Raw genomic sequence first — 72,089 nt, 5'->3', positions numbered from 1 at the left:
GTTGTATCTAAGTTGCATTTGTAGAAATGTCAGAAAATATATAAAAAAAATATATTTCCATTCCTAGACTTTTTTTTATTTACATTTATTAAAATTGTGTTGCTTGTTATAAAAAAAATATCTTTTAAATATATATATATATATATATATATATATATATATATATATATATATATATATATATATACACAGAATCACAATTATTTTTATATAATTTTGACCGATACATTTTGCAGGGAAATGTGTTTTTTTTATTATTTGTTTGCCCTATAAAAATAAGGGTAAAGTGGAGGAAAATCTTTAAAATTGTTAATAATTGTTCTTTGTAAATCTGGCATGTAAGGGGCTATGTATTCAACTTATGTAATGATGGCATTTTTTACAAAAATATGGGGGGTTTTTTGAAAATTATTTGTTCCCCACCATCTCTTCCATCTATTCTAGTATTTATAATTGTTTCTTACGCTGATATGTTGGGAAGCAGATACTTCAATACATATTTTAAATGCAAAATATTATTGTGTTTGAGATTTCAGCTGCTAAATGTCAGCAGTTTGTGAATAAAAGGGCATTTTTGTGATTACTTCTTGTTTTTATTAATAATTGGTAATAAGCCCGTGCATTTCTTCCTTGGCCGCCAACGGCATTATTTTTTCTGTATTAAGTACGTTATTTCTTTCAGTTCCATTCTAATTTACCAATAGTTAAAGGCATTTAGGTAGTACTGTACCATGACCCGATCCTTTATATGCTCCTTCTATGATATCCCATGTAGTCCCTACTGGTAGATATTGTGTTCGATAGTATTGGGTACTGTACACTTGGTGAGATGGGTCTATAGTACCTGGCTGTTTGGCTGGACCTGCCTTTTAGGCATAGTGACGTACTTACACTTAAAACCTCCATTATCCATTATATTTTAGATTGCTTCTCTCAAATAATTGCCCCTGACATCCTTGGCAGACTCTTTGGAGCTAGTTTCTGAAAAGTTCTAAAAAAAAAAAAAACTACAAAAAAAAAAAAAAGACCAAGCAGCCAATGAGGAAAAAGAAAATCAGGTGCATGCTGTCAAATATTCCTCTAACACAAGATGTTTAGAATAAACAAATCTAAAATACCGCTAAGCCTTTTAAAATAATGTTATTGTGTAGGAAGTTTATACGCTCATCGGGAAGTTAAATGATGCGTAAAAGCTTTAAAAGAAAGTAATAAAGTGAAAAAAATGACCATTAAATCAAATGTACCATGTCTCCCCCTAGTGTTATATTAATGTAGTGCAGCTAGATAGTAAGTTAAAAGGATATTTATTATTACATTATTTCTATGTTTCCTTAATATAGCGCCAATAATATATGCAGCGCTTCTTGCAGTCCCTATATTCAAAGCGTCTGATAACATTAGAACTGGAAGACTAAGAAGAATGGATGCGTTGGGTAAAGAGGGCCCGGCTCACAAGCTGACATTTTTAATATCATCAGTTTCTTTCTTTTTTCTTTTGAGACGGACGTGGATACCTCCCAAAACAGACTTAGGTGATACTAAGAATGCGGGGAATTGCATCAGTCAGGCTGAAATACCGAAGCATCCATCATATATGCGTTTTGACAATATCCTTTTATCATCCGTGCTGTCATCAATTCTCAAAAGAGCCTTGTATTATCCGCCGCGCGTGATACAAAGACTGGAGCCATTCGATTTATCACCTACATTATGTTAATTCTCTGCATTTCTGTCCTAGAATAAAGTCTACTGGTTACTGCAATAAAATGCTCTAAAAACCTGGCTAAAATAATGAGGAATTTGGTACTGAGAGCACGTAACTTTTTTTTAACAAATTTCCTATATCTTTAATATATATATATATATATATATATATATATATATATATATATATAACTTTTCCTTGCATTTGAATATGTATCGTCTCCGTAGGTAGCAAATAATCCCCTTCCTCTTCTTAGATACTTTCGTATCTCCAGTCTCAATGGACAGCATACGATATTATTATATTATAATAGCATACGATATTATTATATCATAATAGCATATTATAATAGCATACGATATTATTATATCATAATAGCATTTTATAATAGCATACGATATTATTATATCATAATAGCATATTATAATAGCATACGATATTATTATATCATAATAGCATATTATAATAGCATACGATATTATTATATCATAATAGCATATTATAATAGCATACGATATTATTATATTATTATCCATTCTTATACCGGTCTTTTTTTAGTGTAATCAAATGTTTCTGCAAATCCAAGTTTCATTTTATCGGTTAGCCTTTTTCTTGCTTGTTGATATCTATTTGGTAAACTGCCCTCAAAATTGCTCTACATATTTAAGAAGGACCTTGTAGCTTGACATAAAAAAGAAAAAAATTATTTTGGGTCAATATCTCTTGAGTGGCACATTACAGGGTTAAATATCTCCATTAAATCCCGGTTCCTTATTATTCAAAAACCTGAAAAATGCACAACCTTGCGTTTATGTTTGTTGAATTTTGTCACTTACCTACCTATCCACTTCAAATTAGTAGGAGTAGATATATAAAAAGTTATTTTTTTATTACCATAAATCACTTTTTTTCCCCTTAATATTTGCTATATGCAAACACTTATATCGGAAACATTGGATGATCGTTTTATCCTATTATTCATTTTCATCATTTGAAATTGTGGTTTTATTATGAAATATTACCGGTATTATATTAAAAATTAACTTAGCAATTTTTTTTGTATCCATTGCACTAATTTAAATGAATTTAAAGTAAATTCTTCCTTATCAAGTAACGTAATATCTTTTTGGATGATCTGATAATAAAACCGTCTTTCTGTCCATCTCCAACTATAATTTATATATTTTATATGAAAAAATATATATATTATTATTTAATTTTTACTGCCTTGGCTTAAAACAGCTGGTTCCATATAAATTGGAATTCAGAAAGGATGTATGCTGAAAGTATTCCCAGGGCGATCTCATTTAAATAGAATATATAAACGAGAATATTCCATCTCCAACACAAAATTTAATACTCAACATAAAACCGCATTTATTAGTCGATTTGCTGCGAGGGACAAATAGTTACTCTAAATGTTACTTTTATAGAAATTGCCGTTCTGTTTTCTGTATTTTAATTGACTTTAACAGGCGTGATGGCTGTGATTAGATTGTATTGTCTTTTTTTTTTATTCTAGTTGGCTTGTTTCATATAACAATAGCTATATTATAGCTCAACTGAGCGGAACAGTTTAGTTAACTTGATTTTTTTTTTCCAGGCTGGGTAATTTATTGTAATGATGCCATAAATCCATGCTTTTCACTTGTTGTTCTCAAATTTGTCTATAAAATTAATTTCTTTTTAATTCGGGGGGGGGGGGTTGCCCAGAGTGCCCGTAACCCCCCATAAAGGTAAAAAAATCAGTAAATGTGTATGGGGCCCGTCAGGTTTTTGTAATAATAATGTTTAATGTTTTACCGTATACAGACTGTAAGATTACGCCCGTAGTGTATGGCGCTAAGCAGCTCTCCTGCCCGGGAACACAGGTGGCTTAAAAAGCAATTTTCAGAAAGAGATGGTTTGTTTTAGATAAAAGGTCCAGAAACGCTGACCTTTCTCTCCTGCTCCTCTCTCCTGATGTGGGTCAGTGCAGTTCACTTGATTTTCAGCCCACTTTTTAGTTTGTTTTTTTTCCTTCCACTAGCACTTATTTCCTACCTGAAGGTTTTTATTTTCATCAAAACAACTGCTATGAGCCAACATTTTCTTGACTTCCGGACACCGGGGTTTATTTACTAACCCATGAGAGATGAACGTTTCAACTCCCTGACTTCACAATGCACTTCACAAGGGCCAACTGCAATGATCTTCCAGGGCCGACCTGGCCCTGCATGGTGTATTGTTCATTTGGGACATCTCCACCTGTCTTCAAGGAGAAGCTCAGTGGTGGTGGCCCTTCATAAATCATTGTGAAGTTGAGGAGTTAAAATATTCCTGGTTTAGTTTATACCTCTATTGTGGAATGTAAGAAAATAAGATACTTATTAAAGAAATTACTCAACGGAGTTAGGGCCGTAGTGCAACTCAATGTTCTTCTAATGGAAGGACATCCAAGTCCCTTTGTCCCTCATGCCCACCTTGGGTGCCTGTGTCACGTAGGAGCTCAGAAGGCTTGGTGGATATGAGTGTTTCATAGAATTGAGTTTGCTCCAGATGATTCCAGTAGGCATTCAGTAGGTTTTGGACTGGAACACAGAGACAGGCACCCAAAGTCACGTCAACTTGACAAGTGAACAGACGTGTGTTATTTGAAGGACTTTGATGTCCTTCAACCACTGATAAACGTCTGTACATCAAGCAGTTACTCCATGCATCTTATCTCCTCTATGCGTAATCCTCTAAAGCAGGCCAAATTTAGAGAGAACCGAGAATACCTCTTTGCCTTCTGCAAGGGTTGAGATTGTCCTGTCTAAAGCCTTCCATGTTTAGAACACTTATCTTGACATACTTTGCAACAACACATTCTGAACACTGACAAGTATTTAAGCGGTGGACCCGAGACTGATATTCCTTTTTAAAGATGTTTTCATCATGGTTATTCAGAAGCTATTGGTGGCAATGACCTAGTTTTATTAGGGTGCAATAAGGGGCCCTGGGCAAAGCTTCCCTCGCGTGCTACCAAATCCCAGCTGTACCTGCACTCACAAGAGCCACACTGGATACATTGCCATGAATAATGGATAAAATTAAATGACTATTTAAATGAGGGACTGTTTTCGATGTACAGTACTGTGTGATAATATGGCGATGACTAGCATTATAATAATAAGGATTATCTTTTCTTCTCTCAGCACCAGTGGCCAAGATGTCTGATGAGTAAGTAACTTCTACCATGTTCTTTCTCTTAAATACTTTACACAAAACTTTGAGGACAAGAGATTAGATACGTCGATCTATTACGATCTTGCAGAAATTCCCTTTTTAATGACAATTTATGATCTGCATATAACCGAGGTCTTCCTAGGAAAGAAGACATGGAGGCTTCCCAACCAACCCTCTCCCATCAATGCTTATAGAGAATGCAGGTCCTACAAACCCACCCAACGCATGTCGCTTAATGAATAGTCATTCAACTCAGCCTATTATACAGCCCAGCATGAGGAACGGCCTGGTTGTATACTTCTGGCCCTCCTATCTACCCCTTTGTATGTACAAGGAGCCATTGTGGCCCAGGCATGAAATTAACGCAGAGATGTAGACATCATACTCCAAGTTTCTCATGGTGTTTCTTTTTATTTGCAATTCATTATTATATTATTGATACTCGGGTCACACTTGTAATGGGCGATTTCCCATCCCAGTGAGAGTCATACCACCTCCTTGGTTTTGTCTCAATCAGACAATGGGCTCTCTTTTATCCTGACCGATACAAACATATGACCCCATTTAAAAGAATGAATCAACAAATTAGTAGATTGAGACAAGTCTGAAGACATTTCAGTTTAACCGTATCTTCTAAGTTCTGCTGGACCTCATTCTAACACTCGGGCATCTCTGAAATCCATCATTTGGTCGTAGGAGAGTTAAGAGCAGTAACACGTGTCCTGCCATGTTTTTTGTCATGAGGCCCTCCAGCATCCATGAATATTAACCATGTTCTTTATTCTCTTCTTGCAGGGAAGAGGTGACTGTAAGTACTTTTCCATCTTGTCTTTGATGTTCAATTTTCCTGCAAGTCATTGATCTGCCTGTTTTCCAGACGGACTCAAGTATTCCTCCATATTACTAAGAAGGCTTTAGCAAACTCTTTGGTCTGCCAGAGAAAAAAAGATCCTATACCTGAAATACACTAATAACGAAACTAAATAGCAGTAGAATCCATCATATAATAATACATTAGATATATATTATACCCCCCAAAAAATGCATTAACTATCACATGTTATATAATGTATAGATTAACCCATTTTACGAACACCGAACCCAAATCCAAGCTTTTTTATAAAGCGTTTTGCTGATGCTGGGATAAATTTCATATTTGTCCGTTTGGGGATTAGTATGAAGAAGAAGAGGAAGAAGAAGAATATGTTGAAGAAGAGGCAGAAGAGGAGGAGGTAGCAGAACCTGAGCCACCGAAACCCGCTCCACCTCCACCAGTTCCACCACTTATTAGAAGAAAGTCTTCGGCCAACTACCGCTCGTATGCCACCGAACCACAGGTTAAGGTAAAACGCCATTGCGTTACAATGTACTGGTTAGACCCCCCCGGTTAAAGGCCATAATTTTTATGCATATTTGGGGTTTATTAATTTGGCTTACTTTGCGTTTAATAAAGTTATTATATTTGTGTGCTATATTACAATGAATTAATTTGAATGTAAAAAAAAGGTTTTGGTCTCATAAGTGATAGAAACTGAATTTACGTATGTTGTATTTTTGTTTTCCCAGAGAAAACCCAAGATCTCTGCATCTCGGAAACTACAGCTAAAGGTAAAGTAATAATAATAATCTCCAGGCTGTTTATGGGGTGCGTCTCAGAGCAAATAGACTCTTGAACGACATATGACTGTCCATCTGCCATCCGGCAGCGATCGGCCAATGGAGAGGCCAGTTTATTCCAACCAATGGGGGAAAAAATAGAAAATAGAAGCGCCAGCATGCTGCCCGCTTATACATTGTAACATCAGCTACCCAGCATGCATGAAGATCATCTGTTGAATTTTACCATTTGGTTTGGCAATTGCAGGGAAATAGATGGGAGAACATTCATCTAGGTGTTTGTGAATAGATTAAATTGAATGACTCCTCCTTGGTTGGGATATAATCTGGCATTGAACATAATACCTGGGCAGTGAACGCAGTGCCTGGCTTGTTTCAAGGTTCTGAGTAATAGTGTGTTACCTGTATAGTATACAAACTTTAACACATGCGCTTGCACTTACTCTAGGGTCTGTTGCTACAAATCGCTAAGAGTGAAATGGAGAACGAGGAGGCAGAGCGAGCGCGTGAGAAGGAGCGGTACCTGTCCGAGCATTGTGAGCCCCTGCAGTTCTCTGGACTGTCCCTGTCTGAACTGAAGGTAACGAACACTCACGTGCGTCTGTCGGCTGATCCTTCAATTTAATGGGGAAATCCAGCTGTGATATAGCAATGAAATAGCACCAATTTGAATGTGCAGATATAGTTAAATCATACTCATGGTCACGACTGCGTAACCCATTTACTCTGAAACCCTAATTCTGGTATTTGGCTGTTTGTGCTAATAAAGGCTGCACAACACTATCTGGCAGCCCCTCAAAATCCCATGCGCCGCGAAACAACATTATCCCGCAGTCCTCCGTGTACACAAAACTAACCACTAGAGCCCCGGTGCAAATTCTTGGTCATGCAAGGTGAGGCATAAAGTAATGCCATGTGTGCAGAGGGATGGAGGTACATAGCAGGGGCAATTACTAGTACCTCCAACCCTTTCCCACCCGGCATGGTGGTTATACATAAAATCAGATGCATCGTACCTTCTTCCTCTCCCTTGATTGGGGTTACTCTAATCTAGTCTACCCCATTGTGTACTATCCAGATGTTATTTTTGCACATATACAGTATAATAAATTCAGCTTGGGTCATCTACGGTTCTTTTTAACACATTTAATGTATGGTGTTTCCCAAATATATGTTTGTAAGTGATGCGTCACATTATTATTATTACATCATTACTTGTATTTGCCTCATATTATACAGTTTAAAAAAATAACTATCAAAGTTCTTTTAGGACCTATGCAGAGAACTCCACGCGAAAATTGATGTAGTGGACGAAGAAAGATATGATATGGAAGCCAAAGTCAGCAAGAACGTCAATGAGGTATCAGTGAGGAGCATATATGGTCACAGCATGATTTTTTTTCATTGACAGGTCTGATGTTACCGTGTTTTGCATTGCATATGTGTTATCCACCCGATAACATAGTCCAACCTTTAGTTGTATGTAGATATGTAGATAAATAATTGTTTTATTTGGGGAGTCAATGATAGCTGATCACTAGATGGCGCCAATACATTATTCAATAAGTGATTCTCGTCTTATCAGTTCCTCGGAGCGCAGGATCAGTTACGACGCAGCGTGGGGCGATGTATATCAAAGTATCTACAATCATTGTGATCGCTGAGGCTTTAAAGCTTTTAGAGCACGGATTAAACCGAGCAAAGCATATCCTTTCAAATTGATTTATGTAGTGGCATTGTACAATGCTGTACAATGGGTTAATAGTACATAGCAAGTTAGTGAATCAAATAACAACTTGGACTGACATGAAGAAATGATATGGAGGGTCCTGCCCAAATGGGCTTAGAATCTAGAAGATGTGTATACTATGGGCAAAGGTACCGGCATTCTGCGATCATCGGAATAAAATTGCCTGATTTTGGTTTCCAGATATGTTAAGGTCTCCATCTTTTCATTCCACAGATTGAAGACTTGAATCAAAAGATTTTTGACCTTCGTGGGAAATTTAAGCGCCCGCCCCTCCGTAGGGTGCGCCTGTCTGCGGATGCCATGATGCGGGCACTCCTGGGCACGAAGCACAAAGTTTCTATGGACTTGAGGGCTAATTTGAAACAGGTCAAACAAGCCAAAAAAGACGATGCAGACAAGGTAAAGGGTTAACTAATGGCTACAATTCTACTGGCTGTACTATAGACAGTTGAAATGAAGGGATCGGTAGTCAGGAAGTGGGTGGAGAAGGAGTTCCTCAGGCTGCCAAGAGTGTGCCCTCTTCTGGGGGAGTGGCTTAATGAGGGGCAGGGCTAGTGAGAAGGGTGGGTGGAGCTAGCCTTGCAGAGGGGCAGGGCCAATTGCAGACAGTCTTGATTAGGATGGAAAGTGGTCAGGGAGTAGGCGTGGCTAAACACCGCTCCGCCCACCTGGAGACCCAGGGATGCAGCTCTTCACCCGGAGTCTCCGGGTCAAACTCAAAGTGTTCCCAGGTATACCAAGGTGAATAAATATAAGTTCCTATATCAGTAGATGTTATCATTTAAATACTTTACCGTCAACCTTTACCAACGGCACCATGCAGCAAAATGGCCCCCAGTGGGGGCATTAGATCCAGCGGTGGTAAGAAGGCTACTGATGGTCCTGATGTCACTGGGGTGTTGTCATAAAAAGCTGTATTTGTCACACTGTGTAACGCAACGTCTGATGCTCCTTCCAGGATATACGCGAAGTCGGAGACTGGAGGAAGAACGTCGATGCTCTCAGCGGGATGGAAGGCAGAAAGAAGAAGTTTGAATCGAGTGGGGCTGTGCAGGTTTAGGTGGGGATTGATTCGGATTACATGATAAAATATAATAGGCACCTGGTACGTCATTTGATTGTCTACTATGATTGTGTTGTTAATGTTTTAGTTGAAAGTCAGGTCAAGAAACCATACTGAGACCCACAACCCCACAAGAAACCCAACTACTACTAGTAACGTGTTTACAGCACGCTGTAGGGCAATAAAGGGCTGGAAGCATTTAGCCCTGGGGGGCAAGTCCAGCCAAGTGGCCAATACCAGCAGACAGTGTGCTTAATCTATACTTATCCAGTCCTGTCCAAACCACATAGACACATTTAATGCATAGAAAGCCAATAAAAGGAGGCGCAAAAAGCCTGCCATAGTTGACCTTTCACGCCGAATGGTTTTCCATTGCAGCTTCACACTTTAGCCAATAAACCTCTCAGCCAATCCACCATTTCTGTTTCTAAAACGAGCGAAATGATGCAAAATGTCTATTTTCTATCGTTTATTCTAGGAAAGAAAATGAGCTGTTTTTCTAAAGTCCTTCGCACCAGCGAGCCTCGTATTATCACCGGGATCTCATCTTCCGCGTGTCCATTTATCCCTTTCTCCATTCACAATTAGAGGCAATATTCGGGGGAAATGACGAATTACGGGATGGTATGAGTTTATTATAAATGGGGCTTATTTGAAATTGCAAATAAATATACTGAACGGAAAGCTTTCATATAGTGTAATTGTGTCATTTCCAGTAACATTATATATGAAGCATGAAATAGAATGGATATTCGTCCTTTGATGTGGTGGAACCCCCCCCAAAAAACATTCATTATCCATGGATTTATCTACCTGATTTAGGAAATATTACTGTAAATTAGATAATTTTTACCTTTTTATTTTATGTTTTCATATAAAAATCTTGTATCCCATTTATTTACTTTTTTAACATTTTTGAAAGATTTTTAAAACAGTCTTAGTGGGTCGAGGGGTGCGAATACTATGACAGTACTCAACGTGATAGGGTTTGGATGTCTCTAGTAATGTAAGAAGCAACATTTTACTTTTCCATATATATAGCGCTTAGCATTGATGATGTTATATATATATATATACAACGATCCCAATTTTTTGGAACAATCCTGGTTTTTGGGGTAGCTGCCCCATTACCCCTCCTCTCCAGACCGGCCCATGGAGGTGAAAGTCTCTTGACGCACCCAACAACAAAGTTGTCCCAATTTTGAAGCCTGAAAGGTCGGGGTGTATGGCATTTAAATATTGTCTTCATATCTTGCTGTACTGGAAATGGGTTTTTTTTTTCTTTCTCTGGAAAAGTTCTTTTTAGTGATGACATCAGGAGCCGAAAGATTTGTCCTTCATTCCTCGGCAGTGAGGTTCGTGGGTTTGTTTTAGAAATTGTATTCATTTTCCTGGCCATGAAAAGCCTTTAGTAGAGCGCTGCTAGCTCCCGGCCGGCGGACATACCAGTCATTGTCTGTGTCCTGCGGCACCTGGCCCCCGGCTTCACAAGGAAAGGACACCGTGAAAAATATAAGGGCGTTATTCCATTATATCACTATTTTTATTAATAGTTCCTCCATAGAATTGAACTTTTTTTTTTTACCTTAATGGCTCTTTGCCTACAATATTAACATTTCCACCCCTTATTATTATTATAAGTTATATATATATATATATATATATATATATAGTATACAGTATATTATAATATATATATAGTATACAGTTTATTAATATATATATATTTAATATACAGTATATTATAATATATATATAGTATACAGTTTATTATAATATATATATATATATATATAGTAAACAGTATATTATAATATATATAGTATACAGTATATTATAATATATATATAGTATACAGTATATTAATATATATATATATATTTAATATACAGTATATTATAATATATATAGTATACAGTTTATTATAATATATATATATTAAACAGTATATTATAATATATATAGTATACAGTATATTATAATATATATATATATATATATAGTATACAGTATATTAATATATATATATATTTAATATACAGTATATTATAATATATATATAGTATACAGTTTATTATAATATATATATATATAGTATACAGTTTATTATAATATATATATATATATAGTATAATTTCAATTATAATAAGTTTAGTATTGTGGAATTTCATAAGCTTTCTAGCTATATTTTTGTGTAACGGTATATATATATTTTCCATCTTCCTTCAAGTCAGCCATTCTGAGGACAAAACCGATCTGTACAAACAAGAAAAAGCTCTGGATTTTCCCAAAAACATGAGTTTCTAAAACCATTCTAAAAAACGTAATGTTACATTTTTATTTATAAAACAAAAAACGTAGAATTTGACAGCAAATAAGAACCGGTGAATCCATCCGGTCTGCCAGTTTTTCCTGATGGAAGGTTGAAAGACTACAACCCACCATGTACCTAGATTGTCATTGGGCGTTATGAAGGGCCACCCTGGACCCTGCATAGTTGACAGTTAAATTGAGGAAGTTTCTGGAACATTGTCCCACTAACTTATCTCTGTAGGACCAATATCTTTACGGAAGAAACTCACCAGAATCCTCCTCAAACGCTTTAGACATTAAGCATTAGGTGGGATGTAGAACATCCAAAGCCACCCACGGGGAGTGCGTCATGCATGTCTATTATTTTGGGGTCCTTGCACGCCGGTTGAGATGATGGTATGAGTAATATGTAATAGTTTGATGCCCGCGGTTAAGACACCAAGCCAATTAGTGTTTGTTTACTGAAGGTAAACTCGACCGGCCAAAAATTCACATGACTGTTGAATGTGGTATTTTGTAACGCTTTTATACCAAACGTGGGAGAGGCCTGATTCGAACAGATCCTTTAAATATTTGTCTAACATGGAGCCCCGTTTAACGAATCGTCGAGTAGGAGGACAGTTCTACTGGATCCTGAACAATACGTGACTCAAGAGCGTTACATAAACATGAAAAGATCGAAGAACAAAGGTGTCGTCTTAACGATTCGACTGGTTAACTCAACGAGGGATTTAGTGAGCAAATAGTCATTGATGCCAGTGAAACATTTGCAGCCCAGAACGAAATAAAAGAAAATAGAAAGAGGGCAGGAGAAGGTCAGAGCAGGAACGGACACGGCACCCATTGAGGTTTGAGGAGGGATAAGGGTGGTGAGACTGTTTTGCCCCGTAACACTCCCACTGCAGCCTTTGTTTGATGGATTCATCCAACAGTCTTTCCAAAAAGTCATCTTCCATGGTGGTAAACCGTCCCAGCCGGGTGGGCTGTGTCATCTATGTTGAGTCTAAAGAGAAGCTGGAATTGAGACACCTCTGCTCTCCTGTTCCCGTGCGTTGGGTTGGTTCAGGAAAACCTTGCATGGACAGCAGACAAGGGCCCTTAGTTATCAAACATTTGAAGTGTATTTTTATCGGAGCCGGGGTTATAGCGCGTGCTGATGTGAAGACATATAACTGATACTGAAGGGTTGATCTGTGACCCTCAAGGAATGCTGGGATCTTGGGAAAATAAGTGCAGAAGACTTCGGCTCCTCGGTGCTCTTAGTTATCATCAGGAGGAACGAACAGAGTAGATGAACCAAACGCTGCTTATCTTCCATCAAATCATGTTTCTGTCTCCATAGACCGTAGAAGAAGAAGGGACATAGCAACTTATAAGTGGTGTTGCAGGATAATTCACCCCTGCGTATTCTGATGCCCTACACCAAACACAGGCGCACTCATTCACTCACATCCACTGATGCTTGTCTTTTTTTAAAATGCCAACATTAGGCATGTGCCACAGTCAGGGGATCTGTGTGCATGCGCAAGAACACCTTGCATGGTAAGAAACTTGTGATGCATATGCTGTGACCGACACTTACTAGCTTTTACTGAGTGAGCGCTTCATTGAAAGCTTTAAGATGGATCTAAAAGAAGGAGGAAACATAAGAAAATAAGACGAATTAAAAACAAATCTTAGAATGAGTTTTTTTTTCTGAGGTTTCAAGCCAAATAAAAATGTATTTAGTGATGATCTACACTAAAGACGCGGCCAATGTCATTTGCCTTTCTGTTTTTATTTGTAATCTATAATCGTAGAAAGGCGACCTCTCTTCCAATGATGTTGAGCTGATGTATGACTGATGTGTGATGTATGACTGACGTGTGATGTATGACTGATGTATGACTGATGTATGATGTATGACTGACGTGTGATGTATGACTGATGTGTGATGTATGACTGATGTACGATGTATGACTGACGTGTGATGTATGACTGATGTATGATGTATGACTGATGTATGATGTATGACTGACGTGTGATGTATGACTGATGTATGACTAATATATGATTATATGACTGATGTATGATGTATGACTGACGTGTGATGTATGACTGATGTGTGATGTATGACTGATGTATGATGTATGACTGATGTATGACGTATGACTGACGTGTGATGTATGACTGATGTATGATGTATGACTGATGTGTGATGTATGACTGATGTACGATGTATGACTGCGTTGGAAAGGTTCGAAGCCTCTGGTGTGAATAAATGGAGCCAGGCTTGGGGGATTCATATAATCCTCCAACGTTATCAGAATCCACGTTCGGAGCTAAATTTATCCCCTTCCCAACAGCTGCTGGGATTCTTGTTACACCCGCGTCCCAGTGGTTCACAGACAATGGTATCTGACAGAATCTTTCAGCCTTTCATCACGGTAACAATGCGGCACCCAAACACCATTAGTGTTACACGCTTAGCGTTCGATCTGGACATCACTGCAGACCTTTCACCTCAAATAGGTATAAAATACCAAATGCATGTTACTCGAAGTGCTCTACTGCCAGGGAGCCATCAGATCAGCAAAGTATGAAGAGATTACTGCTGTCACAAGACATTAGAGATCAAAGGGATCTAATCAACAAAACTGCAAGGTGCGCACTCTATCAAATAATATAAACTTATTAAGCCAATGTTTCGGCTATAATGGTCTTCAGCAAGAGCGAAAATCAATCACAAATCAATTTGACTGATTTTCCTGATGAAGGCCATTATGGCCGAAACGTTGTCTTAATAAATGATTTATTTATTTGATAGAGTACGCACGGTGTAAAAGGGTGAAGCCGTATTAGTCCAGTAGACACGATGTCAAAAAATAGAGTATAGCAGAGTATGCGGTGATACCTTTTTTATTGGACTAACATAATATTAAAAAGACAAGCTTTCGAGAGTTATCCTCCCTTCATCAGGTCTGAAGCAATACTAGCAGTGGAGCTGCTCTGGGCCCTTAAAGCTTAAACAATCACATGGCTGAACATGATGGGAATTGTGGTCCATAGCAACTGAATTGCCAGCAGTCACCTGGTGCAAAGGCTGACGGAGCATGACGAGTCAAAATCTAGGCCAAGGTTGCCATCCCTAGGGCTTGCTGGCAGGGCTGGACTGGGGGGAGGGGTGACGGGGTGGCCCAGGCATTTTAGGGACAGTGGCCACCAAATGACATTAGTCCGATCGATGGCGGATACGGGAAGCCGTACATTACATTTTTATGTGCATGTAGCATGCGGCCAGACGTATGTAGATATTGACCACACATCGCAGTATATGGGGCGATGTTGACCAGTGGCCCACCAGGCATAAGCCCCGGTATCCCAGATGGCCGGTCCGTGCCTGCTGGGTAGGAATGATGGAAAATAAAGCCCTTAGCAGAGTACAGAGTACAGTTTTAGCACTGTATGGATTATATGCTATATCCACAGACGTCCCGTTTCATGTTCGGTTATTCTGAGTTCCATGACAGGCAACATTTGCATGCAGACTATGAAGGTCCATCCTTTATTCCCTTATACCGATGTTTGGCATTTGCCCCGGAGCCCATGTAATCTCTCTGGGACAGGACAGTGGTGTCTGATTTCTTTCAGGAAGCCTCATACAATAGGATCATCCCCGCTACTATCCGTACCTCAAAGGGCCTGGCTCGTGTCGTCCATCCGTAGCTCCGTCTCCTGCTCTGAGGAACCCTTCCAGGTGAGTCGGCGACTCTTTTCTATACAAAATTATCAGGTGTGGCAAATGATGCAAACATACGTTTTGGGTCAAAATACCTAATAAATTGATCCGCCACGAGATAGCCGAGTCCGTTCAGATTCTCAGGGTACGAAATCATGCATTTTTGTTTATTGTGTAATTGTAATAGATATATTTTTGTTAAATATTATGCCTTGTTGTTATTGGATTTTTTTTAAAGTGGATCTGTAACTAAGTGTGATTAAAAATGCCACACAATAATAAAAAACAACAATCCGAGAGACCGGCTAACAAAAGGGTAGAAGAGCATGCTGGCGAATACCACCCTGACCGTCTATAGTCCTTGGTCCTTCATCCCAGAACGTTGTGCTTTGCCCTGTGGGTTGTTATTTTTCAGTCAGAATACTAGTTTCGAAGATATTTGTTTAAAATAACTTTTTGGCTCTTGTGACAAACGGTGGCAAAGCTGGCATTATATTTGTTTTCCTGACTCGATGGACGGATCTAATTATGCAAATCCTGAACATAGGAAGTTAACGACTTCTCCTATTGTATTCACATAAGGTTTCCAAGGTGGTATTAATATATTAAATTATTATAGTCATCATCTTATTATTATTATTATTAAAACTTATATTTTTACTTGGATTTATTCAGTGTTCTAAACGGTAAATTGCAGGCTTTGCCAAAGTAAACAATGTAACAAAAATGTAACCTTAACATATTATACTTATCCAGAATACCTATTATTATTATTATGACATTTTTCTGTTGAACTAATGTGGTTATTGACCCATTCAAATTAAATTTGGAGTTTCTGACTTATATGTACGGCAGTCCACTGTACTTCAGAAACATGAACGAAGTTTCAGATCTATTTTTTTTTAGGGGATTGCCATAGAGCATCCAGGAGGGCGGTCTGGCTCACCTGGGTCTACAGAGACATAGACATCGAAGGAAAGAGGATCATCTAAAGATCCAACTGTTTTTTATACAGTTTTTTATACAGTAACATTACTCGAAGTGCACATGCTCATGAGTGCTGGAAGGGTTTCAATAAGTATAGCCTCTTGGAGAAATGGATTTGGTGGAGTGGTGCAAAATACCACATGGTGACCCCTAGAACCATGGGAGCTACAGGGACCTACGTGATTCCCTTGCCTTTGTTTCCATAGCACATTACAGAATTGGATATTGCCATATGATATATCCCACGACAGAAGATACACTTATATTCAATTTGATGATAGAGGTTAATAAGGTAAAATAAGAGTAAAATAAAAGAGTGACATATAAAGCATGACATGGAAATGTATTTGTGACAATAGATGATTATTTCCTCCCAGAACACCCTTGGTTTTTGTTTAATGTTAGGTACTTGTAACAATGTTTACTGTATTGTGGTTGAGATAACTGCCAATGACGTTTATGTACGTCCCTGCCAGGTGACTCCGTTTCACAATTACACAGGTGGTCCTCCAGCTCATATGTTCTAAACACCCCAAATATAAGCAATTGTAGCTCATTGCAAACATACACGACTAATGCGTCCTACATTTGCTCTACCAGGGACATATTTATACGGAACAATGGATCATAACACTCTGGCCCCAAAATTGTTGGTCTTTCCTTAAAGTTACCTAGGTCATGGCTCCTTAGCATGGAATTTAGGGGCTCTCCTACATCGTATTCCCTTTCATTCCCCTTTTCTTTTCGTGTTTATATTGACCGCCTTCTGCTGGACCTCCATATGGACATGTTGCCACTCCAGCAACCTCCATCCAGACTCCCAATATAACACACAATCTCATGATCTCATGATCCCTGTTTATTATACCCTCTGATGCCCCACACTTGCCAGTTGGCAATGTAGTGGGGGCAAGGAATTTTTTCTTAAGGTCAATTATTAACTTATTCGCAAATTCTTCCATCAATCTTGGTCCCTGAGACCTGAGTCAATGGTTGGCACTGGTCCCATGAACCACCTTAGAGGATCCATCAACATTACAATGACTTTAATAACTGATTAAAGTCATTTTGATTGTTTGATACTTAATTTAACCTATAGAGCCGTAGTGATGGGACAGAACTCGGGAATACAATCCACAACACCTAATCCGAAGTAGCAGGCTGGATAAAAAGCAGTTTAGAACCTGTCCATAAACGTAATGAAGGTCCCTGGCATGGTTGGCATCAGTGCAACCCAAGCTGGAATGTGATATGTTTTATTTAAAGACGCACGTGATAACAAAGGGCTTTAGGACAATCAACAGGACTTCAAAATAAACCTGACATTTAAACAGCTGTCGGGCTCTTCTGCGCTCACTCCAACGGTACCCAGAGATTTTAGGATTCTTTTTTTCTGCGACATATTCGGATCCCTCCCCGGACTATGCCTTTGACAATAAATAACCCAACTTCCCAAACCTATTGGGAGCCGTTAAATATAGCGTGGCTTCTGTTTTTGTTGGAGGAGAGGTAGCCCCACTGAGATTTAACCAGTGACAGAGGAAGAACATTCCACTTCTGTTATTACAATAAACTTTCCCAGTTGCTACAAGTTGCATCTGGATCTCATGGTCTTCATCTTAGCTCCGTCACAGTCCTGGGCCGGCTTTCTTGCCTGAAAGCAGTGATGCCGGGCTGAAGCCTGCTTTTTATTTAGGTTTGTCTAGTAACACTTCTCAGGTTCACACATGCTGCAACTAAGATACCGGCCATTGTTCTCATGTATAAAGGAGATATGAGACACCAGACAGACCAGACAGTACCAAGCCCGGACTGGTCATCTGGCAGCCGCTAGCGGATGGCGCCACACACTCATCTACACTTATCTACCTGTATAAAAACGTAGCGTAGTTCAGACATGAGTATCGAGCTGTAGGTCGCGCTTACCACATCAGGCTGCCGCTGGCCTTAAAGAGCTAGCGCTGCTAAGTGATTGCCGGTCCAGGGCGGTCTACTTTAATCCAATCAACGCTTTAACTATTTTATATTTAGCTTTACTTTTCTTTCACTTCTATATGTTTTTTTTTTATTATTAATTATTTATTAATCAGACTTCTTCCAAGCACAGATTTAATGAGCAAATGTTCTAAAAAGAACACTTTAGGCAAAATCATGTTTTCTTGAGACAATTTCTTGAGCTTTCGGTTCAGATACATATTAAATGTGTTTTAATCATTAAAAATGTGTTAAAAAGTTATTATTCTTCCTGGGAATTAACCAATTAGAGGCTAGCAGACAGGATATGGCCATAGTTGAGGACTTGGCAGATGGCAGCCGTCAATAGGTCAGAGCTGGACCGTAAGACCAGCCCCGGTTAGGGCGATCAGATATCTACTTTAACCTGAAACCTAATTTAGAAATGGTGTCTGGGTACTAAATCGGTCCAGTTTATTAAGACTGAACTCAGATATTTTGAACATTTTCTAGATTTGATGCAGAAAATGAGTTTCGGATACAAACGAAATCAAAAGTGGCACAAAAACACTATTTATTCTACAAAGAGTATTTCAGCCAGGAATACAATAACAGCTGCGGCAATCAGAAATCCAAAGGCGTCGGAACACCAGAAACACAGCTGCTCGAGCTCCGCGTCTAATCACTCGGGGCTATGATTATCGTGGAGATCGGTGGCGCTCCGCCGTGTTTAAAGGAAAGCGTTACATTGTTTTCTGTGATGGCGTTTTGCATCATTCTTCGGAAGATGTCATAGAAAGGGTTAAGCTACTACAGCAGCTGCCACCTACCACACCTATCATTTTGACTGAGCGTGGTGAGAGTTCCAACACGTCAGCCAGACCTTTTTTTTTTTTTTTTTTGTCAATTGGTGTGGGTTTCAATCCAATTAATACAATTTCAAATTTCAATATCATACTGTGGTCAACAAGTGAATTGCTCGGTCTTAATCACCAGCCTGACTCGGATGAATGGACTTTATTAGCACTGCCGTAAAGCATCAGCTCAGTGTGGGGTTTGAGGGAAAGTCACCCAAAATATCACACGACTGACAACAATGACGGCCTCCAGGTCTGCCTATCAAGGATGTTTATTGGAACCAAATGAAACAACACTACAACAATACCTTACCGTATACATCACTATATATATATATTCCTTTAATAAAACGACTTTATGGGCATCTCCTTTAAGATGGACCAGAGAGAACATTCATAAATACCCCAGGTCTCATCTTCGGGACACCTATGGCCTTAATGCCCAGAACCCTAAGATGTGTTCTTCCAGCTACGTCTTATTTAGCCCGGATTATTACAAAATCTAATTATACGATATACAGTCTCTGTCCGGTTAACCTTTTATTGTGTTCCACTGAACCCACGGGGGAAACTGTTTTAACCATTTCAGGGGCACCAGCAAAGAAATCCTGCTCTACTTCTGGTTCCATTGTCCCATCTGTTCTAGATTCGGTGCCAAGATATTGTTAGAATCCAGGACTTCACCGAAATAGACATAAGCCTCAGACCCCGGGGGACGGTTTATTCGCACCGCCGGTATTCTGTGACCTAAAGAGGAGAATTAATATGTCAGCTGGACTTATAGTAACATTCTTCCCCGCTGAAACAATGACCCCCTTTATTCTAAAAGCACTTTGAGATCATGAAGCGGAATTAGGACCATCTGAGCCGAGCCATGTAGATTCATCTGGCATTAGACCAGTTTAGTGTAACCGCACAACCCTAACATACATACATTATAAAAATATATATTAAGTCCCTTTTTTCAGTTGAGCGTCACGGTACAAAGTCAGGCAGGTTGAGGGGACATCCCCAAGACCCCCTGCAGAGGTAGATGGGAGCTTCAATCACAGGAGGAAAATCAATAGGGTAGACATATTCACCCCCTTATGGGTGTAGTTTTTAATATAATATCCTATATGACCTGGGCATTTAAGGAAACCTTCAGATTGAATTGTTTATACTATTTTTGGAGATATTTTTAGTGGTTTTTATATGGTTTTTTTTCTCTTTTGGCTTTTAAGGAGGACTCCGCATTCGACATAATGTCTGACACCGAAGAAGTGGATTACGAGTAAGTCTCTTCTCCATTTTTTACTTTCAGGGGATCTGTTTAATCCAAAATCTCGCTTTATTTACATTTCTTACCAGAATTACTTCTTGGGGCATTTTCCTATTTAATAGGCAATCTAGAACTTTAGGGCCCCCCCATACATTAATTGTTTTGGGACCCCTCTGCCAATCAGTTCTGCCTCATCCTTGAGTTTAAACCGCAAAACAGAAAAGTGATCTTTTCCATTAAAATTATTTTATTGATATTATACATTTCCTTTATGGTAAAAATATTAAAATATTATTTATATTAAGTATCTACAAAATCTTAGCTACCCTTATATAGTGTTTATTTTTATTATTAATTCTTTAGATTCCTCTTGGTTTATTGTTTCGTTTGATCAGGTTACACGTGTAGCGTGTTCTCATTCACCTAACACCAGATCATGTGACATTTCCTTTCCCGTGTTTAATGCTTATTGTATGTTTTCCCTTTCATCCCCTTAGGGAGCAGCAAGAGGGTAAGTGCATTATTCTTTGTTACTGCTATTCATATTTGTTTTCATTACAGCCAATATAATATTATATATATTAGATATAATATAATATTAGATATAATATATTATATATATATATATCTTTATATATATATATATCTTTTTATATATATATATCTTTATATATATATATATATATATATATATATTTATATATCTATAATATCGTTCAAAAGAAAACAAGGACATTTTTAGCTGTAATTGTGGAAGGGATCAATTAGCCTTTTAAACTTAAACTTGGATATATGAACACAGGAGTGATGGGAGTGATAAAGGACCATATGTGTATATATATATATATATATATATATATATATATATATATATATATATATACGGATGATGAGTTAAGATTTAATCTCATTTATTGTGACCTAACAGGCTACTTATATGCAATGAGGACCAAATAGGGATCTGCTAAAGGGTTAAATGTTAAATGCATAGAAATAAAAATAGTTATTTTATAAAGTATTTTATTCTGTGTTTTTTTTTAAAATCACTTTAACATATTGTGCTTAGTTTTCTGAACAGTAAACACTCTGGAAAATGTTTTGTGAGAAATGATTTTTCTGCATGGTTGCTTATGGCACATATCAATAAAAAGAGGCGACGGAATATAATAAAAAATGCCTGTTTTTATTTGTGATCCGCTTGCTTGCAAACTAAACATGGTTAATACTCGGTCAAAAGCAGGAAAGAGCAAAAAAAGATACTAATCCATTTTTTACCAAGAACAAATTTTTTTTTTATATTACGTGCATTATTCAAAGATATTTGAAGCTCCCCTTTCTTATGTCAGTGTTGGTATTAAATAAGCCGTTTCCTTTCTGCTTGCTTCCCCAACTATTATTTAAATATTGTAAGTGTAACCCGGAGTCTCCGGGTGAAGCGCTGCTTCCATGGGTCTCCGGGCCACTCAGTGCCCAAAAACAAGTTTTTTTTTGCCAAAGTTCTAAATATGGCTGCCATAAAGCCACCTTTTTATAAACGATGTGCTAAGCTGTTGCAAAATGTCCCGTCTAACCCTGCTCTCGCTTGTGTTTGCTATAGCAGAGGAAGAAGAGGAGGAGGCTGCTAAAGGTACGCTTTATGCCAACCAGCGTTTGTGAAGGTTCTGTGTTGGAGTCAGGAGCAGGCTGGCATCCTATAACCCGGGAAGGCATGCCTACCAAATAGATAGAGATATGCCAGGTGATAACCAGATCTGCCGCCCTACCAAGTCCTATACACTAAAATATAGTGTATAACTCACAGAAGGAGCAGAAAAATGCATATATCATAGGGCCAGACGGGTGAATTTCAGAAAATGTCCATTTTTTTAAGGGGCTGCATTGTGCATGGAGTACCTCCAAAATGGTAATAATAATTAAACAGCTGTCTTGTCAAAGAAAAATCCGCTTTTGGTGGCAGTGGGGCTTAAGACTTTACAACATCCAGGGGCAGCACGCAAAGGAATTCTGCTCAGAACCTCTGAGGCATTGGTTCCCCGGCTGTAGTCCAAGTTGCTCCTGATTGAGACATATGCATGATGTGCCACCATGAGACCCTCTTTACTACCAGAGATCCATTTTCTTTTTGATGTGTCAGCAAAGATGGTGTAGATTGCAGATCACGTTAATATTCTTGACCAATAATGTACGTTTTTGGCAAATTACTACTATTATCGAATGACGTGGAATTTGTTATCTAATGTCTTCTCTCTTACAGCAACACTTCTTGTTTCACGGAACGGATTGACACAACTCTTAATAACCATATTTGAAGATTCTGTTTGGTTTTTCTGTGATTCTTGTTTGTTATCCCCAAAAATAACCTTTTTTTTCTTCCTCTTGGTTTTTTTTTACGTATAAAAGAAGAAGAGCAGGAAGAGGAAGGTGAGATCTCCCCAAAAAGAATCTTTTTTTTCATAATTGCTTAATATTCATATGGGACCAAATGTATATATATTTATTTATTTTTCCAGATTTTTTTTCCCTTTTAGAATTCTAGGTTGGGCAGATGATGCTCTTGGTAGGAGTGTTGGAGAATATGATGGTAGCATTTACTTTTTAGTTGCCATATCCAGACTTGTAGGAGTGAACGCTACTCAGGGGAACTACTCAGCTTTATTGGTAGATTGGTGGTCAATTTCCTCTTCTGAAGTTCCCTCTATTCACTGCTCCCCAAAATTACAAAGACAATCAACAGCAATCAGCCACTAAACACTAGGAGAAAGTTAAGCTATTGGGGAGGGATAAACAGAGTCAGGGGGAAATGCTTCCCCATGGTCAGTGCCGGACACACCGGGCCGGCTGCCGGCAGCAAACACTCGCCTGGAGCGGCAGATCGGGTTCCGCAGGATCATCAGGCAGCCGCTGGCCTTAAAGTGCCAGAGCAGCCCTCTCATTGCCAATACCTCCCTGTCCATGGTATTCACATCATATGGGCTAGTAATAATATATATATATATATATATATATATATATATATTAATGTGATTAAAGGGGTTATTAGTGATTAGAAAGCAGTAAGGACTAAACAAAACCCACAAAGTTCGGAAAATGTATACATTAACATTGTAGCATATATTAACAATATGATACATAAAGCAGAATATAGGATTAACGCAAGAGAACATAACAAAGTGTAAAAAAAGAAAAAAAAAAGATAAAATAATAATATAAAAATAGATTTAATAAATTACTAAATGAAAAGGTAATATTCCAAAAGTAACAAGCTAATTAGTCAGAGTCATTACCAAAAATAACCCCTTTCTACAAGTAAAATGAAAGTAATGTTCTCTATTTCCTGGCAAAGGGCTGGATATCCTGTTTTGCTAATTTTAGTCGTCAATGTGTTACTTTGACCCCTGCTAAATTAACATCATGTCATTTAGATTTCGTACTCAATACAATAAACATCTTGCTATTATACGATTACGTGATAAGCTTAGGCGTATCTTGCATTCTTCAAGCCATCGATACGCTTTTCTGTAATAATATTTACAGCAAAACGCTAGTTAGCAAATTCAAACGAGCTTCAAGCTGTTTTTTCATATAACAAGTTAATAGGAAAGACGGGAATAATAATGCATCGTCTTCCGTTATGTTTTATTCAACACCGTTTACATACCGAGTATTGCTCTTATCCTATAACATCCATACTAATGGTGGAACAGTCTTAAAGTCAATCAATAAAATGCGGAAAATGCATTTGATTTTGCATCAAGGGACATGGAGATGGAGGAGGGCTTGGTCTTTTGAAAGAAAGATATTTCTAAATTTGGATCCACTAATGTATATAACGGAGACTTTACAGTATTTATTATCACTTATTATTAACTGAGTTATATAGCGCCATTATATACTGCAGCGCTGTACAAATGACATGATCCACAGTTGCTCTACTGAAAAATCTCTTGATTGCGATGGCTTGTGCAATGTCCCGTCATGGCCTAATAGTAGAAGAACAGGGTTTATTAATGAAGATAATTCACCCTAAAAACCTCCGGTACACCCATCCGTGTAACTGAGAGTTGGAGAGACGTGTCTGGATGCTCGGTTCCTGTTACTCCAGAAGGACCAAGACATCGATGCCTTTGAAGAACATCACTCTCTGGTTTCTGCTCAATGGCATGGCTCCATTCTGCCTTTGGCATCATATACTGGAACCCACTGGTAATCTTTGCTAGAGCCGACCTTTAAGACAATAAAGAAAGGAGATCTGTTGTCAGAGGCATAGATTCCATGCTTGTTCTTCTGGACCACTAAGGGAAAATAATGCAGATGAGAGGTTAAATTGGTAGATTCAGGAACCAACCTCCACCATAACAACCAATCCCTATAACTTCGAACAATTATGTGACACCCATGTTTTGTCAAGAAACATGGACTATTTGAGAAGCAATAATGCTTAAGAATAATTTTTTGCATGTTGTCTTAATAATTTAATATATAATATCCAGATTTTAGGCTAAAATGTATTAATGGTAATTAAAACCGTCTGGTGAATGTATAGAATCCACACTACATGTTCAGGTCCAGGTGAGCAGTTTTTCTGCTTTGGGCTGGGGTAAACGCTGCCAATTGGGAGCATGTTTGGCCGAGGAAGAAGTTGTCCATCCACTCCTCCCTTTGTGGACCCTGTCCCTGGATTTGTCTGTTAGTATGCTTGTTAGTATGCTTGTTAGCATGAGTTAAATTGCTGCTTTTTCTCTTTCCTCTGGTGTGCCCGCTATTCTGCTGCTGCTTCATTGCTGTTCTTCACAGGGGAACATGAAGAAGAAGTCGCTGAAGGTAAAGAGGTGTAACGTCCCGGTAATAATCAGGATCTGTTTTATGATATCATAAGCAGATAAAGACATATTAGTCCAAGTGAATTCAAATTAAGTCAAAGTTCATAGTAAAAGACAGCCTTAGTGCCTCAAATACTCATTAGTGTAAAACGATTAAAGAACAGCATAAAAATGCTGGTATTGTGGTCAAATTGTGGTGTAAAATGTATGGTAAACCCATTGCATTATGGAAGGTCGACCACAACATGTTTCTCCTGTAAGAAGGGTCAACCAGCCCATGATTGATGGGTAACATAAGAGCTCAGATGCCTATTGGTTGTACAAGTCCCCAGCTGATAATTAAATAATTTATTATTATTAATATTACTATTGTAATAATTGTTGTTGGAGGTATACTGCTGTACTTGAGTCCTCGCCACTTTAGGAGGTCATGTTAACCAAACTTACTGACCATTGATCACTATCAATATCTATTAAGGTATGCCATATAATAAGGCTTAAGGATTTGATTTGAATAATTTTGTTAGATGTGGAGCTAGAAATTCCATATTTTTGGTGATACGGCTGAATAACACAGCCCTTGATTTACCAACGATCAGATGAGTGAGTAGAGGAGCATCAATGTTGGATACCTTGCTTCAGGAACAGAAATTTAATACTCTGAAGTCATCATTCCTAAAGCTTGAACGTCCACCTAGTTCTCGATGGCCGTGTGAACTCTGGTTGTGCCGAAGCTTCTGTTTAATCACCGTTTATGCTTGTCTCACATTTCTATTGCCTTCCTGCCCTGTGTGTGCCTGCCTCCTGCCATCTCGCCCTATGCCTTCTGACATTATCCCACCGCTGCTGCTGCATCTTACAGAAGAGCATGGAGAGCACATAGAAGAAGGTATTTTCTTTGTTTGAGAAAGTCAGCATTAAGTGGGACTCATAATTCATAGAACATGGACAATAATGTACAGAAAATGTAAGAAATACATCAGGCGGCTCTAAGTAGATAAAGTAGGTAATGAGTGACGGAGGAACTACTAAGAAAAGAAAAAAAAGAACACATTTACTATTAAATTAGGTTGGTATTTTGGGAAGAAGCCAAAGTCATGGTCACTGACTTGAAACGTGCCAATACGGGTAACCTGCAAGCAGCTCCTTATCTGCTATTAAAGAAAGCAATAAAAACAAAACACCCAAGTCTACCCAAAATCCATACTATATAACACTTCTTTAATTTGGATCTTTTATTTAAATCAAACCTATGCTGACCCATTACTGTCTTTGTAACGATATTCAAATTTCCGCATCATCGGGCAAAACATCTCTCCATCTTTTCCTTCTTTACATTCAAGTGCCCCCCCCCCCAAATCAGCGTCACTCGATAATATGGAATCAGCACTGTTTCTCCCAAACTGACGATGATGATTTTTTGCTTAATCAGTGATATTTTCTCCTTAATGTTGAATATTTTTAGTTGCCGCCTCCTACATGCTAAAATGCCTCATTGATACTGCCCTGGGTTGAGGGTAACAATTCTGTCCTCAGGATGCCCCATGTTCTTAAGCAACGTGAAAGGTTACGGCGCGAGTCTAGCATAGTTATTGATGATTGCTACGTATTTGTCACTCCCCGTGTATTTACCTGTGTACAACTTTTTTTGATTTATTATTCCCTTAAGTATCTATCGATACCTCGCCTCCATGTATATAGAGAGAGGGAGACTCTGAACTTCCGTGTTATTCTGGAAGTGACTAATTTTCAAAAACAAATAAAAAGAACAAATGTTTGTGTTAAGTGTTCATGGCCGTAATTAAACCATGTAGGTTACACAGAAAATTCCCGCGGTGTTGTGTACTTAAGCCTTACCTCTTCAACTTATGATTTTGTAACTTGATGGAATCAAGTGGTGAGTCATTTAATATAACTCCTTATGCTTTTAAGAAACTCTGATTAACTACATATATATGTCTTATTTGTTATCCGAATTCTTTCTCCCCAAGTGACTGGTATGTGATATATTTTTATTTTTGTTGACAGAGGAAGAACGTCCAACAAGACAAAGGTATGTAAGGTTTGAGCGTTTGTCTAGTACCGTCAGTGGTGAGTTTCTGTCGATTTAGTAAATCAGATGAGCAGAAAAGAATTCAAGTTTATTACTGGTTCGTTGCGATCAGCCATACTGTAGGTTGTGGCCCAAATAAGCACTTTTTTGGTGTATTTTTAATACTGCTTTCTAAAGTAATGACAACTGTCATGGAAGAATGATGGGGGAAGTTCTCTGCTGGCTGCTTTGGGGCGAAGAATTTGGATGCTACCCTTTTTACCACCAGCAAAATAGGTTGGATTAAAGTATTTGGATAACATTGTTACCGTGGTAGGATACTTATTGAGTTCCTTTTGTAGATTTTGCATGTTATCTATTTTTTAGGATCCTAATGAGTAACCTCTAGCATAGTAACGGCTGTCAACTCAGAAGACCATAATGTCCCACATCTTTAGCTCAAGAAATGATTTAGTAATTTCTCCTAATACCTTAACGGGAAAACTACTGAAAGCAAACCCATCAGTTATAACCCTTGGTGCCTACAAAGTGGCACAAGGGAGTATGGATGATTCCTACGACTAAGTAAGCATCCATCCATCCATCCATCCATCCATCAACCAATGCCAAATGGAACATGGCATCATTGAGGTAGTAATTAGATTTCTCTGTTACCCTAAACCTTTACTCAAAGCATCTTAGCCTATATAATAACCACTGGGCCATCGGTTTACTGTTACATTCTTTGAATATGTGTTCACTCATTCACTCACTCATTCACTCACAGCCAAGAGGCTCATCATGGGGTTTATCCACTAAAGATGGACAGTTACCATTTCAGAAGAACTGTTAGTGGGGCGTAAGAAATTACTAGGTTGGGATAAGAATACAGACTTTTTAAGAGTTGTGTTTCTGGTAACCTTAGAAGGTGTCAACTTGTCTACTTTAAAGACCAGAAGCAGAAGACCATTTTCTGGCACTAACAAGACCGTCTTCTACTTTTGTTCTTCAAAGTAGACAAGTAGACATGTCACCGTGTATTCTCTAAACCAAACAACATCGCATTGCTGTTTTTCATTAGGCAAAAGGAAACAATTTCCTTTGAACTGTTCATTTCCTGACGTATCTCGCAGTTGCTCCTTCTCGGAGAATACAGAGGAAATGCTCTTAAAAGAAGTGCAGAAGGGAGTTGTTTTCGCCAGTCTAATTTGGAAAAAAAAAACACAGTCCTGATTGAAGCTTTTACATATGATGGGAAAGATGTTTACTTAAATTTAGTCTTTAAGGGGAATTTAGTGTCACATCAGATGTGATTACTTTGTGCTAAAGAATAGCTATGATGTTTGGGATCCAGAATCTCCCAATTTAGGGTTGCTTGGAATGGCGATTTCTTTTTTTGTAAACACAGAAGGTGATGATTTCTTTGAATTGTTACCCAAAAATGGCCACCTCGAAACAGAAGTAGTCAAGTAGTTTATTTACTAAAGCTAGTGTCGACAGAAGAGTTTTCTTAGAGGAGAGCTGCGGTTCCAACTGCATAATGAAACCTTATTGATTGAATTATGCATTGCGCAAGGCCAGATCAGTCCCTTTTGTCTCAATTTCATCAATAAGTAATCTTTTACCAACAATAAAAAAAATTACTATTTTTAATAGGTGAACTTACTGGCAGTTGGTAGCGCCAACACTTTGTGTATTGTTGAGGTTGTTGGCTTTATGTTCAAAGAAAATACATTATTACGAGTTACTCTCTCTAAGAGGAGCTGCAAAACCCGTTTCATAAAGAAGTGGTTGTTGTACATTAACCTGTATTCTTTTTATACGCAGACCAATGATGACACAAATTGTACCTCCTAAAATCCCAGAGGGAGAACGCGTTGACTTTGATGTAAGTATTAGTCCCATGATTTTTTAATTTAAGTTTATTAAGGATGACGCCATAACTTGGCCCTATTGGGGTGGAAACTGGGGGCTGATTGTAGCCTCCTTGTACATGCTGGCCTTCATCAGACCAAGTTGTGAGAATAATATTTGGAGGGCATTAATATCTTGGCAGTAGCTCCATCAGGCATGGTTGTCGCCATAATGTCAGCTGATGTTTGCGGGGTCATTAGGAGGGTGCGGACCATCAGCTGACACCATCATCAAGAGTGACACCTGAAGCTGCCATCTTCTCCCCACATGTGCAGAGCTTGCTTTCCTCCGAGATTCAGGCGCTCCCGGGGGTGACCGAGAGATGGCGGTGGGACCAATCCTTGGGTGACACCAGCCCTAGTGACGCCACCGTGCATTTTTAAGCAGCTCCTCTCCAGTTCCTCCTGCTTGCTAAAGAAAAGGTGCCCTGCTGTGATTCCAACTAGTAACATGTGAGTCAGCAGGAGCACGTCCCCTCGCTGTATTCCCATGTGTCTGACAGCAGGCGAGCAGGCAGGACGAGGAGACGGGCAATGGAGTCATGCTTTCTTATTACTGCAGACTTCCTGTAGACGCAGTTTTTCCCGAACACATTTACAATAAATACTTTATCATAAAGCGAGATAATACCTTATCTCGCTTTATGCAAACAAAAATACAACTTGGTGGTTGATGCTTACGGTAATTGGATGTATCATCATAACGCACCATGTCTTATAATTACTTTATCAGAGGCCAGATGTAGTCTCATGTCTGAAACTGTCCTTTAACGTATCGATGGTCTGGTTCCCGACCAACCCCACCCATGTGGGCCCTGCTTCATGCATAGACATGTCCTTGAACTTCATCTCATAGGATAACCATTTGTTGCCTGTTTCACATGTTTATTTATTTGGGGATTTTATAAGTAAGATGACTCTAACTCTCCAAATATAAACCCTTTTAATAGATTCCATTGTATTGATCCACCAGTGGCCCTAAAACCATTACTTGTCAGGAGGTAAACATACTCTGAATGAAGTCACCTGTACATCAGAGTTTTCAGCTGCGATTTAAGTGAGAAAAGCCCCAATTGGGATACTAAATCAGAATAGATTTAAAGACTGTGTAGCCCTGAGAATCTTCCTTTTTATCCTGAGAATCTGAAATTAGTTTAAAGATTCAGACTCTGGAGCAAGCCTCGAGTGTGCCTGGGTATACTCATATGACCCATATGATAACACTTGACTGAGGAATCGTCGATTTTGTGGGCCACAGATTTTAATATGTATGGGAACCAAACACAATCAGTTATTAACACAATAAAGTAATTGTCAGAATTAACACCACAAGTAATACAGTGCATACATTCATCCCCCGACAATGACACCCCCTTCCCATACAAATAACAACACCAATAACCCCAACACCAAAACCAGTCGGGAAAGAGCCTACCGAGACGCACCCTTCCCACACCAGATTCTGAGCCACAGACCAGCTCGAAACCACCAACGCCAACCAAACCAGAAACACACTATTTACCATTAACCAACCGTTATACCGTTATTCCACCCCACCTTACACTGACCAGCCCCGTCACTGTGACACCGACGAGAAGACCCTCAATCATCCTACTGATAACATGGAGGGAGGGTGGGAAATTCAGGTAAGAAAAACTAAAATCACAAAATGGAGGGACCTATTTATACAGGACCTCCCAAAGTCTCCTAACCAATGTTCCTTAACCCTATTATCCTCAACCAACCTCCTCATCCAGTCAAGGCCCCGTCCTCTTAGCTGCGCTGGTTCCATGTTCTACATTTACTTACTAATGACTTGTTTCAATAGGACATCCATAGGAAACGCATGGAAAAGGATCTTTTGGAACTTCAGACCTTGATTGATGTCCATTTTGAGCAACGCAAGAAGGAGGAAGAGGAATTAATTGGTCTTAAGGATAGAATAGTATGTATATTTCCTTGTACACAAGGCAAGGGACTATTGTCTAGCGATAAATAGTCCCTGCCGATAACCAATAAAGCAGTTGCCCCGAACCGAGGGCCCAGAGAGAATAACGGGTTGTGAATCGATTCCAGGATTGTTACAATTAGAGCTCCCTAATCAGTTTATATATACAGATTTATTTTGCATTAAAACATTTAAAAATGTAAAATATGTATATTACAAATAACAATGTTGAGCCCCACTTTAAAATAGGTTGGGCTACCCAATTTGTGGCACAAGAAAGCAAATTTATTTTAAAATGTAAAATGATGTATTAACTAAATTTAAAATGATGGTAGCACAGCATGAAGAATTCTTCATTTAGAAAATATATATAAATTGGTGTAATGAAATTGGTGTCTATGAAATTGCTTTGCGGCCTCTGACTTTATTATTCCAATTATTTATTATATGGATAAATCACAGGACCACCGTAGAGCTGAGAGAGCCGAGCAACAACGCTTCAGGACTGAAAAAGAGCGGGAAAGACAAGCTAGAATGGCTGTAAGTGTCTATTGATGGTTGAGGAGTGAGGTCAAGGCCTCATCAAGGCCTCCTAAAGCTTGGAAAGCCATACGGTTGATATATCCGTTCATGAGTTGCTCCTAGTTCTGTTTACCAGCAGAGATGTCCTTCATGTGTTTCTCCACGTGATGGGCAAGAGAGCCTCAAAATCCTTATCTTACTTTGTTTTACAGGAAGAAAAAATGAGGAAAGAAGAAGAGGAGGCTAAAAAGCGTGCCGACGATGATGCCAAGAAAAAGAAAGTATTGTCCAACATGGGAGCCCATTTTGGAGGCTACCTTGTGAAGGTAACATTTTAGAATGTGACCTAGTTCCTGATACTAACTAGGATTTTTTTTGGAATGCGGGTGATTTTTTTTTGTTTGTTAGATGATAATGACTATGGCCGTTCTGCTTTGGTTCCATAACTACTAATCAAAAACAGATTAACATTTATTAATATGTTGTTTGTATATTCTTTTTTCGATGGAGAATGGGTTCTTGCATAATGCGATATGATGTAAATGTGGTCCGAGGAAGTCATGTTGAACATTGGGCACCTTGTCTCTAATTATTTTCTAGGCGGAACAAAAGAGGGGAAAGAGACCGACAGGGCGTGAGATGAAGAGGAAGGTGTTAGCCGAGAGGCACAAACCACTAAACGTCGAAGCCATGAGTGAAAGCCAACTAAAGTAAGCTTTGGGTACCAGGGCAAGTAACCTGTGGTGCAGAAGGGGTTGTTGAACTATAGAAACCTTCCACCTCTGTACTGTGTATATATATAGTGTTGGTATCCACTATAGGTTTTGCTAGTGGTGGGTCAGCAAGGGCTTGACAAATTTGTGTATAGACAGACAGACAAATCTAGAAGGAGAAATGTGTCATCCATAGAGAACAAGTTAAAACTGAATGGGTCCATGGTTACCTTCGGATGTTGTCCAGACCCAGGTCCTACAATATAAGCAACATATATACAGTGCTCCAGTTTGAATACATGGAACCAGACTGGTGATGATGGGGAGATTTAAGGCCAGCGACCATCTGATGACATAAGCGCTGCCGACATCTAGACAGACACAGCCACACTTTACCTTTTTAAGAGACCTAACCCTTGCTGGACACCATTACTAGTGATTTCCCCAACAACCCAAGTGGTGTCTCCTAATCCTCACCGGAGCCTTCTTCTGCCCTCTTCTTCCTAGCATAGACTTGCAGCTCACTTAATAAAAGTAGATTCCTTTTTTCATAGTGTCCCGACCAGCATCATATCGACAAACCAAAAAGGGTTATTGCAGTTTATTTATCTGTATAGAAAAATGTAACCGTGGATAAACAGTAATTGTGTTCTATGTACTGACAGAGAGAGTGCTAAAGAGCTTACGGACTGGATGTATCAGCTCGAATCTGAAAAGTATGATCTGATGGAGAAAATGAAGACCCAACGATACGAGGTAGAGAGACTCCACTGGAGTCTGTCGTGTGATACAAAGTGGCATATTAAGTATTAAGCGTACCAGAGTCGTCATGCCATATTTTTTTCTTTCAGATGAATGTTCTTTACAACCGCATCAGCCATGCACAGAAATTGTAAGTCGCATACATACTTTACCTTCTGTTGTAGAATTATTGATTTGTTAGGCATTTGTTTCGAAGGAATTACTGGTTTTGTGTGCATAATGTCCCCAGATTCTAATAGAATTCGCTTGCTTGCTTGAATAAAGTTACTATAAGTTTAAAGGTTTTTTACTAGATCTTTAGTGCAGAAAGTTCAGATCAAATCAGTAATTTGTAATTTGCTGGCCACAGCAAGTACTGGACCTTGGTTACTCGCTACAACCCCCAAAAAATGAACTTGGCTCAGATAAATGCCAATACAGTCTGCCTCCCTAAAGATGTAATTAATTGTTTCTTTTTCTATGCGTGTGCGATGTGACCAAATGCTCCCTAGTCTTAGAACATTAAGAGAATACATCCTAACTAATTGATCTTTTTTAATGCAATGTTTCTATTTAAAAAAAAATCTTTTTCACACACAGCAAAAAAGGAGCAGGGAAAGGACGTGTTGGTGGACGCTGGAAATGAAGAACTAGAAACTTCTGATCTTCAGAAAAAAGCACGCTAACTTTACCCAACGCCACTTAGTTATCCTTTTCTGACCCTACTGGACACTCCATAAAGCCCGTCTACATGTACCCCCTGTTACCTCCTAACCCTTTCATACACGAGAGGTGAGAACTGCCTCCAATAGTTGGATCCAGAATGCTTGTCCATCTGACACTTGCGGAGTTCTGGCCACATTCTGCTCAGCATTCATACATAATTCTGTTTCAGTTGCTTGGATCTGATTGTCACAAACTCGTGCTAAATAAACCTACTGTTCAAAAAATACTAGGTTTCTGTCCTTTGTCTCTTGGGCATAATTACATTATTATTTATTTGTTACCATGTGCCATCCCGTTTAGAAATAGGGTTGATAATTGTCCAGTTGACCAGTTTTGAACGTAAAAAATGAGCATTGCTTTCTGTAGCGCCATTCGGCTTCCAATGAAATCGTCACTAAGGGTTCATGGCAAATCTGGAGAAATGTTGGTGAAGTTTCCTGCCTATGCCATTGGTGGAGATGTCCCTGGGACCCTAGACAAGTATTTTCAATGGCTTTTTAGTAACTGCCACTCCCTACCCATTAACGTCTCAATGGGGCTAAGCCACCTCAACGCAACAAGTCCTAATCCCTGATTTAAATCACACCACAGAAGAAGTCGAGTTCTACCCAGTAGAACCTTGGAAGTTCCCAGGTACGTCTATAATACTTCATGGGTAGGGAAAGAGGGCAGCACCAGCTGGCTCTGGCTGGTTAATAAGGGAGGTTCTTTGGGGACTGATCATTTTTTGAAATGCATAATTGAAGAGGCAGACGTTCAAGTTGACACCCGTGGAACTTGGCTGGAACTCAGATATTGTCAACTCATTTTCACCTGTCACTAACATTAACTCATAGGTTAGTGAATATTCGAGTTGTTTGTTAAGTCGCGTCATGAGCTCTTACAAGTTGTGTTAAGTTTATTTTGGTGACAAGTCAGATTGAGTGACTTGGAATAAAGTAATAAGAACAGATACATGGTTGTGTTAACCACCATGAAAATCCTCCATCTTTATCTAACTGCACACTTCAAATCCAGATCATCTAACGTGTTCTACAGAATATCACTTTGTTCTTCTAGGAAAAAAATATAATGAAAAATGTATAATGAAAAATACCTGAAATAATTAATCATAGCCTTGCATTTCGTGAGTCAATTCAATCTAAAAATAGCTTAAAACACGCATCAAAATAACGCACGATTCCATGGAGGATGGTCTAGAATTCCATTTTGAGATGGTGGGAAGTGGATCTTTTCTTGCATATTCATTATGTACTATTCTCATTTCAGCATGAAGCCATCTATAAATGTCACATAAAATAAGAATAGAGGATGTTATGTACTCACAGAATATTCTTATTATTTTCCCTGTTGGGTGGCGTGGTTTCATAAGAACAGTATATGTGTGTGCGTCATTGGTAGGTACTAATAAAGTCCCCAACTGATTTAGGGGTCTTAGGAGGGACCCAAGAACATACAGTCTCTGGGTGCAGCACTCTTTCTGCATGGGCTCTTGGGCAGTGTCTTCAATTTCTGGGCTGGGAAGCAGTGTTTTGCTTATGTCCCCTCTCTTCCCAGGCTATGTCCATTCATCCCTTGGTTCTGTCAACTCCTCACCACCCTTTATCCACTTCCCACACCTTCAAAGTCTAACTGGGGCAAGCCTTGCCTCTACGTACAGCTAGTTCTACCTCTGATCACAGAAACACACCCAGGAGAAGAAGAGCTCCAGGTAGCCAACCCTTGGAAGGTCTCAGGTATGCCCAAAACCCACCATTGTTTCCTTCAAGATGAGAAACTGATGTGGGCATCTTGCTGATGGACAAAGGGGGAACAACGTTGGAGAAGCCAAAAATTACACCTTTTTGAGATCCTACTAATGTGAAGGTTCAGTAACAGGGCACAAATTACTCTAGAAAAAAGCTATATATATATATATATATATATATATATATATGGTAGTAGAAGTATTATTAAACACTCATCTACAGACACCAGACAAGCCAGAAGGCTTGCTTTTCCCTCAGAAATCTCATGGTGCTTTCACAACCACAAGGGATTCTGGGTAGGCACATGCAAATAAGGTTAACAATTATCACCTTTGCCTCTATATCCACTTTATACATGGATTCCTTGAAAGTAATTGCCCGCTGTCCATGAGTGGTGATCTGGCTATTGTACCTCTTCCTGAGTTTTGTCTAAAGGCTGCCTTGTACAGCGGGCAATTACTTTCAAGGAATCCATGTATAAAGTGGATATAGAGGCAAAGGTGATAATTGTTAACCTTATTTGCATGTGCCTACCCAGAATCCCTTGTGGTTGTGAAAGCACCATGAGATTTCTGAGGGAAAAGCAAGCCTTCTGGCTTGTCTGGTGTCTGTAGATGAGTGTTTAATAATACTTCTACTACCCCTTTCCATCACCTTTTACCCACCATAACTTATGTAATGATATATATATATATGTATTCTTAAGATTGGGAGTGGCACAACCTCTTGTTTGAAGAACCTCCAGGCTAGACACAGCGAAAAAATGTCAACAGCCTTTGAAGATTACGTTCCACATTATCTCTTTTTTTCAGGACACCTCAGTTTCAATTCAAACAGATGATGTTCTTTTATGGGCATCGATTCTAGTATCATAACAGTGGCTGCTCAGCTGTCATAAAATGTGACATGTGCTAGGAGTTTTCTCTGCCTTTGTACACATCTCCCTGACAATTATCTCGAACCTCGCCTAAATGCTTGCAGACAGGCATACAAAACATATTACAGTCTATCGATAAGTTAGACAATTAGTCACCACAACTGTGTACGTTCAGACACGATTCCTTGATTGTGTGACTTGCAACTTATAAGCAACAGGAAACATTTTATTATAATGTACGGTGTTAACTCAGCACTCCCCTTCTTAACATGATTTGTTTTGGCAAAATGTTGTCTGTTCATGACACGAGAATGGATGAGTAACATCAAAATTAAAAATAGACGCTTGAGCTACCAGAAACAAACAGATGTAGAAAGGGGGATAAGAAGATGGCCCTGGCACTTTAAGGATGGTGGCCACCTAATGGCGTAAGCGTGGCTGGTGGCTGGATATGATAGGTTGCACTATACATTTTGATCTTGGTGGAAGAACACCGCAGCACCTGGTCTTCTGCTGGAGTGGGGTGAGTACAGGGCTGCTGTTAGGATGGGCCCACCAGCCATTTGCCCGATGAGCCAACTGGCCAGTCCACTCCTGGATGTAGATATATAGAATTATATTTTGTATCATAACGGCCGAATCTCACTCATTTCTGTTCCTTCTTAGGTGCAAGTACCTAAATACAACCCCTAGGATTAAACTACTAGCAGGACCTTTCAAGTAGCGTTCCTCAATCTAAGCACCACACCTTTCCTCCTTGTCCCATCGGAAGTAAAACACCGGGTATATGAACCATAGATTCCTAAATACTGCTCCAAATCTCAGAAGGAATTTTACAGACATAAAAGAACCTGGTGCGGAACTTGAAACAGACGGCTCTAACCAGGAGTCTCAATTAAGGATCTCCAGCATCCTGGCCAATGTCCAGATCATCAGCAGATACGTCAAAAGCTGAAGCTGCTTCCAATGTCCTACAAAGAATTCCACGATGGCAGCCAGTGACACATGCGTTAAATATACTCATAAAAAAAATATTTGAAATATGCACCTATAAAAATTGACACATAAAAGCCGCCATTCATATTTTTTATAGGTGTATTTATAGAATATCTTTTATTATTGACGCAAATTGTATTCAAATTAATAAAGTAATAAAAATAAATCATTGGAAACACATACTCTGACTTAGAACCCACTAATGCTCTTGCGTAACCTAGAACCTGCTTTAGAACAATAGAGATGATCACAAACTGGTCAATAAGATTAATTCGTCTGGTTCAAGCTTGAAATCAACAAGATGATCTCCAGGCGTGAATCAGATATTGTTAAAATAGGGGGAAAAGCTGAGATTTATATCAAAAACATGTAAACTGTACAAATCGTGTTAAATGAAAGTAAAGATAAATATGAAACGATGATGATGTCCCTGTCTTCTTGGAGCTCAGGATGTTTGCTTGGTACGAGTCTATCACAGGGTACCACAGACCTGAAAGTATCTTCCCAAAATCACAGGAAATACAAAAAATAAAAAAATGCTAAGTTTAAAAAAACTAGAAAATACTTAAATCCGTAAAACAGATGGGAGTTCACCCGCGCATGGCCCAGAACGTGATGCAATAGCACAGGAGGGATATCTAGTGAATGACGCCTGGTTCTTAAAGGACATGTAGAGATAAGATTGTGGAAAAGACGTTGATGAGCAATATGTTCTATATATATAGCATGGAATGGCCCCCGGGCAAATGACCAGGGAAATGATGCTGGGACTTTCCTTATACCGTCTAGTAATAATTCTACGGCAGGAGGCCCCCATACGTTCCAAGGCGTCCTGTAAGAATACAGTGAATGGATAGCATACAGATTTCAGATGTGGAGACCAGGGCCGGATTAGCGATGATGAGGAGGCCCTGGCACTTTAAGGCCAGCAGGCGCCAAATGACGCAAGCATGGCCGACGGCTGGATATGACAGGCCACGCGGTTGTGTTATAAAAGGGCTGTCATGGTCTTAGATGCTACATACGGGGCGGAAACAATCTCTTGGTTGTTATGGTTATTAGAGCTGAATCAAAGATGAGACCTTAACGAAATTAAGGTTTGAGTCTCTACATCAGGAAAAATGGGCAGACTAGACGGGCCGAAAGGGGCCGATCTTCCGGCAAATTCTTTTATCTATATAAAATGATTACTTTATTTTTTTAATTATTATATGGGACCCTAATAAATCTTGTTGAGAATCCACAAAATTCTCCCCATCCATAGGTAACATCTTAGATTTTCAGGATATTTACAGGGATTATGTTACACTTGTTTTTGGAAAAAAATAAATATTTTATTTAGCAGAAAAGGGTTTCATTCTATTATTACTGACAGAAGGATTTGGGGCTGTTCTTTCTACGGAGGGACACTTGGTAAGGGTGTTTGCCATCACACTCACAGAGTGAGCTCACGCAGCACCCGTAGGTGTGTCGGAGGCGGGGACTACATTTCCCGGCATGCCGTGCGCGGCAGGCTAGGCTAGTTCGTCATGACGCGAAGCCGAAAGCTGGCGGCAGGAATCGAGACGTAAAGGGCGGTGGAGAAGGAGAAGGGAGGGGGGTATTCAGGCGGCGGCATTAGGAACAAAACATGGCGGAAGGGGCTGCTGCCGCTGCGCAAGCCAAGGAGAGGCGGAAAGAGCAGCTACGGCAGTGGACTCTTTCCTGCACCAACCAGGAGGCCCCAGAGCCCCGGTGGCAACGACGGCGGAGGAGGAAGAGAGCCGGGGACGGGAATGAAGAAGATGAAGGCGGCAGGGGCTCTAAGGGGGAAGGGGACGGGGGGCGCACAGTCCGCTTCGAGCGGGCGGCGGAGTTCTTGGCGGCCTGTGCCGGAGGGGACTTGCTGGAGGCGGAGGAGATGCTCCGGAGGGAGGACGGGAAGGAAATCATTGACAGCACCAACACCGACGGCATCAGCGCCCTGCACCAGGTAACAGGCACCGCCAGCTGGGGTACCGTGTCTCCTAGCAACGGGCACCTCGCACCAGGGGCGTCACTGGGCCCGGTCCGTGATGTCATAACCTTAGATGATGATCCCCCGAAAGTGACGTGACGTCAGTGCTGTCACTTGGCCGCGCATCACTTTGTGACAGCTGTGAATTGATTCTGTGCTGCCTCACACCAAGGGGGGCTTTCCTGTCTCATGTTACACCCTAAAAGTGCTGTGTGCCCTGTTACCCCGGGGAGGGGGTGCTTCACAACTAAACAAGAACAGCCCGATGGTGTGATTTGATTGGTTACATTTCCCCCAGAAACCCTATACATGAAACCTATAGAATGTGACGGCAGAGCGGCCCCATTCGGCCCATCTGGTCTTCCAGATTTCCTGATGTAAAAACTCCGACCTTAGTCAGTCGTTGTGCTCGTCTTAGATTCAGGAGTGTCCCATGCGTGCGTTTAAATTCCTTCACTGTATTACCCTCTACCACGTCTGCCGGGACGCTGTTCCAATCATTCACCACTTTCTCAGTAAAGTAAATGGGGCAGGCAAATGGCTTCTGAATCTAGGACGAGACCGACATCTCTACATCAGGGAGACTGACGGGCCGAACGGGGCCTGATCTGCTGTCACATTCCGCGTTTCTGTGGCCAGAGCTGCAGCTTCGTTCTTTTGTAATGGATAATGCTGCGCTTCACATGCAAATGTTTGTGTCTTTTGGTCCCCGACCGCCATAATAGCAACATCCCGGGCGCTGTCTAAAGAGACTTCTGTTTGTGTGTTCAGTGTCACTTGCTGTCTCTTTGTAGCATCAGAAACAGACAGACTGCTCGCTAGGGACTTAGACTGCTCGCTGTAACCGCGGGGGCGCATGGGGCCCACCGCTCTGTTTAGACGGCCCGGAATCTGTGACCCCCTATCATCCTACTGCTCTGTGTCATTGGTTTCTGTGACAGGGACTTATAGAGCATTTCTTTCATACAGTTTATACGCGGTTGCTTAGGCATCCGGAACCTCAGAGGTCTCTTCTTCAGATGGAATAAAGATCTTTGGGGTCGGGAAAGCTTTATATAACTTTACATCTCTCTCTGCGTATCGTTTATCTCTCCTCTCGTGTTTTATATATAATATTACAAAAAAAAAGTCACGTGATTTTACATACGCTAAACTTCTCCGGCTTTAGGATATTTTTTAGAGGGTAGTAGATAACTGGCGCAGCCTCGCAGCGGAAGTGGTAGGTGTTAATCCAGTGAGGGAATTTAAACATGCGTGGGATACACACACGGCTCCGGGGTAAAGGTCAGAGTGTGTAGCGCAGGAAGGGTCGGCCCGGCTGGGCGGCCGCATGGTTATTGTCCGTTTCATTAATGGTGTCGCTGGATGTGACCCCCCCCCTCCGCCACGCTGCTTGGTGGCTTTATGTTTGTTGTGTTTGTCGTGTTTCATGGGATCAGGTTTTTGGCCCGGCTGCTTCGGTCTGCAATGGGTTAATTACCTTTACCTTTCCTGCCGGCGCTGTGATGTCATCGGGTGCGGGTGCTCTGTGTGGTCATCATCGTCACGTAAAGAACACGCCTCCGTACGAGGGCTGTCCAGCTGGGGGCCGTGACTCTCAACAACGTTATGTAGCTTAAGCTTTTATAGATCAATGTATCAACAGGAGCCGCGTTCACTGCGACCAACCGCGGCCCTTGGCTGGTATTGAATATTTTTTGGGCAAAAGATTCAACAAAATATAAATGAAGTGAAATATGTGCGGTTTTATCCGCAGTCGTATGATATTCAGGTGACTTTCTCTGCTGACTCACGGCACCGAGCTGATGCTTTACGGCACCGAGCTGATGCGTTACGGCACCGAGCTGATGCGTTACGGCACCGAGCTGATGCGTTACGGCACCGAGCTGATGCGTTACGGCACCGAGCTGATGCGTTACGGCACCGAGCTGATGCGTTACGGCACCGAGCTGATGCGTTACGGCACCGAGCTGATGCGTTACGGCACCGAGCTGATGCGTTACGGCACCGAGCTGATGCGTTACGGCACCGAGCTGATGCGTTACGGCACCGAGCTGATGCGTTACGGCACCGAGCTGATGCGTTACGGCACCGAGCTGATGCGTTACGGCACCGAGCTGATGCGTTACGGCACCGAGCTGATGCTTTACGGCACCGAGCTGATGCTTTACGATGATGCTAATGAAGTCCTTTCCTCGGATCTTTACTCCCTTCTCTTGTGGCGAATGCTGATGTTTCTTATGTCCGGATCTGGGGGTTGTCTCTGCTCCTGGCGTTAGGCAGCGGTAATAGTAGGAGGGGAATGGCTGACGGTCAGTGACTTTCCAAAAGATTGGATGTTTATGGTGTCAAGTGAGGTTAAAAGCCAGATTATTATTTATAATAATATAATATAATTAGTGGTCCACGTGAGCTGCATTTTGGGGGGGGTTCTGTGTGTGAAATGGATGGTACCGGGTAATGATTGGGGGGCACTTGGGGTGACTGGTAACTGCATGACCTGGAATGATATGAAAAGTTTCCGAATTTCCTGGTAGATAATACTGAGTTCCTGGGCTGAATAATAACCCCGCCCCTCCTCCCAGCGCTGGCTACCGTAATAACCCCGCCCATCCTTCCAGCGCTGGCTACCGTAATAACCCCGCCCCTCCTTCCAGCGCTGGCTACCGTAATAACCCCGCCCCTCCTTCCAGCGCTGCCTACCGTAATAACCCTGCCCCTCCTCCCAGCGCTGGCTACCGTAATAACCCTGCCCCTCCTCCCAGCGCTGGCTACCGTAATAACACCGCCCCTCCTCCCAGCGCTGGCTACCGTAATAACCCCGCCCCTCCTCCCAGCATTGGGTACCGTAATAACCCCGCCCCCTCCTCCCAGCGCTGGGTACCGTAATAACCCCGCCCCTCCCAGCGCTGGGTACCGTAATAACCCCGCCCCTCCTCCCAGCGCTGGGTACCGTAATAACCCCGCCCCTCCTCCCAGCGCTGGGTACCGTAATAACCCCGCCCCTCCCAGCGCTGGGTACCGTAATAACCCCGCCCCTCCTCCCAGCGCTGGGTACCGTAATAACCCTGCCCCTCCTCCCAGCGCAGGGTATCGTAATAACCCCTCCCCCAGCGATGGGTACTGTGATGTAAGTAGGAATTGAAAACAACCATTGTGTCGGTCGTGATATTTTTCTGCACGAACACCACACTGAGCTGATGCTTTATGGCAATGCTAATGAAGTCCGTTTCTGGGTGAGTGAGACCGAGCCATTCCATTGTCGGGAATATTCAGTGTGATGTTTTTGCAGACGTGGTTAGTCTGATGCTGGCGGAGCGTTTGGTGCGAGGTCTGCGGATCTTCTGGAAGTTGTAACCCCTCTGGTGCCGTCTACAAACCCCCCGACTGTACAAATCTCCCCCCATCACACGGCGTAAATTGTTTAAATCCTTCCTTTCTATAATTATCCATCTGTAAAGATTCTGGATTGCGTGGAAAGCGGTGCGGTGATGTCTCGGTTCACATCCGAGTGAAGCGCTGAATTAACGTGAATTTAATAGAGATCTGTGTATCGGTTATTGGCTTTATGTATGATGGGAGGACATATACCCCCTATAGTAACCACACACACACACACACACTGTGGTAGTGCTAGTAGTAGTAGTAGTTACTGTGTCTTATGTGTACGTCGTCTCCTCTTTGGAAAGTCCGTTAGTAGGAGACGGGGACGCGTCTGAAGCCTCTGATACCGACTTGTGTTCTGCTCACTGGAAGTTCGGCCCCTGGTTCCCCCCCAGTAACACACACTGGCACACATATACACACTCATGCTGCAAACACACATTTACACACACATTTATACTCGCACACATGCACATTTATACATACTCACTCTCTCACCCCTTACTTTCCCAGAGACAGCAGCTGCAGTTTCACCATGGGGGTCACATGACCCTGCCGCGCTTCCGCGTCTGCGCTCCTAATGTTTAGTATGAGGGTCCCGTTTAATGGTTTAGAGGCACAATCTACTCGTATAAAATATATTTTCATTTATTTATGTAACGCCTACAAATTACGCGATTAGACAAACATATTCAGACTTAGAGTACGATCTTGATGAGCAAACTTCCTAATGATCCCCTCTGGGGCTGCTGGAAGCAGCTGACTGTCACCATATAATATCTATGATGTAATACTTACGTCACTGATATGTTTGGAGATTCTTCAGTACGGGTGATCCGTTCCGTGCCCTCGTGCGAAGGCGGATATCGTGCGTGTATTTGCCGCGTGTATGAGCGGAGGTCACTGGGTGAGCGTTATGTGAAGTGCTGGCAGTTTTCGGTGGAGGGGAAGGTCTCCCTCCTCCCCGGCAGCTTGAGGTCTGCTGGCGGAAGAGATTATAGCCGTGTCGGTTTTATGACGCCGTGTTGAGGCTGATAGAGCTTATCTGTGGAGCTTCGTTCTGGCAGCAGGCCCTTCTACCGCGCATGATACAGGAAAGGCTTTATCCGCTCGACAATCCCGGCGAGACCCAGGCAAATAAAGTAACGAGCGAGAGCTGCCTTTCCCAAATCATATAGAGAATGTCACAAAACCCGAGTATTTATATGAAAAGCTCCCACATGCCAAGCAATCCCATCCGATATAAGCAGATGTCAAAGCCCCTGTAAGAGTGACCGTACGCATCGTATCACAGCGCATGCACACCTAATATATATAAATATATATACCGTATTTGCTCGATTATAAGACGAGGTTTTTTTCAGAGCAAATGCTCTGAAAAATACCCCTCGTCTTCTAATCGGGGTCGTCTTCTAATCAGACCTCAAATAGAGTCTGATTAGGAGACTAAGATCCAGATCCCCCGCACCGCTGCAGGGGACCTGGATCCTCCTGTCTCACCCCCCCCCCCCCATCATACACACTTACCGGTGCTTCCTGCTGTATTGCCGGGGCAGCGGGTTGACGTCTACGCGATCCGCGTAGACAACGTCCGCTGCAGCCGGAAGGAGGTGTGGCTAGCAGCGGGGGTTGTCTGCGTCCGTCGCGCAAACCTTCCCCGACTGTCAGAGATCAGAGTTCCCCGCACCGGTGCGGGGAACTCTGATCTCTGACAGCCGGGGAAAGTATACGCGACGGACGCAGACAAACCCCCGCTGCCAACTCCACCTCCTTCCGGCTGCAGCAGAAGGCGACGTCAACCCGCTGCCCCGGCTGGAAGCACCGGTAAGAGAGGGCTGAGAGGGGAGGGGAGGGGAGAGTGTGTGTGTGTGTGTGTGTTAGTTAAATAGGGGTATAGGGTGTGTGTGTGTGTGTGTGTGTTAAATGGGGGCATAGGGCATTTCTGGAGTGGCGTTAAGGGGGCATTTAATAGAGCACTCTGCCTCCTGAAATGCCTTATACCTCCCTATATGCCACTCTGCCCCATAATATGCCTTTTAACCCCCTAAATGCCAGAGTGGCATATAGGGGTATAAGGCATTTCTGGAGGCAGAGTGCTCTATACAATGCCTTTTAACTCCCTTAATGCCACTCTGCCTCCTGAAATGCCTTATACCTCCCTATATGCCACTCTGCCCCATAATATGCATTTTAACCCCCTAAATGCCAGAATGGGATATAGGGGTATAAGGCATTTCTGGAGGCAGAGTGGCATATAGGGGGTCAAAAGGCATACCATGGGGCACAGTGGCATATAGAGGGTTAAAAGGCATATCATGGGCCACAGTGCCATATTGGTGTGGCAAGCCTGGGGGCAGATGTGCGTAACTGGGGGACAGGCTGGAAAATACAAGAAATAAAAACAAAAAAAATATTTTTCTCAATCATAGCTTTTATTAAAAAAAATAGTTTACATGAATTAACATTTACTGGTAAAACTTTTTTCCTTTAGGGTCGTCTTATATTCAGGCTTTTTCTTTTTTCCTAAGTTAATATTCAGATTTTGGGGGGTCGTCTTATAATCAGGGTCGTCTTATAATCGAGCAAATACGGTATATTAAATGTATATGTTGGTGGAGGTCGTGTAAGCGGAGATCAGCAATAGTTCCTGCATGCTGATCTAACAATGGATAAGACGCTGGCATCTCTAGTTTTTGGTCGCCATGGTAACTAATCTTTTTTGATTCCATATGCAATCCCTGAGTGGGGGGGGGGGTGTTTAAACTTTTATTTAAACCTTAAAATATCTGACCATCCAGTAGCAGCCTCTTTCTCCAAAGCCTTTTTGTTTAAACTCGAAAGTGGCGTAGAGGGGTTTTCTGACGCGTATCGTGTGTGTGCTTGGCAGTCAAAGGGTTAAGTCCCGCAGACAGCGATCTGGATGCGTGTTTCCTCTGCCTCCGCGTGTGTATAGAGCCGTCGGCTGTTATTAGCGCGCCGTCGTGTCCTTTTCACGCGGACGGCTCTGTTCCCCGCTTTGTCGGAGAATAAGTCGCTAATAAGTGTTAATTGGCTGCCATGGTGACAACACGGGGGTACCAGGAAGTCTTCAATTGTCGTAGTCTTGAAAACTCCATTGATGGACCCCCCCCCCAGCGCTGCTCTCCTGGGGTCCCGAGCCTCCAGTCTGGTCATCGTGGCACGAGAAGGTCTTTGAACGCTGGCAGGCGTCTGACGGGGACCCGGCAGGTGGGACGGCCGACGTCAGACGTAATAACGCAGATGTTAGCCGTTTTTAATGTGTCATTTTAGCTGTCATTCGGATAATTGCTTGATGATCATGTCTGCATGTAGTTGGTTAGCGGGTCGTCACGGACCCCCCCCTCGCAGATCACATCTACCTATCCCACCCCCCTGCTCTTAGGCCCCAAGAAAAAAATGGTTAAATTCCTGTGTAAAAGTTTATTTCCTTACGGGCCCTGCTGGTTTGAGGCGGAAACGGTACATTGACATTTGTGTTCTTTAATCACAGATAAAGCCATGCTTTTTAAATAGTTAAATCAGGGCTTTTATTTTCCTCCCCGTTTGGGGTTCCTCCTATACCCTCCCCCCAGCTTTCTGGTGCTGGGCTCCTCCTGACTGGAAGGATCTGCCTCGGTTTAGATCCCAGGAGCTGATTAGCAGCTTTCATTCTGATCTGTAGCAGGAATGTGCCGTCCTGTCACTGACACGCAGGTTCACACAGCGAGGCCTTTACATTACAGGGGAGTCACAGTGTGTTAAGGTGCAGCTCTGTCCCACTGATTCAGCTCCTTGGTAAGCAATATAGCCAAGAACATTATACAGGACTCGCCAAACCTGTAGTACTTTGACATAGTGGCCGGCTAAGCGATACATGGCCGTATAATGTATGGGATCCCCAATCTTTACGCCTTAGATGTTTCTTGAATGGTATTCGCTGGGTGTGCGCTGGATTCTTGCACTTTGTTTTCATACAGATTAAAGGCTGATGGCACAAGATCAGCACATTGCGGAACTGACACAATTAAAGGGGCAGCCGTCGTATTCACTTTAACGCATATGATAGCTGCATGGTCCCTTTAAATTTCCCTGCTGTCCCTTTACAAATGCATGGCGCCATGAGCGCTTTGGGGAGGGCGGCTACTCGGGCTGCAGCTTCTACCTCAGTACTCCCTTCAACCAAACATCTTCTTTAGTGTCGGGCACAATAACATGTAGACGGCTAGTGCTACCGATACTCTCACCGAGACGTCCCCGAACCCAAATCTCTACACAACTTCTCCAACATTTTAGCTGCCGCTTTTGAGAACACTTTTTTCCTTTCTAATTTTTGGCTAAACGATACAATTAACGAAATATGGCAAAATACTATGTGAAATAACCCTCCGGTGTCACATGGGAATCGGGGCAGCCGTTCCAGAAGTCTTCACTTTTTTTTTGTACCTTTTTGGTCTCCCATGATCTCTGCAACGCTGACGTACCAAATTAAATGCCCTTTTTTCATATCAGTAATAGGTATGTGGACTTTCTTCTTTCTTTCATAGTTCTTTTTTTGTTAAAAATTCTTAAATTTTTATTATATTATTATTTATTTTGAAAATGAAACTCATTCTCCTACTTCTCGCTCCGATTGTGGTCAGTGGGAGCGGATCAATGAATCAATAAATCATACATGCGCCTGGCTGCCTCTACGCCCAAGTGTTTGTAGTCATAATTTAATTTACGTTACTGCATTTTCTTTCTTTCCTGTAAATGACCCGTTTAGCGAGCCGTTGTTAGGAGCCGTTTGAAGTGGCCGAGCTGGGATTCTCATCGGAGAACGCGGGGGTCTCTCTCTTTGCGAGCTCCTCTCTTTTCCATTACTTCATGCGCGTGTGTATTTATTTCACACGCCAGTACAGCCCAGTATTCCTTTTTTGTTCCCGGGGCTTTCGGATTCTCAGTTTTGCTGCCCGTCCCTTATATGGACAGACAGAAGGCCAGCAACTACGCGGTTAATCTTAACACTTCACATGCCGGCGAGATCTTCTAAGTAATATTTATGTTAAGTGTATATGGGGGGGGGGAGGGAAACATGCGTAGATCGGTACAAATTGTTTTGTTTCATACATTACAGCTGTTTAACCCTTTCCCTCCTCCCCCGGCTGCTTCGGTTTAATGTGGGAAGCATATATAAGTCGGGGGTTGGCAAACTTGGTTTGGATCTTGGAGGCGGCCCTGAAATGTATGAGGCAAATTTTATATTAAATAAAGAATTAGTGGAAACTATTTAATAAGCCAAGTTGTTACATTAAAGCAAGTGGTTTATAGTCGCCATTGGCGACCTGATTCCCGGGGGGTTTGTCCAGCCCTGACTTAGGTACACATGCATATGAAATCAGTAGGCGTATCGGCAGCGTATGCACTGGCGCCGTACAACGTATAGCTCTATATGTTTTATACACGGCCTTCCAAGTTATTCTTTCAGCAGGGGCTGGCCGGTCGCCCGCACAAAACTGCAACCCTTCCCGACTCTCTTTAGTGAATAAAGCCCAAAAGGAAGAACTCGAGCACATTATGGGCTACTTTGCAATGAATGTTTTGAAGGATCTGTGCAAAGCCCTGGGTCATGAACCCTGCTGCTTTACACGAACCTTGGTCGTTTCTTATCTCCTCTGTCCCGGCAGCACCCGCTGTAAATAACCCATCTTGGAAGCAACCAAGAAATCTGTCGGCAACCGCCGTCAGAAGCCAGCAGCGCCTGTTTACGAGTTTATTCTTGACGAGAGTCCTCGGGTCCTGCGGCTGAAGACGGGAAGCCTGTTCTTGTGATATACAAAAGATCGTTATGAGTGTTTCCCTGATCGCGTTTTACCGCTCACTGGACACAAGCGAGGCATTCTTCCTCCCCAGAGCTTCTATGTACTAGTGTAACTTTTCACCGCTATTTGCTATTATCTCTATGGATGTATTTTTCTTTCTTGCCCTTCCCAGATCCCATGTTTTTAATTTGTCGCAGCGGCCCCCGGTATGTATAATACGATGTCGGTTATGATAACATCAGATCGTTGAATCAGCAGCAGGCCTGACAGTGAAAACGTCAACCAAAGGGACTTATGTTAAAGGGGCAGCCAAGTGCCCCCGGCACCCCTGCTATAAAATAAGACGTATTAAGATACTCGGTGAGTATCCCTCGCCCTCTGTGAGTGCGTGAATATGCTTTCTTCCAAAAGGAAAAAAACTGAATTTGCATAATCTTCTTTCTACCTTCATGAGCTGGAATTTCTTGCCACCGATTGGCTACTTAAGCTGTCAATCAGTGTCAGGGAAGAACTTACAATGAGCTCGGCGGAGCCGGGTAGATCACCTGTAGGGAGATGCATTCAGCCGAATGGCATTTAAAGGGACCGCGCAGCTATCATAAGCATTAAAGTCCACGTGGCCAACAGCCAACTTTTGGAATCCATTTGTGTAATTATTGGCAACTTTTCAGTAAATGAATGAATTCCCCGGGCCGCTGATGAAGTAGTAATGGCCGTCACGGCAGGTGCCATGCACGGTGGCCAAGCAAAATTCCAGTGCCTGTAACCTGTGTATTTAAAACCCACAGCTGTACGGCAAATACCTTCATCGAGGCTTATAGCTCGCATGCGGAACTCGGTTTCGGAAACACAAGCTGCGTATTTATGTAAGATATACACGCAGACGTGTGCGAGTATGGAAACTAGGGATGGTTTTCGTGTCGGGGGATGGAGGCGGTCTGTGTCTGCTGGGGGTCTTTTATTTGTGCTTATGTGTTTTGAAAAGTCTTAACGACCCCTTAACTGCCTACTAATAAACCTGGCGTTAATGTGTCGGCATGCACATGTAATGTGTCGGCATGCACATGTAATGTGTCTGTATGGCGCTTTTGTGTGGGTTTTTTTTTTTTTTTTGTTAGTGCTTAAATTTGGGAAACAGAATGGCTCAGTCTTAATCACCCAGCCAGATATCCTGACTATTGAAAGTCTGCGAAGGAACAAACTTTATTAGCATTGCCATAAAGAATCGGCTCAATGCCTACCTACTGTGTACAGCCCGGGGGGAGGGGTATAACTGTGTACAGCGCTGGCGGGGGGGGGGGGGTAACCTATTTTCTCCATGGGCCTTTTAACCCCTTGATGACAATTGCCGGTCCGGGCACGTCATGGAAAAACATGTCGTTAACGACAAATGACGTGCCAGGACCGTCATTTGTTAAAATGGGTAAAAAAAATCGATCCGTGATTTTTTTTAATTTTTTTTTTATTTTTTTTTACCCAAACGGCGTTGCTGTAATGCCTCGACCTCGAGGCATTCAGCAACGCCATGATCGGAATCAGGGGCCATGTCTGGCCCCTCCCCGGGGCGTCAACATCCGCCATACAATGTATGGCGGCGGACACCCGTTTTAAAAGCGTTTAGGAGGCGATCAACGATCACCTCCTAAACTTAAATGGTGTCGCTGGAATGCCTCGATGGACTGTGACCGCTCCGTAGAGCGGTCACAGCCGCAGCTGCCGGTGATCTTCGCCATCAGCAAGATGGCGGCGACCCGGGAAAAAAAATAATAAAGACAAAAAAGTTCGCTAGACGGTCTCCTGACCCTCTAGAGAACTCTGGCTCCACTTGCAGGTTGAATACAGGTACTGCATTCAACCATGCAAGTCAATGGAGCCCAGCTTTCTAATCACAGTGTGATTAGAAAAAAATAAATTAAAAATAAAATAAAATTAATAATCATTAGAAAAAAAATAGTAAAAAACCAGTAAAATGTAAAAATAATTTCCCTCTGATGTCACTATCAGGGGAACCTTCAAGTTGAAAAAAAATCTTAAAAATGTTTTAAAGGCAAAAAAAAATAAATATATATATAAAAAATATTTTTGTGAGCAAGTCCTAAAATTAGCACATTAGCTTAAAACAATTCTCGCATGGAAAGAGTTAAAATACTGGCATATTAAATGCCCATGGGGTGTCTACTTTTAAAAAATGTATGATTTGATGGGGTAAATTGAATTGGCCGGATTCAACAATGTCCCAAATAACACGGGGGGAAGGATGGCCACACATCTAATTTCCAAATGTGGCCTTTTAGTTCCCCCCAAAAATGACAAACCCATGCATGTGGGGTATCACTGTACTCAGGAGATGTTGCTGAACACATATTGGGGTGTCGTGTGACAGCAGCATATACCAGGAGCTGTAAATTCATACATAAAGTAGGTGTGTGTGGGAAAAATACACACAAAAATACTACTGCAAACTTTGAAAAAATGCTGGTGGTAAAATGTGTGCATGCAAAGAGTTAAAATACCCTGTGTTGTCTAGTTTTCAAAAATATATGGCTTTATTGGGCACACTGAAATGGCCCGGCTCAAAGATGTACCAAATAGGGCATGGGGAGTGGATCCCCAAATGCCAAAGTTCCACATTGAAAAATGTGCACGCTCCAAATGTGGCCCTTTTGCCCCCAAACAGCCAGGCAATATCGTTCATGTGGGGTATCACTGCGCTCAGGAGATGTTGCTGAACACATATTGGGGTGTTTTGTGATAGTGACATATACGAGAACCTGTTTATTCATACCTGAAGTAAAATGTGGGTGACAAAACAAATGCAAAAAAATGACTACCACAAAGTTTGACAAAGCCTGTTGGTAGATATGGTGCATGGAAAGAGTTACAATACTAGCATTTGAAATACCCTCGGGTGTCTAGTTTTCAAAAATGTATGGCTTTATTGGGCACACTGAAATGGCCCGGCTCAAAGATGTACCAAATAGGGCATGGGCAGTGGATCCCCAAATGCCAAAGTTCAACATTGAAAATGCGCATGCCCTAAATGTGGCCCTTTTGCCCTCAAACAGCCAGGCAATATCGTTCATGTGGGGTATCACCGCGCTCAGGAGATGTTGCTGAACACATATTGGGGTGTTTTGTGATAGTGACATATTCCAGAACCTGTTTATTCATACCTAAAGTAAAATGTGTGTGAAAAAACAAATGCAAAAAAAATGACTACCATAAAGTTTGACAAAGGCTGATGGTAGAATTAGTGCTTGGAAAGGGTTAAAATACTAGCACTTGGAATACCCTGGGCTGTCTAGTTTTCAAAAATATATGACTTGATGGGATAAATTGCATTGGCCGGCTTCAAAGATACCCGAAATGGCACATGGGGGGAAGAATTACCAGATTTGGAAAAAATGGCTTTGAAATAGCAAAACGCTACCTGTACTTATTGCCCCATAATGGGTAGAAAAAAGCAAAAAAACATAAAAACATTGGGTATTTCTAAACTCAGGACAAATAGTAGAATCCATTTAGCAGGTTTTTTCATTACCTTTTATAGATGAGTAAAAGATTTTTCAACTAAAAGTTAGAAACAGTCATTTTTCTAAATTTTTCACCATATTTTATACTTTTTTTAATAGTAAATAATATGATACAATCAAAACAATGTCATCTAAAGAAAGCCCTTCTTGTCCTGAAAAAAACAATATCTAATGTGTGTGGGTTCAGTAAACGGGAAAGAAGAAAATTACAGCTAAACACGAGCAGCGCAGAAATGTTAAAACGGCCATTGTCACGAAGGGTACAAAAAGTAAAATCAGCCTTTGTCACGAAGGGGTTAAACGTGTGTCTGGATGCTGGGGAAGCATCATCTCCAAAGCACAACGAATAGCAAATGCGAGGAGAAGTCCCTGCATCTCCAAAACTGTAACGTGGTGGTGGCGCAGCTGCCCCCGCTATGTCCATGTCGCTCAGTCTTCTGTACATCCAGGTATTTGGGGGCTTCTGTTTTCGCTTAAATAAACAAACATTTGTTGGTTTTCTTTTTAATTGGCAAATGAAAGAAATATCAGGTGAGCCGGTTCATCTGTATCGTCATCCCAGGAGCTCAGCATATCTTTCCGCCATTTTTCTTCCTCCTGCTTTTCCCGCTTTCATTGTGTCCTCGAAGAAAGCTTAATATCCACGCTAATAAAGAGATTGATTAGAGAGCACCGGCAGTACGTTTGTGTTCTAATCTATTGGTTGCTGGAATCGCAAGTACGTTCGTACCATCTACAAGTTTTCTTGGTGCCACATCATGTGGGGCTCAACCTTACAAAACTGAAACATCATTTTAAATAAACCTCATCCTAAGGTTGCCTCAAACACTAAGTTTACGTTTCTTCAGTCATCGGTCTTTAACTGGAAATATTTTCTCTATAACTGTGTTTGGATCGTAACCTAGAGATTCCCACCTCATTCTTTGGAGGTGAGAGAGTAGATGAAGTCATCATTGGCTCTTCTTGAAGATCACGTCTGGTCTCGGAGGAGAAACGTATCTCGTGATCTACACCAGGTTCTTCTTAATAAATATTTATGGAATTCGCCTAACCTCTCATCTGTTGTCCATGCCCCCCCCCCATCTCATCCTTTAAATTTTGGACACCGGTCTACTGTAGCTTGACTTGGATACATAATAAACTCCTTTAATATAAAATTAAAAAAAAAACTGGAAGGAGCCTGGCGAAGGCAAGAGAACGGTTGTCTGTAAATAATTTGCTACCGATTAAAGAACATGGGCTGGCACCGGGGGGTTACGGGAGTTTGGACTACCCAGGAAGAGCCAACCGTTTGCCCGTTTCTTGGTTGGGCAGCCAATGGCTTTCTATTCCGATTGGTTGATCAGATTATTCTGTATATTCTGTCTGTAGTTGACTCGGATAAGTTATATTCCTTTAGTTATTGTGGCCCCCTCTTTAAACGAGTTATTATTTATATGCTCTTAACCTTCAGGGATCTGTAATCTCGAACCGGCTTAAATCTTCTGGCCAGCTATTTTTGTGATTTTTGTGGTTTTTATGCCTAGATCCGTTGACAACGTGTTCATGGTTACGGCTACTGTATCATGTAATAAATCCATCAACGTTGTTGTCCGCCGACCTGCGTTTTTGCAGCCCCAATATCCCAGTTGCCGTGGTAACCGTGTGTTTGGGAGAGGCCGGTGTTGGGCTCCTACACGTTGATGAGACCTTGACCTGGGCTAAGAATGGTCCGCCTGGGACTGTGAAACTTGGCTTCTATTACATCTTTTTACGAGTTTCATCTTTGAGTTGAGTCTACTCAATAAAGGGAGAGGAAAGATATCAACCCATTGTGCCTCTGCTGCTGGAAGAGCTGGCCCTGTATAATGTATATAAATTATATACAGTGTCTCCTAGCACATTGGACTATATATTATACAGAGCCAGCTCAGCCCTTATTGGAGAAAGAGTTAAAACTACAACTCTCCTGTCTACCCTCCTTTTAGTGAATAAGCCTAATAATTCTGAGTGTTCCCTTGAGTTCCCCTTCTTTGTTTTAGGTGGCAGTGGTGATACTTTGGGGGAAATCACTCCAGACGCTTAGTTTGCTTATATAGAGACGTAGTCGATGTTTGTTGTATCTCAGTAACTTTCTTTTAGATAAAATCATGAATTATTTATTGAGCTGGAATATGCTGCATCAACCGTTAAGCAAATCTCTCTCCTTCACGTGTATTCCTTTCAAAGCGATCATGTATGTTGTGTGTTTTGCCCTCATAGGCATGCATTGATGAAAACCTGGAGGTGGTAGAATTCCTTGTAAATCACGGAGCCAACGTGAACCAAGCCGATAATGAAGGGTGGACTCCTCTGCACGTCGCGGCCTCCTGCGGCTACATGGAAATAGCAGAGTGAGTATACCGGTGTGATCGACGCGTGGTGCCGGGGACCCGTCCTTCTATACAGCCTTCTTCATCCTGTATTATTTATAACAAATGCTTTTCTCAGGGTTATGACCGCTTACCCCTTGCTAGGTCGCCTGATAGTAACTCTGTATCTGATTCCATTGGCACAGAGGTCTATTCACTAAAGGGAGACTTGTGGTTTTCATTCCTTCACTATTCATTCTGAAGGGCCACTACTGGCAAGTTTCTCGAGCACAAAGGGCTGAGCTGGCCCTGTATGATGCATCGTTTAATGTGTAAGGGGGGGCTTTGAGGAAATCTCGCTGATTTAACCATACATTATCCAGAGCCAGCCAAGCTCTTCCTGCAAGAAGAGCTCATTGAGGTTGGACCTTCATAATGCATAGACTTGTCTGACTATAGGGCCTTGGTCATCAAACTGGGCACCTGGCGTACCCAGAGCTGCTTTTTCATGGGGGGGAAAAAGGGAGTCCGGAGATCATGTGCTTTAATGCATGTTCCCCCTCCCTCCTCGATGGGCTTAACAGTTTAAATCCTTTAAAACCAGAACAAGTCCTGAAAATCAATGCACTCTGCGGGTCATCGTTACAAATATTTTTCTATTGTAAAATTCTATTTATTCTCTTATAATTCTGATCGGAACGCTTTCCGCGGCCCTCGTAACCCTTCCGTGCTTGTTGCTCTGGCCATTGTAGGTATCTCCTGAAACACAACGCCAACATAGCTGCCGTGAACAGCGACGGAGACGTCCCTCTCGACATTGCCGAGGATGACTGCATGGAGACTTTGCTCCGGGCTGAAATTTCTAAGCGAGGTGAGGATCTTGGCACCGCTTACGCTTCCTTTGAAAGCAACTGTTAATCCATAACAGGAAAACGACTTCATGCTGGAAAATGTGCTCTGCCCGAGGCTCGGGACTGCGCCGAGAAACCTTTCCATCAGGCCTGCGGCTCCAAAAGTCTCGTTTGACCCAAAGAGGTCCCAAAGCTGTTAAGAGCAGGAGGGAGCTGTGGATGTCCTCTGGTTCTGCGCATATGGCTCGGACTGTTAAGGCTTTTTTTTTTTTTTGTTGTTGGTTAAATTGGATAAAGTCCTATTGGGGCCGAAATAGAAAAATGATGTAAAATTCCAGAAGCTTTCACCGCAGATGGAAATAAAATCCCATGTAGTTCTCCGAGGGGTCAGTTGGGAAACGAAGGCTTCCTTTTCCTGTTGTCCGTAAAATCCGTTTCGCGATCTGACTCCTGCCTGTGTTCCCGCTAACGGCCCCAACGTCATGGCTCGTGCCGAAAGGATAGCGTTGACTATTAACGTTTTAACACAATAAATCAGCCGTGTGGGGTTTCTCATTGTATTTATTTTTTTAGCATTTTAAATAAGCGATGATTTTCTTTTAAATCGTTTAGATTTGGAGATTATATTGCAGTCTCCGGACTGTGATTTGCAGTGAGGTTGAGTCATTGTAACCCATCGTGCGCTCTATCGCTCTGAGATCCCGCGGCGTGGTATTAATGGCTTGATTTTATTATTTTATAAAGGAAATGGCGGCGTTGCTGCGTTTTTAAATTAATCTCCGTCAAGCCAGAATTATTAATCGCAGTCCCCGAAGTCTCTCTCTGTAGCTTTAGCGTTTGATGACGTAGCGCAGAACCGAGATGGGTAACAGCGCGTTGGACACAAAGACTATAATTCAGTGCCAAAAATAAACGAATGATTATACTTCGCTGACTCACAAGAGGCTCACGGACTCTCGTAGGCATCGACATCGAAGCCGCCAAGAGGGAGGAGGAAGAAGTGATGCTGCAGGATGCTCGGCAGATGCTGAATGCGGGTAAAATCGAAGACATCCGACACCCGAAGACGGGCGCAAGCGCTCTGCATGTTGCTGCGGCCAAGGGATACATAGAGGTCATGAGGTAACCGGCCGTGATGTCATAGTTTTGGTTACATCATGTCTCTGCAGCATTGCATTGAAATTGTTTGTTTTTTTTCTCTCTCACCAGGCTTCTGCTTCAAGCCAACTTTGATCCCAATGTGCGAGACAAGGATGGCTGGACGCCCCTTCACGCAGCAGCTCACTGGGGGGTGGAAGAGGCCTGCAGGCTGCTTGTAGAGCATTTCTGCGACATGACTGCGCTCAATAACGTGGTACGTGGCAAGATACTTTTTATGTTTGGCTTCTGTTCTGAAGATCACTGCCATCTGCATCGACTACATTAGCGTCCCGAGTGCGGGGGTAACTATAACTCTGCTCAGGGTATTTGGTGAATTTACTGTTTAAAAGTCTATTGGCACAAAGAGGTCTATTCACTAAAGGGAGACTTGTGGTTTTAATTCCTTCACTATTCATTCTGGGGGGGCCGCTACTACCGGCAAGTTTCTCGAGCACAAAGGGCTGAGCTGGCCCTGTATGATGCATCGTTTAATGTCTAAGGAAATCTCACTGATTTAACCATACATTATCCAGAGCCAGCCAAGCGCTTCAGCTAGTGTGGCCATTGTGGTTCTGTAGGTTACTTATATACCTCTCCAGTTCCGGCGTTCGAGGCCCATCACACACAGCCGAGCAACTAATGATAAATTAATATATCCTTGTTAACCCCTTAAGGGCAATGGGCGGTCCCTAAACCCATTGAAAACAATGCATTTTGTCAATAAGGGGTTAAATTTGTACCCCAGCTTTATTTTTGTGTAAAATGCATATTGGTGTCCGTTTTGCATGTAAATATAATTCGTTTTACCGGATGCAAATCCACCCAGGCGTTATTTATTATTGGAGTCGGAACGTGAGACTTCTGCCTCGTGTTCCTCCTCCCCCTTACTTCCTCTTAGAAGCAGGAAGTGTATTTAAGTATGCTTATCGGCTCCCATTACAATCCGACGTCCTGCTCCGCTTAGACAAAACCCAGAAAAACCGGAAACTGTTTCTCCTCAGTGTGTCCTTTACGTGCCGTCTGAGTATTAAGCATCCGCAGAAAGCTATGAATGAGACCCTGCTCAATGGTGAAAGAATTATTTGGGGTAAGGGGTACTAGAAATTATTGAAATTTTCCCGAGTCGGTGGAACAGCACCTTAATAAAGGCTGATCGGCGGCATTCGCTGTTTGCCCTTCCGGCATCAGGAGTTGTCGGTTTGATGCATCAAAGTCTTCTGTTGGGTGGAGGCGTTTAAAGCGAGAGCTCTCCGGTATCAGCCTTGGCCTCCAGCCCCTCTGGAAGTCATCCGTAATGAAGTCATCCGTAGCGTTAATTAGCTGAATTACTACATGCGCGGCCAACATTCTCGCTTGTCGTCGGTTTATATGCGGATGTTTTTCAGGAGGATTTTCTTTTTTTCTTCTGTTAATTTTGTGATGTTGTTTTCAGGGCCAGAGAGCCAGCGATGTTGCTGATGAAGATATCGTTGGTCTTTTGGAAGAGCTGCAGAAGAAGCAGGAAGATGTAAGTAACGTGGGGGTGATGTTCCACCCGCCAGCCTTATGATTCTCGTGAGCGCCGCATCCGTTCAGTTCGTTATTATAGGAAAGAATAAAGCCTTATTTCGTACCGGTTCAGAAAAAAGGCTTTCAGAGATTAACCCTTTGTGGGTTGGCTCTTAGTAGTCCAGCACGGAAGCCATTAAAAGAATGCTGCTTCTGATTTGGGAACATGTCGATCATCCTGTTTCTGTGCATATTGCGCATGTGTTTGCTGATCTTATATTATCTGCTTTTAGCGCTTCCGGCTTGAATAGACAGTTTAACTTTTCAAACGCTAGACCTTTAAGCGATGGATAAAAGCATGCAAACGACGATTAAAGCACGACTGTTACATAGACACATTATGATGAGCTTCATCATGGCCAGGATTGGTATAATTATATAGTCATTTTTTTTTCAATGGGTTTATGGATCTGTCTGTCGAGGGAGTCTTGGACTTATGTTTTAATAGCCGCCGGAGGACCCCGTGACTCCCTTTCCCCTTTTCTCTCCGTCCTTACAGCTGCGGAGCGAGAAAGAGGCAAATCTAAAGAGAGCCGTGATTGACACAGGGATCGAACAGCAAACAATGTACACCAATAAACACAGAAGGTGAGCTCAAACGGCACATAAAATCATTACGGGGCCCTTCTTTGGGATTAAATCGTAAATCGGCGTGAACCAAAAATCAATATCAACGCTTTAGGAAGAAGCTTAAATGATTGTTCTGTAATTCAGTTGAGTGGCATAAAACAATTGCTGATTCTTTATGGCAATGCTAACGAACTCAGTTCCTTTGTAGGTTTTCAGTAGCCAGAGAGTCCGAGTGGGTAATTAAGACCGAGCCATTCTTTTGCTTCCTACAAGTAGTATGATAAAGACTTTTTAATGGTTAATATGCAGCTGCCTGAATACATTGTATTATTTAAAAAAAAACTAAAATTATTATTAAAATAACATGGCAGAATGTTTTTTGAAATTGCATTTTAATCTGATATAAAAAAAAATAATAATAATAATAATGGTGTGCTTTCCGTTACGATCCGTCAGCATGCCAGGGGCAGTGTTCTTCGATAATGGTTTATTTTCTTCCGTTACTCATTGTTTATTCCTTCGTTTCAGGAGTTCGGTTTGTCGAATGAGCAGCAAAGAAAAGATTTCTGTGCAAGACCAGTCAAAAGAGCGGACGACGCTGGGAACCATAACTGTTGGCGACGAGGAAAGCACGTCCAGTTCAGAAGAGGACGCGGAGGCCGTAAACGGTGAGAGCGACCGGTCTCTACACCCCGCGCGCTTCTACCGAGAATATATTTATCCCCCGACGGCACCGTGTGTAGCTCTGAGATTGCAGGGCCTTCAGGGCAAATTTATTTCCACGTCCAGAGGTGTGAAGCCATTTAATTGTGAAACTGACTCAACGCGTTGGCGCGTAGCGGATACTTCTTTCGCCGTTGCCGTTTGGAGTCGGTGAAGGGAAAATGTTTTATTGTCCGGTTAGTTCCTGAGGTTTATTTTGGCCGCAGAGTTTTCAGATACGGCCCCTTGTGGCTTTCTGCTTCGTAATATAATTTGACGTTGCCGCCATCTAGTGGCTGAAACAGATCACTACACCCGCGTGACATTTACTTACTCTTAAAGCGGACTGATGTTTTTATCAGGAAACTGCCCGCAAAGCAGAGCGGTTCGGCTGAAATTTTTGTTTCGTTTTTGCTGCCTTCGTTTTTGGGACGCTCAAGTCTACCGGCCCCGAGAAAATGGCTTCAAACTTTTCTACCTCCAATATAAACATGTGACATCGTTTTTTGTGCCTCAAGATCAAATGATTTATTTTATCCAAATTATTAGCTGTGATACATATTGTTATAGATTTGATAGCCCCTTGGATTCATTCATCAGAAATGAGCGATCTTTTTATTTGTGGCGTTTGTAGAAATGAAGGTCGCAATAACCTAGATTTTTTTTTTTTTTTTCTCTCTCCTAGAAAAGACAAGCACAATACAAGTAAATGAGAACGGACTGCTACCTGAGCAACAGAACAGCACCGTGACCCCGACATCATCTGATCAGAAGGTAAGAACACCGCCGATTAGCTCTAATACCATACTGTGTCTTCAAAATGTAAAACGTCTCTTCTGTAGTTTGTGTGGATGATTCCCGGCTGCCTTTATAATCTCCAAACCAATGAACCACATGAACAGAGAGTCCATCCATTGTAAGGATTTATTGCGCGTGCAATATTTTACAGAGCCATGGAATAAGGTCCTTATTCCATGGCTCTGTAAAATATTGCACGCGCAATAAATCCTTACAATGGATGGACTCTGTTCATGTGGTTCATTGGTCCACACAGCCCATAATAATAATAATATTTTTTATATAGCACCATAATCTACCTATTTCACTATTGTAAGGTCTAAAAACTAACCTGGTTCCTTGGCCTTATGTTAATTCCAGTGCTTATTGAACAGATTCTGTGTTACAATCATTTAATTTGTACCTTTTTTGTGAACTCGAAGCTTAAATGAGAGTTTGTTGTGTTCGTTCTTTTTTTGTGCTCAAAATGTAAAGGTAAGCCGGTACGTGAAGTGTTGGGTTGCCCTGGGCCGTGAATGGCAGCTTCTTGCCTTATTTTCAGTCCTGTCGTTGCCTGGAGTGTTGTCAGAATATAATTTTTCGGGGTTCTCCAGCACAAGCCACTGTGGGCCGCATCCACGTTGGGTTTTGTCACATTTTAATTTATTTCAATCCATTATCTAAGACGCCTCCCTGAACTGTGAAACTTCCAGCATCCGTTTGTATGAAGAGCTCCAGCCTGTGTCCCTCGAGTAGGCTTAGCGATATCACTCCTGTGTTTATGACGATCCCTACTTTGCTATCGCTTTCCCTAGATGACACGGAGCGTTGTGAGTTAATATGTAGCGTTTACGTTCAGAGCCACAGGAAGTAAAAAAGGCTAGCTGATTATCCTGGCTTTGTAACGTTTTGGGCCAAACACACCATGATTCCATGTCACCCGTTCACAACGAGAATTAGCGTAACTTATCTATACGGCCCAGTTTATGGAATATCCACAGGTCTCCTAACGCTATCCTGCTGCCCCACCGAGCTCTACCACCCTCCCGCTTTTGGTGGACAGAGGTAGCGCTCAGCTGGTTTCTGGACCCCAAAATTGTCCATAAAATGCATACCCCACATGCGCAGGATTGTATGCATGCGCATTAGCGCTGCCAGTTTGAGTGGCGCTCTACCTCCCTAACCTCGCCTCCTGGAGTCCCGATTTGCCCAGGTTCGAAGTTAGGTGGTACGCCAACATCGTATTTTGCTTTAACCAGGACGTCGTTCCCATTCAGTCTCACTAACGTTATCGACGGTTTTTTATTGGTGTTTTTTGTTTTTTTTTGTTTTTTTATTTTACATAAAAATTGTAATAAAAAATAGCCCATTCCATTGCAGTATCCTTTTTAAAATAAATTACGTCTCCCATCAACTTGAATTATCTTAAAACTATTTATTATGCCTAATTTTTGCTGACATGTCCCTTTTGGAAGTCATACTTTGGGCTCTGATACAATTTCCGTGTACTTTGCGAGGCTGGAATAAATCACCGCAACAAAACCGCGACGGGATACAAGCGCGGGTTTTATTGTAAATATTTATCCGCACGCCCCGCTTCCCTGGGTATTGCCCAATTTTCATTGGCACGCTCTAAATAGCCCTCAGAAATGCGGCGTGACGAGCTGCTACCTGCACTTTGAACACTCGAGCAAACAATTGTTTTGGCGGCGGACGGCACAGCTGCAGCGAGGGTCCATGCGCGAGGTGGGACCACGAGGGGGCCATCAATGATCTGGAGAAACGGATCAAACACGTGTAAACGTCATTGCTTGGGGGCCACTGCCATTTCCCGGTAACCTAACCTCTGAAGTGTTGGGGGGAGCGCTGTGATTAAACAAAAGCCATCGCTTACGGAATTCCTTTTTAGCTTTTCTGGGTTCTTTACTCTGTGTTGCTTTAGATGATATTTCTAGTCCTGGACCGATTTTTCTTTTCTGTCTTTCCCTTTCTGTCTCTATTCATTCTTCATTATTCCTCCTCCCGCTGCCTCGTCCCTTCCATCTGAGGTGACTGCTTGGTCTCCACTTGATTTCTCTGTTTTTTTTCTCTTCTGCTTCACCCCCCTCGACAACCCTTTTTGGCCCAATATTGCTCCATCGCGTCCATATGGCTGCTTGTGTTTCGCCTTCCATCCTGCCAGCCCCTTCTCACCTTTGTCGCTCCCATCTTGCCCCTCGCTGGACCAGTAGGTCCCTCCATGTGGCGTCAGAGCTTGCGCAAAACCGGCATCGTTCTGGTGCCCCAGAGAGGCCAAAAGGCTGCGGTGAGCATCATTTGCCTTGTTTGTAGTGAATGCTTGTGCGTGTTTCGTTTTGTTTTATGGATGTTTACATTTTTATTTCCCGTCTTCCTCTTCATTCCCAATAGAGGCTTAAAAACAGTCATCTCCCCACCACCGCCATCACCTGTAATAATTAGAACAGTTATTTTTTCCCCATATGGTTATTAACTCTTTCCGACTGGAAATTTGGGAACATGATTTCCTTATTTGCTCATTTAGACCCATGAATGATCCATCCGTCCTGACAGAGATGCGTTGCTTCCTTCTATCATATATAGAGAATATATCACTGGCTGCATAACTTCAGATGTACTGGTTACACATTGGATATTTTCCATATAAAGAACAATTAGCTATTAGCAACAACATGATTGCTCTAATATATATATATATATATATATATATATATATATATATATATATATATATATATATATATATATATATATATATATATATATATATATATATATATATATAAAAATCACACATCAGATCTGCCGGATTGGGGCTTCATCCATCCTGTTGGCTTCAATCCTCGACTCGCCTAGAAGTTACGATCCCTTAGAGCCCTAGTCGGTGCCTCCGCTTATTGTTAAAGGGACTCTGTTGCTTAAACACCGTTGGCGATGAAAATGTAGAACACAGCAAGTGCAGATGAAGCATAACGAGGAGAGCTCCCTGTACATATTCATGAATTACAAATGAATCCCCCCTCGCTGACATTGTCACTTCTGGTCTTGGGAAATAGTTATTATTTTGTTGTGTCTTCCAATCTGAGTATGCAGACAGCGGATATATCGCTACGGTTTGTACGTTCAGCTTTACTCTCACTCACCCTGAAATGGATATAAAGAGCGTATCCGTTTCCTATGTATCCTACTCAACTCTAGCTGTGTATCTGTGGCTTGGCTTGTGCCCTAGCTATATATCTGTCTTATATACTGCGCTTCTAGATCATTCCTGGGCATAGATCTGTAAACCTCTTCACCCCCAATAATTCATCCTACGGCATGAATTATGCCATCAGGGTTTACAAACCGTTTAGTTTCACTTATGTTTTTTTTGAACAGAGGTTAACAGGTAAGACTTCCAATTTATGGTGAAGCCAAAAACAGGCGATCGCTGGGTCTTCCCAAACCCAAATCTTCCACCTTATAGCAACTTCCCGAGTGTCCTTGTTGCCCTCTGCGTATATCTGGATACATAGTAGGATTATTTTTCATGCTGCGTGCCAAGAACCACTGGCCGGAGTATGAGAAATCAAATATTTTATGGTTGAACTGCAATTGTAATTATACAATATTTATAAATGATATCATAATAGAGAAGAGCTGTGTCAAAGCAAAATTACGTATCAAAGAACAGACCTTATGTTTAAACATGGGATGCTTCAATACTTCAGACTTATTAGTATTAATTATCCCAGTCCTAGCTTTTTACGTTGTTTTTGTTTCCGGTTTGTGCCGTCGATTTGTATACATGATTTTAAAATCCCCTAGATCCGTGCATCGCGTAGTGATTTTGTAATCCTGGCTTATCACGATAGAGTCGCGTACCTTTCCTTAGCTTCTCCTCGTATCCCCGATGGTATTGATCAGCGTATCTTATGTATGCGTGTGAGGAAATGCGGTTCTGTTTAGAGCGACTCCCTCTATATATACGCTTCTTCCATGTCTTTAGTTCACTGGGGCAACCGGCAGCATCACTGAGAAAAGTGAGTTACCCCTGTCCAACGTAAGAGCGGGCTTACGCAAAACGGGCAGCTTTGGGGTTCTGCAAGATGCCAAACTAGAAGACAGTAACGCCAAAGAGCCTGGGATCAAGCGCTCTGCTTCCAGTCCCCGCTTGGACACCCAAGAACGGGTGAGCACTTAATGTTTTTTTTGGTTCCTCTGATCGGGGGAGAGTGGAAAAGGAAGAATTACGCACATAGAGGAGCCACGTTTATATACTGTCCATCCTCACACCGTCTCTTTAAAGTCTATAAATGATAATATATGTATGAACAGTTTAACCATAAACATGGGAACATTTCGATTTCTCCTCAACGTGTTTGTTTATCACCATCCCTTAGACTAAAGAGCCGCTTCTGGCTCGGGTTCAGCCAACTCCTTCCAGACGGATCTTCACCTTGCCTGAAGCCGACCCCGTGCCGCAAGCCAAGAGAGAGTGAGTATTGCGTGTGCCGTGAAACCCGTCCTTGACGTCCCTGATCACAGCACCGTTTCTTTGCCGTCTTTAACAGAGCACTAAAAACTTCTGTCTCTCCGATTTTACTCTGTGTTTTTCTGTAGACCTTCTAAACAAACCAACTCAAAAACCATATCATTTTTTCAAGCTGTGCTAGCTTCTAATGTTTTAAGAGATGTAACTTTTATTAAGGGGAACGTGAAGTCTTTCAAAAAAGACTTTCCTTCCACACTTGTGCTAGGAAGGGAAAAAAACAAACAAAACAACAAAAAAAACACCACCCCAACAAACTTTACTTCGGTCATTCTGCTAGAGACTTAGAAGGTGGACTACAGATGAGACTTGACATGGTTCCCACCACACAATTGCACACAAACACCTTCTCCAGCATGACTGCCAATTCCTCCACTTCGTCCTCCAGCACGGTCTCCAACACTGACCCGAAAGATCAGCGCAGGTAAGGCACCTTCCTCACCCCCGCATGCTCTTCTCCTCCTATGGTTTTGGTGCTGGGCAAATGGTTCATGCCCCCTATTTTGTACGCGTCTTAAGAGAATTCTCACCGGCTTTTAAGCGAATGAATGATCACTAATATTGTTTTGTACTAATATGGCACTACATTCCTTCGCTGTTTAAACGTTTCCCCTGTTTATTTTGACCGTGTTTGCCTAGTAAAAGGATGTCTACGTTTGGCACCTATGGCAGTGGATGCTCTAATCATTAATTGCCAAAGAGGGCAGCATGTAAAGAGCTACTCGCCATATTTATGGAAACATTACCCCACAAATGTTCTCATCTAACACTAATGTTCTCATCAGGTCATATCAAGCACCCGTCCGCGATGAAGAGTCTGAATCTCAACGGAAAGCACGTTCACGCCTCATGAGACAGTCAAGGCGATCCACGCAGGTACCGTCCACGTGATTGGCGCTCAGAAGGTGTTGATTTGTATATGTTTGTGTGTGCGTGTGCGTGTATACAGCAGCTGCGTGATCCCGTGTGTTCTTTCCTAGGGCGTCACGCTTACTGATCTGAAAGAAGCAGAGAAGACGTTAGTGAAGCCAGCTGATAACGCGCCATCTTCTGACTCCCAAAGTGAAGATGGGAGAGAGAGACTGGTGAAGGGTCAGCCGACTGAAAATTCGGTGAGTGTTTGTAACTGTTGGTGCTGTTTTCAGTTGGGTACCCCCCCCCGTGAGCGTGATGTCTACAACCTCCCATCAGTGGATTTAGCCCTTCAGTCGTGTGACCACCTAGAATCTGAAAGGACAGAAAGATGTTTCAGCTCATTCCTTTATATCAGCGATAGATTTTCTACCATATACGGTGTTTTATGCTACACGACTTGTTTAAAACATGAAGGAAAACCACAAAAGGCCACCGATTAGTCGTCTTCCCGGGTAAATAGTAAACTCCTTAGTATGCTACCTTAGCATCTCCGTTAAGGTGATTGGGAGATGTCCTATGTTTTTCTGTTCATTTAGTATGAAGCTCATCTCTCGCACGTTGATTCTTTAATGTTTTGAACAGGATCTGTCAAGGAGGTTCCGGCTGCCAAGCACTGAAAATACTGTGAATTCCGAAGCAAAGAAAGGTAACCGCTTTGGGGTCAATTATAGTAAATTACAGCGCTTTGCTTTTCAAATACGACCACCAAAGGTCAAAAATGGTGAACAATTGCGCACCCCATAACTAGTTTTGGGGCGAAACGTTATTTAGGGCTTCGGGCGGCCCTTCCATGTATGGACGCCTGTCTGGTTTTGTTATTTACCCAATAGCCCAGGGGCAGCCTCCAGCTGCTCCAGGACTACATTACCCATAATCCTCAGCCAGACCCCTTAACTGAAAGAGCATAATGGGAGATGGAGGGCCACAGGTTGGACACCCCTGCAATAGCCCATCACGCTCCATTACATATACTATTAAAGGAGCCCAGTTTTAATGTTGGACATATTAGGGTGCATTTTGCACGGACTCGCTGCCGAGTGTGAATTGGTATTAAATTATTTGGTAGAAAAGGAGACTTTTCGCTTATCTGACTCCTCCCTTGCTGCCTGTACAGTAAGCGGTGGGCATTTGTCAGTACGCTTCTTGCACATGCTCAGTAGAGCTTCCATTCTAGCCAATAGAAACCGCAGCAGCCGATCACATGTACGTTCCCTGATGTTTTCCCAACGCACGGGGTAATGACTGCTGCGGAGCGGATCGTCCTGGTTTCAGCCGAGGCACCCGGGAGGAGAATTCAGGAGAAACTGAAGTTTCATTTCTAAATAATGCAAAATTACATAAAACATTTCAAACTTTACGTCTGGGGGCTAGACTGTTCCTTTTAAATACAAATGGCAGCCAGCCCCTTTCTGGTTCGTAGAGCTGAAAGTGATTCGGGGAATAAGAAGGGTTTGAAGTGCTATAAAGTAACTTATGACTTTTCACGCTGTTTAATGAAAGGCTCATTCTATTGCTGGGCGAGTGACCGGCACATTTCTTACTCCCATTACTCTCAGCCTATTTTTTTTTAAGCACCACGGGCAAAATGGATTATATTTAATTCAAATGGTTTGATTCCCCCCCCCCCCCCCCCCAGTAGAGCTTGAAACTGTGAGCAAAGATGAACACGAAACAGAAAACCATTTAACAACAAGAGACAGAAGACGATGGCGGAAAGAGCAGAATTCTTTATACACGGGCGTCAATTCATACGGGGTAAGACACCTATATTATAATAGAAGCATCGAATTCAACAACCATCCGCAGCCTTACAAATAGAAGGCAAACATGCGTGGCCGGCCTTCCAGCTCCGAACTACACATTTACTTTCGGCTTGACCTTGGATAGCTGAGGGTTATGGGAGTTGTAGTTTAATTACTTGGCTACATTACTTATCGCTGTAGTCAATATAGGTCAATCGGTCATTCATGGCGGTGCAGACGGAGGCATGAAAAGGGTCGCTTATCACACATTTAGATGGTGTTGTCCTACTAATGGCATTAAGCCAAGATGTTTTTCGCATTGCCAGTGTATCCTGTATGAGCTCGTGGGCAACGCACGTGATCAGAGCACGTGCCACATACTGTGTGCTCCTTTTACGCTTTACAAGAATAGAGATTATTTTATAGCCATGCTTGGGGACGAGCAGCCCTTCCTGAACCGTCCTCGTCACCTTGGGAATTTGCTGTTTTGCTTCGAAGCGCTTGTGTGCGGAGAAACGAGGGGTTAAACATGAGCACAAAACATACTATTTTGCCCTGTAAAATAACAAACGTAGGATGCGCCGTGAGAGGGTTAAAATTGATTCACAATTATTCACAACCCCTAACCGTTTGCAGTTCCAGATCAGTTCCAGGCGTTTGCAAACGTCACGGCTCCTAAAACAATGTCGCCCTGTTTGTTTCTTAGGGTACAGAGAATGAAGACACGGAGTCTGTAAATCACAATGATACGTCGGGACACGGGTGATTATTACTTTAATATTTATTATATATATTATATAATATAAAATATATATATATATTATGAGTTCGGCTTATGTTTTTCTGCACTGTGATTTATTCACAGGTTAACGGACAGCGTGAATAGTATTTTACCCTATAGAGCTGGGACCTACTCCTTTAACAGACACAGCAGTTCAGGGTCTAAAAACGAGGCAGACAAAGACTATAAAAAGGTAAGAGGTTAATAAGCTTGTGCTGATGATATAGTGGCGATAATTACATTAAAAATGCTCCCCTATAAAACTCTCCTTCGAGGCAAAACGGCCTCCCAGTTTATTTGAATGTCCCGTTTAATGGAAATCTACAATCTGTTTGCAGGCCAAAACTTCTAGTTTGCTCGGTTTTCTAGCTCTTGCAAAAATAGCAACTTTATTTGATCTATAAGTTTGTCGCAAAAAAGTTTGTATTCTCATCCATGCTTAAAACTATATATATAAACTGTATAATATACAACACACACAGCCGTTCAAATGTTTGGGGTCACTTAGTAATTTTTGTCCATTATAATAACATAAAATGGATCAGAAATCCAGCACAGACGGGGTTAATGTTGTAAATGACTGATTGTAGCCAGAAACCATTTTTAATGGAATCTCTTCATAGGCCTACAGATGTCCTTTATCACTCCTGTGCTCCAATGGCCCTTTATCACTCCCATCACTCCTGTGCTCCAATGGCCCTTTATCACTCCCATCACTCCTGTGCTCCAATGGCCCTTTTAACACTCCCATCACTCCTGTGCTCCAATGGCCCTTTATCACTCCCATCACGCCTGTGCTCCAATGGCCCTTTATCACTCCCATCACTCCTGTGCTCCATTGGCCCTTTAACATCACAAAAGGAGAATGATCTGATTCTGTAAGGGGAAAAAAAAGTACATTTTATATCAAGTATCTGCAAAATAATGTCCCAGACAGAAAGCACGTGCTAGGTTGGTAAATAAATGCGTTATTAGCACTGACAGTTCCCAGTCTGCTCCTCATCTAATGTACGGAGCCGGATCTCCTCATCGTGGATCCCGGGGGAATGTGAACTTGCACGTAACGGCAGAATCCAGCAGCGCTATAAAACATTTCTACGCTTTATTTGGCTTTTATTTGTTACAGCGCGGCCGTTAAAAAATAAAACTCCACCGAGCGATTGGTTCCATAAACCGCTCCGTGTCTAATCAGTTTGAGATCTCTTTAATGTTTGTGTATTATTGTGCTGGGTTTGTGTTTCATGCCTCCTGTCGCGTCTGCTCTTCTTACAGTTATACGACAACATGATGTCGGAAAACGAAACCCTCAAGGAACAACTTCAAGAGGCCGAGCTGAAACTCACTCAGCTGAAGCTGGAGTTGGAACGAGTGACGCAGGTAGACCTCTATGGCTGCTTCTTTATCTTCTTTTTGTGGAGTAACCACAATGGCCGTTGGATGCATGTTCCCCGGACACGTGTTACATGCCGCTAGCTAATGTACCGATAAGATAAATCTCCAGGCCTTAAGCTGTTCTTCAACCCAATAGCCTATCCCAGATATTAATAAAGTCGGCAAACAAATCACTAGTTTTCGTTTGCAGCTTGTTGGAAGCGCGAGGTCATCAAAGCCACACGAGGCTCGAGGCTGCGATGGACCGGACCTTCTACCGGCTCACAAAAGCCTTTAGTAGTGTCGTGTTTACATGACGGGCGCTAGTATCGCATTCAAGAACGCGGATACATGGGCAGAACCTTCTACATTGTGCTGCCTTCAGCGCTTTCTTACCCAGTGGTTTGAAATAACCTTGAATGTAGGATTGCCTTTTACATGACGATTGAAGTTAGTCAAGTTTTGCCTATTTTTGCCCATATATTTAGCATGTTTATGTGTAGCATCGCTGCATTCTCTAACAATATGTCTTCTGATATACGGGGCCACAATCTGGCAGTTTTCAATAGTTTTAGAATGAACGTGGCCAAGCGATACTCATTACTTAACACGATTATCTTTCTCATCAGAGGCAAGAACGGCATGCAGAGAGACCTGCTTTACTGGAGCTAGAGAGATTTGTAAGTGTTCACTCTTGGGATGACCTGTTTCCAACGATTATACAGCTTTCCACCCCATTTAGCGGGTCAGATGTTTGCCATTAAAACCCTTCTAGTACTTTTATAGCTGGATTAAACCACCAGCAATCTGAATTTGGATCCTTGCCTCTCCGTGTGACCCCAGCGCTCCGGACTTGTTTCTCATGCTGCCTAGCAAGGGAAATGGTTATATCCACACAAAGAGGGGGATCACGGCAATATATTTTTCACTGGGTCACATCATAAAAGCTGTAGAACTTCCGAGATCTCTTTGCATCTGGAAAAGAGACCTCTGAAGTTCTCAAAGTGTACAGGACTAATTTTTCCACGATGGCCCGATAACCGCATTCGTCTTCAACGGAAAGGCTACCCGCTAATCCATGCCTAGAGAATGATGTAGTATGGATCTAATTGTAGAGTTTAAGGCTTCTTTCCTCGCTTTGGATAAATCTGACTACTGATCCCACGGATTATGGATCTTCTGAGCACAAAGTAATGTTTGGGATTTGAACTAAAGTCACTTTCTCTCATTCTATTCCTCTTAGGAGCGAAGGGCGTTGGAGCGAAAAGCTGCTGAATTAGAAGAAGAGTTAAAGGTGTTTTCAAGATATTTTTTATACATGAGCTTTTAACAAACTTCAGTATTTTGTTTACAGAATAATTATCATTTATACATCAATACTGATTCTTCTGATTTAAGCCGGTAGTACCTTGAGTGCGAATGAATGAAAACATCGCCCCGCTATTTGCTTCACTGTATTGCAGTAGAAATTCTCACCACTGTACTCGGGGACAATAATTGGCGCTGGGGAATAGTGCATATCTTTATAAAGATATATTGCGTATGTCTTACAGTACAGGGGGGCGGGGGGGTTATAGGAAAACCTTTTAATGACATATTCTAGTAATCCTTATCCGTGGCGGATGTAATATATGTCTGATTGGTAAAAACCTTTTATGCTGATTGCTCATTGCGGTTAATAGATGTTCAGCCTAACACGACTCCTGTGCAACTAATAGTTTGGGGAAGCGGGGGTGCCACCGACATGCGAAGGGGCCGTGCGTATGATGGCTGGGGCGTCTGTTTAAGTCGATGTGATCGAAGAACCCTACTCTGACATCTGATTTACTTTTTAGGTTCTTTCAGATTTGAAAGCAGACAATCAAAGACTAAAGGATGAGAACGCAGCCTTGATCAGAGTCATCAGCAAACTGTCAAAGTGATCTCCCTCTCTCTCTCCATCTCTCTGAAGACTCTGGTCATTGAGTGGCAGGACTTACCGTCACGGTCTCGGCCCATGTGCGGAACTTTGTCTGCGCGGCCCGGCTTTGTCAGCAGCCGCGGAGGGAATCTGTATTGTTAACACAAAGCGTTGTACGGCACACACTGGAGCCAGTTCTGAGAGCCAGCATCCCGATCCGTGGACATTGTGAACGTGTCTGATGTGCTAGTTTATCAAATAGTTGTATTCACCTATTTTTTTTCCTTTTTAACTTTATTTGTATGTATATCTATAAATATATCCTAACGTGTATATTCACCTGTCTTTAGGCAGCGCCACCGGCATTGATTAAAGTTTTTATTACTGTATTAGAGGACAGTTTTCCACCCTCGTCAGCGTAACTTAGACACTTATCTTTCTGTTTCCCGTTAAATGACGCCATATTTGTTAAATAGAACCCACGCGTTTTACGGAATTCCTTTTCCATTTCGTTCTCCAAGCGATAGGTTTAATAGTGTTGAACGCTTGCGAAAGGTGAGGTCACTCGTAACCCCCTCGGTTCCAGACACCGTATTTCTCTTTGGCCACGCAACTCGAGGATTAGATTTGGGGGAAAAAATGTTGCATTCATGTGACATCAAATGTAGCTCTATGCTGACATCATGCTCGTTGTTACCCAAACTGATTACATAACAATGTAAATATCTTTTT

General features: G+C 41.9%; 3 protein-coding genes across 4 annotated transcripts; all 3 read left to right on the top strand.

Annotated features, from left to right (window-relative positions):
* The first annotated feature begins 4,895 nt into the window (after nucleotides 1-4,895).
* LOC149274402 (troponin I, cardiac muscle-like) lies at nucleotides 4,896-9,983 on the top strand. The gene is made up of 9 exons (XM_089505540.1): nucleotides 4,896-4,906; nucleotides 5,708-5,720; nucleotides 6,088-6,255; nucleotides 6,479-6,520; nucleotides 6,978-7,109; nucleotides 7,800-7,889; nucleotides 8,493-8,678; nucleotides 9,238-9,339; nucleotides 9,821-9,983. The coding sequence occupies exons 1-8, from the start codon at nucleotides 4,896-4,898 to the stop codon at nucleotides 9,337-9,339; spliced, it is 744 nt and encodes a 247-aa protein (XP_089361666.1). The 3' UTR covers nucleotides 9,821-9,983.
* A 19,127-nt stretch (nucleotides 9,984-29,110) lies between these two features.
* Nucleotides 29,111-33,798, top strand: LOC149274401 (troponin T, slow skeletal muscle). 2 transcript variants are annotated; one of them, XM_089505549.1, is made up of 8 exons: nucleotides 29,111-29,171; nucleotides 31,025-31,141; nucleotides 31,607-31,684; nucleotides 31,879-31,992; nucleotides 32,267-32,376; nucleotides 33,045-33,135; nucleotides 33,231-33,271; nucleotides 33,721-33,798. In XM_089505549.1, the coding sequence occupies exons 1-8, from the start codon at nucleotides 29,115-29,117 to the stop codon at nucleotides 33,764-33,766; spliced, it is 654 nt and encodes a 217-aa protein (XP_089361675.1). In that variant the 5' UTR covers nucleotides 29,111-29,114; the 3' UTR covers nucleotides 33,767-33,798. The 2 variants fall into 2 exon arrangements, with proteins under 2 accessions (XP_089361675.1, XP_089361674.1); XM_089505548.1 differs by having other exon boundaries at nucleotides 29,118-29,171; nucleotides 33,231-33,268; nucleotides 33,715-33,766.
* A 5,299-nt stretch (nucleotides 33,799-39,097) lies between these two features.
* On the top strand, nucleotides 39,098-71,379 carry LOC149274400 (protein phosphatase 1 regulatory subunit 12C-like). The gene is made up of 21 exons (XM_089505539.1): nucleotides 39,098-39,439; nucleotides 54,423-54,553; nucleotides 55,264-55,382; nucleotides 56,325-56,484; nucleotides 56,572-56,716; nucleotides 57,935-58,009; nucleotides 58,550-58,638; nucleotides 59,149-59,288; nucleotides 60,008-60,096; nucleotides 64,500-64,594; nucleotides 64,929-65,072; nucleotides 65,434-65,524; nucleotides 65,629-65,766; nucleotides 66,146-66,209; nucleotides 66,678-66,766; nucleotides 68,012-68,067; nucleotides 68,171-68,279; nucleotides 69,359-69,463; nucleotides 70,087-70,137; nucleotides 70,701-70,751; nucleotides 71,293-71,379. The coding sequence occupies exons 1-21, from the start codon at nucleotides 39,098-39,100 to the stop codon at nucleotides 71,377-71,379; spliced, it is 2,370 nt and encodes a 789-aa protein (XP_089361665.1).
* The last annotated feature ends 710 nt before the right edge of the window (nucleotides 71,380-72,089 follow it).

This window comes from Sceloporus occidentalis, unplaced genomic scaffold (genome assembly GCF_023333645.1).
Source record: "Sceloporus occidentalis isolate IW3139 unplaced genomic scaffold, rSceOcc1.0.p SCAF_333, whole genome shotgun sequence".
Lineage (NCBI taxonomy): Eukaryota > Metazoa > Chordata > Lepidosauria > Squamata > Phrynosomatidae > Sceloporus > Sceloporus occidentalis.
Note: the sequence above shows the minus strand (reverse complement) of the source record. Positions and strands in the feature narration are given on the sequence as shown.

What these genes read in the sequence shown, in the direction of transcription:
- LOC149274402 (XM_089505540.1), top strand. An exon ending in TGTCCCTGTCTGAACTGAAG is followed by an intron (nt 7,110 to 7,799) that starts GTAACGAACACT and finishes AAGTTCTTTTAG; the next exon opens with GACCTATGCAGAGAACTCCA. An exon ending in AAAAAGACGATGCAGACAAG is followed by an intron (nt 8,679 to 9,237) that starts GTAAAGGGTTAA and finishes TGCTCCTTCCAG; the next exon opens with GATATACGCGAAGTCGGAGA.
- LOC149274401 (XM_089505549.1), top strand. Translation starts at nt 29,115, where the DNA reads ATGATGACACAAATTGTACCTCCTAAAATCCCAGAGGGAGAACGCGTT. An exon ending in TTGGAGGCTACCTTGTGAAG is followed by an intron (nt 31,993 to 32,266) that starts GTAACATTTTAG and finishes ATTATTTTCTAG; the next exon opens with GCGGAACAAAAGAGGGGAAA. An exon ending in ATCAGCCATGCACAGAAATT is followed by an intron (nt 33,272 to 33,720) that starts GTAAGTCGCATA and finishes TTTCACACACAG; the next exon opens with CAAAAAAGGAGCAGGGAAAG.
- LOC149274400 (XM_089505539.1), top strand. Translation starts at nt 39,098, where the DNA reads ATGGCGGAAGGGGCTGCTGCCGCTGCGCAAGCCAAGGAGAGGCGGAAA. An exon ending in TGACTGCGCTCAATAACGTG is followed by an intron (nt 56,717 to 57,934) that starts GTACGTGGCAAG and finishes TGTTGTTTTCAG; the next exon opens with GGCCAGAGAGCCAGCGATGT. An exon ending in GTGCCGCAAGCCAAGAGAGA is followed by an intron (nt 64,595 to 64,928) that starts GTGAGTATTGCG and finishes TCATTCTGCTAG; the next exon opens with AGACTTAGAAGGTGGACTAC.